At 41.2% G+C, this 72089-nt stretch overlaps 2 protein-coding genes across 6 annotated transcripts; one reads left to right on the top strand and one right to left on the bottom strand.

The window, feature by feature from the left end:
* The first annotated feature begins 23403 nt into the window (after positions 1–23403).
* Positions 23404–50946, top strand: tp63 (tumor protein p63). 5 transcript variants are annotated; one of them, XM_075484831.1, is made up of 14 exons: positions 23411–23496; positions 27515–27649; positions 27734–27863; positions 37678–37935; positions 44166–44352; positions 44445–44560; positions 44920–45029; positions 45149–45285; positions 45517–45599; positions 45688–45812; positions 47964–48109; positions 48450–48597; positions 49379–49472; positions 49577–50946. In XM_075484831.1, exons 1-14 carry the CDS (start codon positions 23444–23446, stop codon positions 49871–49873), a joined length of 2019 nt encoding a protein of 672 aa, XP_075340946.1. In that variant the 5' UTR covers positions 23411–23443; the 3' UTR covers positions 49874–50946. The 5 variants fall into 5 exon arrangements, with proteins under 5 accessions (XP_075340950.1, XP_075340946.1, XP_075340947.1 ...); XM_075484832.1 differs by having other exon boundaries at positions 23414–23496; positions 45149–45273; XM_075484835.1 differs by lacking the exon at positions 48450–48597 and having other exon boundaries at positions 23404–23496; positions 49577–49666.
* A 221-nt stretch (positions 50947–51167) lies between these two features.
* On the bottom strand, positions 51168–59167 carry zbtb11 (zinc finger and BTB domain containing 11). Its single transcript, XM_075484828.1, has 10 exons — positions 58657–59167; positions 56986–57236; positions 56611–56842; positions 55428–56527; positions 54106–54417; positions 53611–54025; positions 52703–52820; positions 52455–52613; positions 52096–52271; positions 51168–51941 (listed from the first exon to the last, which is right to left on the bottom strand). The coding sequence occupies exons 1-10, from the start codon at positions 58964–58966 to the stop codon at positions 51412–51414; spliced, it is 3603 nt and encodes a 1200-aa protein (XP_075340943.1). The 5' UTR covers positions 58967–59167; the 3' UTR covers positions 51168–51411.
* Positions 59168–72089: the final 12922 nt, after the last annotated feature.

Genomic DNA, 72089 nt, shown 5'->3' with positions numbered 1-72089 from the left:
CCGGTGTGTATTCAGTTCCTGAGATTCCTAGATTGCAAGCACACACTTATCGTCTGTGTGCTGACACATTTTAGATACATAGTCTGTTTTAGCAAAGCAGCTCCTCCACAAGGAACCTTGCTAAAGGGACAAGAAAAACTCAAAAAGGTTCATTGAGCCTCCTCGAATAAAGTTAGCATTAGAAATGTGTAGATTTCTTTTCTGATACTGGTAAATGTAATCAAAATCCACTTAAGGAAATGTCAAAATGTATTGACAAAGAACAACTGTGATCAATATTTGCATAATAAATAGATATTATTTGATATGTATTATTTAGCAAAGTATAAAAGCCGAGCTACAGTTGGCCAGTTAATCGGACCACTGTCCTTGTCCCAAGATACACTATATGGCCAAAAGTATTCACTCACCCATCCAAATAATTAAATTCAGGTGTTACAATCACTTCCATGGTCACAGGTGTATAAATTCAAGCACCTAGGTATGCAGACTGCTTCTACAAACATTTGTGAAAGAATGGGTCGCTCTCAGGAGCTTAGTGAATACCAACGTGGCACCGTGATAGGATGCCACCTGTGCAACAAGTCCAGTCATAGAATTTCCTCGCTACTAAATATTCCACAGTCAACTGTCAGTGGTATTATAACGAAGTGAAAGCGATTGGGAACGACAGCAACTCAGCCATGAAGTGGTAGGTCACGTAAAATGACAGAGTGGGGTCAGCGGATGCTGAGGCGCATAGTGGGCAGAGTTCGCCAACTTTCTGAGTCAATTGCTACAGACCTCCACACTTCATGTGGCCTTCATATTAGCTCAAGAACAGTGTGTAGATAGCTTCATGGAATGGGTTTCCATGGCCGAGCAGCTGCATCCAAGCCATACATCGCCAAGTGCGATGCAAAGCGTCAGATGCAGTGGTGTAAAGCACACCGCCACTGGACTCTAGAGCAGTGGAGACGCCTTCTCTGGAGTGATGAATCACGCTTCTCCATCTGGCAATCTGATGGACGAGTCTGGGTTTGGCGGTTGCCAGGAGAACAGTACTTGTCTGATTGCAGTGTTCCAAGTGTAAAGTTTGGTGGAGGGGGGATTATGGTGTGGGGTTGTTTTTCAGGAGCTTGGCTTGGCCCCTTAGTTCCAGTGAAAGGAACTCTGAATGCTTCAGCATACCAAGAGATTTTGGACAATTTCATGCTCCCAACTTTGTGGAAACAGTTTGGGGATGGCCCCTTCCTGTTCCAACATGACTGTGCACCAGTACACAAAGCAAGGTCCATAAAGACATGGATGAGCCAGTTTGGTTTGGAAGAACTTGACTGGCCTGCACAGAGTCCTGACCTCAACCCGATAGAATACCTTTGGGATGAATTAGAGCAGAGACTGCGAGCCAGGCCTTCTCGTTCAATATCAGTGTCTGACCTCACAAATGCGCTTCTGGAAGAATGGTAAAAAAATTCCCATAAACACACTCCTAAACCTTGTGGAACACTTGCCCAGAAGAGTTGAAGCTGTTATAGCTGCAAAGGGTGGGCTGACGTCATATTAAAACCCTATGGATTAAGAATGGGATGTCACTTAAGTTTGTCACTTAATATGCATGTAAAGGCAGATGAGCGAATACTTTTGGCAATATAGTGTACATGTATGGGAGGGAAATTGAGTTATGGACCAAACCATGTCCAATGCTGCAATGCTGTGGACTGTATGAGAAAACATTCAACACGACACCGGTCCTCTCCTCACTCTTATGCTGAGTAACACTCGGTGTGTCAATATTTCATTGTAGGCATATTTATGAAAAAGATATAGGTCTTCAAGTAAAATTGTTTAATCATGCTATTATATAAAAAATGTTTAAATGCTGCAGTTAACGGTACACCTGCATTACAAAGAGTTATGCTGTGTACATCTCCGGCTTAAAGGTTCCATGGCATGAAAATAAATGGAGGCTTTTATATATTTTTATAGGCTTTAGTGGTCCCCTTATACTGTATCTGAGTTTTTTCCCCCAAAATTCTGCCTTGGTGCAGAATTACAGCCAGTCCCAAAAATGAGCTTTCCTTAGGATCCTCAGAATGAGCTGTTTAGGGTCTGAAGCTTTAAATCCAAAGCGGAGGGTGGGGGTATGGCCTAACTTAAAACCGTAAAACTAGCGAAACCTGTTGAAATGAGCTTACTTTGACAATATGACGAACTAGTTAGTGAACAACTCTCCTAACACAGTCAAATATCAAGCAAGTGCTACACAAGACACAGCAAGACGACAAAAAAGGCGTGCATGAAGGGGAAAGCAGGAGTGAGGATTTTGACATTCTCATCTGATTGCTCTGGTTTGCAAAGATGCACGTAGCCGTAGCGCTAGCGCTGGAACCATGAATGAATCATTATCCTGATGAAATGCACTGAATTTGCGGATTCATTGTTCTTCAGGAAGCTTGAAGTAGGGGGTTTTGGTCTAAAATGAGCGAGCTAACCATCTCATGGGCATGCAAACACCTCCAACAGCCCAGTTGGCAGAGATAAGTGCTTGCAGATGCTATTAGCTGCATAGCTAACGATACAAACCCTTTCTTGTGGTAACAAGCTATATAACTATACTGTACATACAGGAAAGCAACACAATTAAAGAGCGTTAAATTACTTACTCTCGGGAATGAGATCCTTCCCCAAGTGACGAATGGAGCAGGAGATTGACAGGCGGATCGATGCAGTGATGCGGGCTCTGCACCGGCCCGTCGTGGTGAAAAAGGAGCTGAGCCAGAAGGCGAAGCTCTCGATTTACCGGTCAATCTATATTCCTACCCTCACCTATGGTCACGAGCTGTGGGTAGTGACCGAGAGAATGAGATCGCGAATACAAGCGGCCAAATGAGTTTCCTCCACAGGGTGTCTGGGCTCTCCCTTGGGCTCGGTATTAGCCCAAGTTCTGGAAACATTTGTCGGTGAAATGTTTGGCGCACACATACACAAATCTCTTCGGTTCTGTCGTCACTTTCCCAGAAAAAACTAAATCTGTCCACTGGCTCTTTAGAGGATCTGATGCAGGAGCTCTAAACAGATTTTTTACATCCATGTACAGCGCAATGAGCTGGCCATAAGAGGCGCCACGTCACAAAAGGCCGCTTTCCCGATCAGGCCATCTGCATGGCAGGGGCGTGGCTACGGGGGGGCTGAGGGGGCACTGCCCCCCCAGGAACAAGTCCTGCCCCCCTGAGAAATGCCCTGTCCATCCAAAGAAAACTGGCCAGAAAACTGGCCAGAAAAAAGGCCACGATGTATTATCTCTGTTTGTGTCTTGTATTTATAGAATAAATGCAAGTGGTGATTTTAAAAAAGCATGTATCTGCAAAGTTTATAGCTTTATTTATTTTTTTGTTATCGTGTTTCCCCCCCTCCGTAACCTTAACCCCTTGCTGCTGAAAAAAAAAGGCAATTTTCACATTTTTGGATGTTTTTGTTGAATATAATGATCTAAAATGTAGACTTAATGAAGGTAATAAAAAGCTGGAGTTGGCTGGATGTCTCGCCCAAAGTATCTACTTGAATTTAAACCCTTAATGGAGAATGTGGAGCATTTTAATTAAAATTAAAAATTAAAATTGACGGTCATGATTTATGCTAGTGTGACCATATTTTCATTACCAAATTGAATTATTACTATTATTATTATTATTTTTTATTATTATTATTATTATGCTTGAAGTTGTAGTAGTGGTTTTCCACCGATTTTGTTCAGGTATTGTTTTCTTCCCCTCCAGATGAGCTAACTGCCCATCCACACATGCCATTCTGGTTACACCTCTGCTGCATGGTCACATTACCAAAGAATAATTTCCATTGCATGGTTTAGGTCTATCGTCATTTTTAGCCACTGGGGGACCGCAGGCAGGCTAGGGGAACTCATATTAAACAACCTTAAAAAGGGAAAATTTCATGCCATGGCTCCTTTAATGCACTACAGTTGATCATATTGTTTAATAGTGCTCTGCTCACTTGATCATCTGAGTAGCAATCACTCAGCTACATGGGGGCGGGGGAGTTAGAAGCTGCTGACCTCACCAAAAGGGTGGGGTTGAGCACTTGCTAAGACTCCACCCAAACAAAGAGTCAAAAAAAGGCCTGAGACAGAGAGGTACTGGGCTTAAACCAGAAGGTATTTTGTCCAAAGTCTGTGTCGTAGATCTTAATAACCTCAGAAAATGATAAAAAGGGCATAATATGTCATAATATGTAAGTGACATAGTATAGTTATTATAGTCTTATTTAAGTCATATAGTCTTAATAGGCTTTCAGTCACGATTTTGGACATGTTTAGCCGCCTGATAAAAAGATTAAAGAAAAACCACAGAAATTATATGAATGAGTGCATCTTGAGCGGGAATTCAGCATTCGGTATCTATAAACACCTATCCTCTCCTGTTTTTACAAAAAAATGTGATGTGAACTTTGGTGAATGTACAGAGTACCTTGGCTCATTTGACTTGAGCATGTACATGCAGGAGTTTTCAAACCTCAACTGCATTATGCGTGTGATAAATATTTTCAGAAGCTTGATTTCATACAATTACATTCAGACTAACGTGCATTATAAAAAGCACAGAGTAACACGTTGATTAGTTTTCATTTAGTGTCATGTAATCATGCTCACTGTCTTCGCAACAAAATCGGAAGGCCAGTTGTTAAACTCTGACTTCACCGGACCACATGTCGAAGTTTTCTTGGGCAAGATACTGAACCCCTCATTGCCTACCGATGCGTCCATCAGTGTGTGAATGTGTGTGATGGAGGAACAAAAGCACTGTGTAGGCTGTAAAATTGTATAGACTAAGACTTGCTGTATGAGTGTGTGTATGAATGCTACTTTGAGTGTAGCGTAAAAGCGCTTTGAGCGTTATATAGGAAAGTCCATTTACCATTCTAAGATAGAAATTGCTGATGAAGAACAAAGCTCTTCTGTGTGAAGCTTCGTTTCTCTTCAACAGGTGATTTAGCATATTAATATAGATACAATTTGTTGTTTGCTGTTGATGGACAGCACTTGAGATGGTTGCTATCTCCAACCTAACCACTAGATGTCAGTAACTGTCACACACCATTCCTTTAAGTTGCATGATTTATTGTGGTGTGGTGGTTAGCACTATCACCTCACCACAAGTGGGTTCGATTCCCAGCTGGGGCCTTTCTGTGTGGAGTTTGCATGTTCTTCACATGTATGCAAAGGTTCTCTCCGGGTACTCCAGCTTCTTCCCACTGCCCAAAAACATGCATGTCAGGTTAATTTGTGGTTCTAAATTGTCTCTTGTGAATGTGAGCGTGCGTGTGCATGGTTGTGTGTCTCATTTGTCTCTGTGAGGTCCTGTGATGGACTGGCGACCTGTCCAGGGTGTACCCGCCTCTCACCCAATGACAGCTGGGATAGGCTCCAGCCCACCCACATCCCCAAATTTGGAATAAGCAGGTATAGAAAATTGATGGATGGATTTAATGTGGTGGTGAAGATTATCCCACTTCTTTTCATGACATCACATCCCTTGGAGAATAAATTAAACAATGTGTTGAATACATTTACAATGTATTTGCTTCTATCAACCCCCCCCCTTAAAAAAAATATTTTTACAATATTGATTAAAGTCATATACAATGAATACTAATGTCTGTTTATAGTCATAAATTAAATGTGCTGACTAACCAGATGCTACAACTTTGAGACAAATTTGATCTGCAATATTTTCCTTGGAACTATAGTCGACTTTGTATACAATTACAAAGCAAACAATTACAAAACTGCAATGAAGTAATGCAGCCTTCTTTAGTAAATGGATAAAAGCACTTCAGATAGGGCCAGTGGCAATAATGTCAGACTGCAGACAGTGTGCGCCTACAATGTGTACAACTCTGACTCTGGCACACACGGACACTCACACACACTCTCATGACACTTAAGCGTGATTTGAATGAAGCCTGAAATGTCATAAGTATTCATTTCTGTGCTTCCTGGCATTTCTGAAATCTAGTCAACCGTTTTTAGAATTGTTTTGATAAGTGGGATAGCGTGGTGTTTTGAAAGGCCTCGCATGCTGATGGATACGTTTCTTTTCTTTGTGTGACGACTTTGTGACTAACACTGACAGAGCCAGAAGAAGGTGTGATGACACCTCTGTCCGTGTGTGTGTGTGTGCGTGCGTGTGTGCGTGTGTTTGTGCGTGTGTGTGTGTGTGTTTGTGCGTGTGTGTGTGTGTTCTGAAGGCAGCAGTCTATGGCACTACCTTCATGGAATCGACTTACAGTAAGCTTCACACTTAAACTATCTGCATGAGTTCACCTCATCATTGATCTTTTTCCCCATCCGCCTGTTGCACTCTAAAAAATGCTGGTAAAAACACCTCTGCTTCAGATTTTTAATCTTATTCTGTGCAATACATGCTGGGAAATGTATATGAAGAAGCTACCATAGTTTTTTCTGTATTTGTTTTGATGTGAAATGAAAGGTTCATCTTCAGCTAAGTAAAAAAAACCAAAGGGCCTCTGCTTTGCCTGTCTACTCAAGGATACTTTTGGAGATGATTTGTTTAGCTAAAGCTCATCTTGGGGCTGCTGTTATTGCCAAGATTATGAGGCAACTTTGTCTTAATAATCCACATTTTGAAATGTGCCTACATGTTTTTAGAGTCTGGCAGTTCATTGCCCAGATTCTAAACTTGACCAGCAGGACAGCGTCCATCATCAATGGTCTCATCTCACAAAACACTTTATGAATTTACTATTATGGTTTTGATATGATTTCAACAGGAAGATGAAAGGAAGAGTTCCAGTGTATATCATCTAATTACATTTTAATTTATGTAGACTTGAACAATAATACAAAACAATTCTTATGCCATTACTTTACAACAAACACTTTTTCCGTAAATGTCATGTTGCACTGCTATGCTACTCAAGTACCCCAATAAGGGACAAACCAAACACTGGGTCTTGAGTTAATGTTCTTACATTTTTGCTGCCATCATGGGATGAGGTGGCAGGCTGCAATTTGCAGTTGTAGTTGTTTTTTTGAGAAAACATTTTTGCTTAATCCATCTTCAAGTGTCCATCTGGTTGATTGTCATTTCCACTTTTAATCCTTTTGCCTCTGAAGTAAAAAAAAAAGTGAACTGCAATGACTTAAAAACTTTTCTTGTTATATTCCAGAAAGAAAAGCAATAAGTCTTCAAATACTTAACATGAAACAATGGAGGCATTAATTGTCTGAATGTTTGATTTGATTCGGGAACTAGTTGTTGCTCTACAGTTTGGCGCACACCTGTTTAAGTAGTTTTTATTAAAAGGAAAGTTTATCTAAGGTAGGCTTTTTAGAGATTTTCCAGTGTACATTACTCTTATTCTATTAAAGAACACATGTTAACAGAACCTCTTCCAAAAAACAGCTTTCTGAAGACTTGGATTTATAATTTATTCTCAGAAAATGCAACTTTGAATATTTTTACAGTGTATCAACACAAGACACCTGAGGGTGTTGGAGCTTTTGTGTGTGTGTGTGTGTTGCAACTGAGAACAGTCATTTGGCCATGTCGGGATGAGGTGGGGCTGACGAGGAGCAATCTGGCGTCTGTAGATTACATGGAAAAGCTAACTCATCTCGTTTTCCACTCCTCTATTTTTTTCCTTTCCCCACAAAAAAAACCCCAGTGGAATAATGGATGCTAAAACCCAACAATGCGTGTCATGCACCCTCAGCAGCACCAAACTTGCATTTGTTTACACTTACCATTAGCATGGTGTGTTTGCTTTAAGAGTGAAAGTTCAGAGATTTGTCATCGGGTTGGGTTTTCTCAACGTCGATGCCATGTGAGGATGAAGGGACTCTGGGATATTCAGGCCGTCTGTCAGGATTACACACATTTTGAATAGTTTGGATCGTATATAGAGCTAACTGTCTGTGCAATAGGAGTTGAGTGAAGAGAGAGGCTGAGTGCAGAAGTCGAATAGGATCCAAAAGCCCCTGGGGCTCAACAAACCTGTCCTACAACCTCCCCAGCCAGAGCTCTGTTTCTGTTTTAAGACCTGATTTGTTTCTCAGACCTGTTATTTTCCCGCTTGGTTAAAACTGACTTAGAATTACAAAGCAAAACCAAACACATTTCACATTCACTGCTCTTCCTTAGTCTTCTAAACCAGGGGTCCCCAACCACCGGGTCGCGGACCGGTACCGGTCCGCGAGACATTCCAAACCGGGCCGTGAGATTGGGGGGGGGGGGGGGGGAATTTTTTTTTTTTTTTTTTTTAAAAAGACATGGAAATCGGGAATTCTTTCATTTCACTCGCTAGATTCTATACTTGGAAACTGCATAGATTGCATTATAGGAGGCCGATTGTGCACGTTTATTTTTTTCAATGATGACTGTCTGTCTGTCATCATATCCTAATTTGTAAAAGCATCTGCTAAATGTAATGTCTGTTGAACGTAAAGTACAAAAAAAAAAAAAAAAAAAAAAAAAAGTATCCCCCCCCCCCCGACCGGGCCGCGGGAACAAATTGCAGAACCAAACCGGTCCTTGGTGCTGAAAAGGTTGGGGACCCCTGTTCTAAACCATTCTCTGGTTCATGATGTTTAGCACAAAGCTTTAGATTTATTTCTTCTGTTTTTCGACCCCAGGAAGAATAGCCTGAAGACTGAGGACTAATGGGGATCTGTAATAATAAATAAATAAATAAATAAAATTTGTTTGATTTATTTTTGGCATCTGCTATCTGGTAAAAAAGATTCGAGTCTTCCCTGTAAACTCAGTTGAACATATTTACTCCACCGCCCTTCTCATTTCCTTGTTGTTACCTTTTACAAGGTGCAAAGCATGGGAAAACCAACAGTCTTTTATCAAATGCACATCGGAATGAATCATAAAAACAAATAACATCATGTGTGGGAGGTGTCATCATTACACAGTTGCTTAATTTCAAATGTTTCAGAATACTATGTACCCTCAGATTCTTATCATCAGGTACCATTTAGTCATATGTTGAGCAATAAGAGCGGATAAAGGATAATTGTTTTGCAGAAATAGCAACCATGTCTACCTCTGTGCTCAAGTGAGGCATTTTGAAACAAAAACCTTGAATGACACAATGAAACACTGTGAAAACTATGCTTTAAACACCAATACACCTCTGTATTGCAACAAGCCCTCTAATCAAAACAAGCATGTACTTTTGTTCATCTTCTTAAATACGATCGCTAACAGCATCCTGTAAAGTATCGTCCCTAAAAGCAGCTAAAGGTGTCAAGTAACGAAGTACAAATACCTCGTAACCTTACTTAAAGCAATACAATGTAACTTCTCAAAAAGCCCATTATGGAGCTCCCCCTACAGGCTTGGAGGTAATGTATGGTTACACTGTCGTAAATACAACACCCTTTCGCTTTCACGTTTGTTGACGAACCGGCGAGGAGTCAGAAGGTGCAAGCTATGTCGACCGAGAAGGTAAGAGTAATCAAATGTACCTGGGAGCGTGAGAGGGGTCTATTTGTTTTTGTGGTAGGTGTGCCAGAAAGCAAGTCAAAGTACTTCCGCTCAGCTCCCGGGCCGCTCCCGGGCCGGTCCAGCAAAGTTACATAGCGCAGTTATTCCAACTCGGACCCCCGAAGGGCATAGGAGACAGGCCAATCGTAATATTAAAACTCATTCTAGCTGCACAATTTTTTTCAAGCTGTTATTAAGGTAGAAATGTTACATAGTATTGCTGTAAGTAGAATTTTTGGGTATCTATACTTTACTGGAGTCATCATTTTTCAGCCGACTTTTTACTTCTACTCCTTATATTTTCACGCAATTATCTGTACTTTCTGCTCCTTACATTTTCAAAACAGCCTCGTTACTCGTATTTCATTTCGGCTTGGGTTTTTTTCATCATTCAAAAACATAGAGTGAATTTGATTGCGATTGGATGAGAAGTATGAACATATACCATTCCGACACACTATTGGTCTGTACGCGATCCATCGCCCCTTGCATCACACGCAAGCAAGCTTTGAAGCAGTGGTTCTATAGAATTGTAGTTCAGGGTCTGAAGCCCGTATCGAAGTTTCAGTGTTGCGCTCTGCTGCCATCACTACTGCTTCGTCCCCCTGCCAGGCACACCTGCTCCATTTCGGATATGTCCCAAACAAGCACCAGCAAGGAGGCTGGTAGCTAGGACGACCACCCAACTCTTGTACATCCCTGGCCATACCTGGAAGAATTTTTCGAAATGGCTGGATCCAAAAGCAACTCCTTTTGAATGTGTTGCAAGCTCTGCACACCCTAGTACCACGAGCTAATGGCTTTCATAACATTATAGTCATTATGGCCTTTAGAAAAATGGTCGTGGGGTTGTGCAGTGCACTATAGGCCCCTGTGGTACGGGGCCTATAACATTTGATGGCTTTTTTTTTTCTTTACATTACTTTTACTTTTATACTTTAAGTAGTTTTGAAGCCAGTACTTTTATACTTCTACTTGAGTAAAAAGCTTGAGTTGATACTTTAACTTCTACAGAAGTCTTTTTAAACTCTCGTGTCTATACTTCTACTTGGGTAATGAATGTCAATACTTTTGACACCTCTGTGCATATTGCAGGTACAGATGGCTCCTTCACGGGACGAGCAATCAAACCAACATATGACAACATGACCAAAACATTTTTGTTTTTTAGCGTAGACAGTACACTAACATTGCTTGGTTATGGTTAGAAAACAAACATGTTTGGGACTAAAATACATTCTGATTACATTGTGACATTCACCTGCATAGATGCCATTCTTACACTTCACATGCAGTTGCTCTCCTGGCCACTAGAGGTCATATTTCCTTTTAACCTAATTACAGGTTGTTTCTGTCTGCGTGAACAGATGACCGATAGGCACATTTTGGGGCGGAGGAATGTTTCCTGTACGGTTGCACATACAGATGACGATGGAAGTCACCATTGAGCTTTTAACACATTTGCTTTTTAAGTAGCTTGATATAAAGCCGATCTTATGGTGGCTGCATACACATTAGGACTATGTGGACGTGTGTGCAGTTCTATTTATATTACACACTGGATTAGCTGTGCCAAAACTTTCCAAACATGTGCAATTAATCAGTTCACTGTCGTGTGGTTAAATACAAATCTCTTGAAGAGTCTTTCCTCAAAACAAGTGTCGGTGTTGTCCATCTTCCTTCCACGTTTCCTTTAAATTTAGTCTTGTGTGTGGATGTGTGTTTTTTCTTTTTCAGGTATGTGGGTGGTTGGCGCAAAATTCGTGGTCTGCACGTGATCAGTGTGCTTCAGATGACAGACTTAACATCGCACAGGCCTTTAGCACGGGCACATGTGACCACCAAGAATATGACTTTAGTGATACACTGTTTCTTTTACTTGTTTAGTTGCTGGTAAGCAACTAGTCCACCCACTATTCTGTTCATTTAAGTCATGTCTAATGTTGCTTCAATCACCTTCTGATGGTGACACTGCATTGTCAGTTATCAGTCTTAGTTTAGTTTATTCACTGTAAACGAATTAGCTACATTACATTACGGTCATTTTGCAGACGCTTTTATCCAAAGCGACTTACAAGGTAGGCAACATGGGGTTCAGTGTCTTGCCCAAGGACACTTCGACATGTAGCCCGGTGAAGCCGAGGGTCGAACCACTGACCTTCCGATTGGTGGGCGACTGCTCTTCCTCCTGAGCTACAGCCGCCTCAATAGAGAGGCTAAGTCCAGCTGGTCCAGCTAATAGAGACTTGCTTATTTCACATTTTCAATAGCTTTGTATGGAAACATGGCTTGTGTCGACCGATGAGGGCATGGTCGTGGTATCATATAGGCAGGGTTTCAGATCACTAATATTCACATGGTTGAAAACAAGAGAATTCATTCAAGGCTAAATATTTTGTTTCAGGTCACATAAGCATGCATACAGCTCAAGTGTATGGCACTATAAAGGGGACAAAATAAAGACCACTTAAAAGGTGGTGGAGACTATACTCTTTCCAAAACCAGCTCCTCATCTGGCCAATAGCAGGCTAGCAAATTCATCCTCTTTTCTATCTAACACAGCAACCCAGTGTATCAGCTACTACCTCGCAAAGTAACTGGCACATTGATGCTGCTCAATAACACACCAAGCCTGGAAAAATATTGGATGACACTGAAAAGTTAGCTGATGTTTGAATCTGTATGGTTAAAGTTGTGATTATGCTCACTGTTCTGCTCGAGCAAATCACGTCAACAGAGCGTCATTACTGTTTATAAGTGCGTTCGAGGAGCGCTGTCTTTATCCCATGTTTGTCGCAGCTGAGAATTTAAACTACTAGACTGCAGGAAAAACTGTAAAATAAGTCACCCAAGCAATAGCTGTTTTACTTTTAAAGCAGCATTTGATGTCATTGTAACGTCACACTAACTACATTTTTGAGTTTTTGATGGGTCTTACAGATGCTTATTGACACAGACTTTGTTTGTCAAATATATCAATGTGGTCGAGAGGCTACAACAATCAAGATTTGCTCGATCGGTTGAAATGATTCCAAAGCGCGTGGTGCACCAGGTATTTTAATGTCAATTTTGGCACGAAAGGTGAGCATAAACTTTGCATGAATCAGCTGACCCTAAATCTGTAGATTTTCTGTATTCAAACTTTTATGGTAAAATGTATGACTTATTTTTCTGTTCACTTACTATATATGGGTTGCCAACCCCGGTGTGGTAATAGCCAGCCGCACCGGGAGCTGATTCAGTGGGTTGCTCGATGCACATAATGTGACATCTAACTGCTGCTTAAATTATCTGTCTGTATCGGCCTCTGTGTTACGAAGTCAGTAGCTAGTTTCAGCAAAGAAAAGCCCTCTGTTAACGTCTCAGTGGTCTTAATATTGTCCCCTTTAGTATGCAATAGAAGTAGAAACAAAGCAATTATGAAGCTTATGTAAACAAGTGAATTAATTGAAATAACGGTGGGTGCCATGGAAAAAAAAACTGAATGATCCTCTATGTATACGTGTCTTTAGGATGAGTAGAATGCTGTTAGTTTTTCAATCTGCAAATTCAATTATTATCATCTTTTTTTTCTCTATGATGCTGCTTCATGAAAGGTCAGGGGAACACCAAAGTTCTTCAATCCAGAGGGAACCTCAAATGAAAAAGACATCAGATAAGAAACTGTTTTCACGTTGAGTTAAAGTCAGAGGATGACCAAGATCATTAGCAAATAAGCTATACTTACAGTATTTTGTGCTATTCAGACTCTGCTTTCATTGTGAGATGTGAAGCTGGAGGTCGACACAGACACCGTCTGCTGAGAAATGCCTTTTATGAACTTATCAGATGTACAGAACAGTTCTCCTTCATCAGCATCTGTATCCTGATCACTCTACAGCACAGGCTTTTTGCTGTACTGGCATGATTTGGCAGCAAATGGACACATCATGTACGGCTATACTCAGAGTAAGAGGAGAAGAGCGGAACTGACCTTAGGAGTATTGCCATGTCTGTTTCGCAGAAGCTTGCACCGCCATGCCATAACACCTTAACAGATGTACAATTGCAAAACTTCACACTAACAGAGATTGACATGTGACGTTATCTTGTTGGAACCTGGTCTACCTGACGCTGCAAACATTCCCATCCCACTACCTCCTGCTCTCCCGGATCAGCTTTCATATGTGGTCATAGCAGTGTAAATTCTGTAAGCCTATCAATTAGCAATAAGGATTACACGGTTCGTCACTAGGGCTGACTTCATGTCAGCAAAAGGAGAAGAATGAAAAACTAATAAAAAGAAACCAAGGTCATTGTTGAATGGTCAAGGCCAGGGAGTTTTATTGAGCGTGACTCATGATAGGAATTTAATAGTGAATTCAGCACAGATGCTCCCTCATGAACCGAAGCTTATGCGTACCCTAAGATTTTTTTAGTCTCTAACATGAGAAAAATAACTCAGCTTCAATAAGATGTCCCAGTTTTGTGACATGCAGGGATTTTTTTCTGACATTGTTATGAATGCAATGTGCAGCATGTCAAACATTTAATTGTTAGATGGCTTTGGTATGTTATAGATTAACTGTATCCATCTACTCCTCAGAGACTCGAAGAAATGCCTCTGTAATATCTACTTTCATTTAAGCGTCCCAGTACGTCGACAGCGTGTTTTATTTTTAAAGTGTATCCAGTGACAAAGGACACTTTAACCCCTCACTTAGATTACATGTGGACGGGTGCAAGCATCATTATGTTCTGTGCATTCATGCTTTTTAATAGGTTGAGGGGCAGACCAATCACACTTGTCAACCTGTTGCCAGGATACCGGTGGTGTGGGTGCTAAACACCAGTCCACAACTTTTACATCATGGACTATATTTCTGAAAGTTAGAATATGAAAGTATATTGTATTACCGAACAGAAGTGCTGAAGCAGGTCCCAGCAGCACCTGCTCTTTCAGTGTACAGTATCATCACCTCTAAGCTCCTCAATCCAAACAATTTCCTGATTTAATGCCTGGTCACACATGCAAAGATAATCAGCATCCCATCCTGATTAATTATCTGCATAGAAATTACAAGTAAAGCAAAAGATCAGGTTTAAGAGGAGGGAATGTTTTAAGTTAGGCATCATGTAATTTATCTAGTGATAAAGATTCAGCTGCATTTTAGCTTTGGTTTGCTGATGTTGAACACCATTGAAAATTTTACAGTAATCCAAAGCATACATGTATTTGTTTAATGGATCATTTATATGCCACATCAGATGATTATTGATTTAATTGTGTGGTAATGAGCCTCTGTTTCAGTTTGCTACTGCCTACGTTTTGGCTCGTTTCCGTGGAAATTATTAGCATTGCACTGTGCTAACACTGCACCTTGAGAGATGTTGTCTTACATAAAAAGACAGCAAGGACCGGTTTAGTGTTGGATTAGCTGTGATTGATGGTTTGTGGTTCACTGGTTGATCTGCTTCTCAGATCTGGAACCAGTTGGGGAAAGCTTTGATTGTGTTTACCAAAAGTGCTCAGCTCCAGTCGGTGAAGGGATTCTTTCCCCTGGGAAAGAAATACAAAGCAATCCTGTAGTACTCGTCTGAACTGAAGCATGTTTTAATCCAAGGTTTCATGTTTTTCTTTTGTCTCCAATCCCCTGTGGCAACTCGTTATCTATTTCTATAAACTGCACACAAGATTCCGTTTGAGGAAGAACTGTCAACTATGTTTGTGTCTTATTAAAAACATGTTTATTTATATCTTCTTTAAGAAAGTCTTCATATAATGAACAATTCCAAGTCAAATGTGTTTAAAAAGATTTAACCTATGTGAGGTTATTTATGTTTATCTCCACATAAAAGAAATACACCAATGACAGTTTTAATATTTGATCAATTTTGGTATTGTTATGCTATGTTATTTTATGGTTCATTTTAAGCAAAACGTGAAACAGTTCTAGCCTCAGATTTTCACATGTGTAGATTTAAGCGTTGAAAGCCTTCAGGCCTTTTGGATGTCATTTAGAACAACAAACATGATGACACATTCAACTTTGTTTTTATTTACAGAGTTGTTGTGAGTGGTTGTAAGTCTTATTTTTAATAGATTTGCTGTGATGTTGGCACTAATTGTGATTTTTTTTTGCCATGGACATTGTTTTGTTATGGGAAATAGGAATATATTATGGCAAGATTTTAGATGCTTATCTAAAAAATATATGCATCATCTATAAAAATAAATGCAAGAACATGATCCTGCAGATGAATATGAAGGGTCTCTTTGGGATTCTGAACAATATTGTGCATAAACAAACCCATTAGCTCACAAATAAACACAGCAAGACATTAGCCTCACATTCTCTATAACAGTTGTACAAGGAAATGTTTGGAAGAAAAACAGAACTAATAAGACAATAGAAACAACAGCCATTATACCTCATAGAATAACCACCAAAATGTTATTTTTGTTTTCTTTACACACCTTTTCAGCTTATTCTGGCTAACTCTTCAGTTTTTATGCCTGAAAATTTGTGTCTTGTCACACCAAAACAAGTTGTGAGAGCTCACTATAAGCGCAATTTGCTGATTGACTAGAATCTAAGGCGAGAGACACCGAAGTTAGCAGATAGTTAATCAACCTACCAGAGAACTGAGTAGCTAAAGGGACAGATAATTGCCAAATTGAGAGAAGGAAAATTAGTAAATATTTGGCGGACATTTATCATGCAAACAAAAATTCTTTGAATATATGCTAATGCCATGTTTACTAAACATGGCACACAAACTTGTGTATCAGTATGCAAGTCCACCCCGAAGTCCATTCATTCCTATGACAATCGGTGTAATCTCTGGTAGATGAGTGAAACTGACATTGCTTTTCTTTTCCTTGAAGTTGCCTTGAGTACGCGAACCATGAAGTTAGCTAAACAATATTCCAGTGAGAGCTATATTGTGAATTTTTACACCACATCATTTCCGCATCAAATAGTTGTTCATTTTGTCACTATGGTTTCTCAACAGCAGACTGTTTGTGTCCATGGTGCGTTTCAAAAGGATGCCGGTTGGAACACCATGTGGCAACGTGGACTATGTTACATGTTCACACTCCGTGTAACTGTCTGATGCAGAAGTGATGCAGTGTAAAATTTCACAACATATCTATCTCTCAAACTTCTATCAAAATTGCTGCGGTTGGAGTAATTTTAGAATTCAAAAAACTTGCTCCTCTTGCTGAATCATTCTGAGTAGCCTCTAGCCCGCTTGTCAGAAAAGCTTTTGATTTGATTGGACCACTGTCTACGACAAGTAGGACAGTGCTTTTTTTTGTTTAGGTTTTCAGAGGCTTATGTTTAGACCTGTTGCTTATATATTCAAAGTTTTACTTATGTTTACAGGTTATTTTTGTGATTGCAGGTTCATATACTCAGGTTCATATGCTCAGCCAGTCAGCATACACCAGAGTCATATACAATGCTGTAAAACTTGAAATAGTTCATGTTAATAGTCCACCATTTGATATTCTGTTCACAAATGCCAAAATGAACTCACTTCGATCTCACTTTCGAATGACCTCTTCTGAATATTTTCCTAATATTTCCCATAGTACATAATGTTACATATGGTGTGCTATGAACCAGGAACATAGGCCCCACTGCCACCTGATGTACATCTCTGCATTTAAGGCAAGACAAAAGAACGCAAAAGAACATGTTTTTATGCAAAGCCTAATTAATGTGATCGTTTTCACACATTAATGAAAGCTAGCAGTAGCCCAGTGACAAATGCTTCAGCTGCACGATTAACATCGAACAGACATAAGGCAACAGAAACAATGCAAATTCAAAACATCCGACAACATGTCATACGCCTAAAAAAAACTAAGAAAAGAGAGCAGCAGCTGTGTGACAAAAGCTGGTGTGGAAGCAGGACAACAATGAAATCATACTTAGAGGCAGTGCAGGACACAGGTTAGAAAGGATTTGATGAACGTGCAGCTGTCCGTGTCAAGTCCAAAACAGAAGTTCCACTTACATTACAGAAGCTCTCATCTGACTTTCTGCTGTGCAAAGTTGTCATTTAACTCGTTCAGATTCAGCTGGTAGGCCTCACTTTTTTTTTTTAACTCCTTTATAGTTGTCTTCTGAAATCTCAACACCACTTTATGTCAGTTTCAGTCTTGCTGTCTCCTGGGAGAGTGTTGCTGTGCAGTTCTACATGTCTTTAAATACTCCTTTCTGTAACTGCCCCTATGCAGTTGCATTATTTTTTATACAGCCTGTGACTGATGTAAAAATCATTGCGAGGTCTGTAGCCTCTGGAGGAGTACGCAGACATTATATAGCTTGACACGTTCACTGTCAAAATCATTGAGAAATATGGACCACATTCATGAACATAGTCATAACGTGTCATTGTACAACACTGATCATCTGGACTAATCCATGTACAGCTGGGTCACAGACAGTTCTCCTCATGCTAGGAATGCTACTCTGAAGGGAACTAAAGAGCTAAAAAAGACCCTGTAAAAGCTGTATTGTGAACAATGGCCGACCGTGGTTTCTGCCGTGTGTACACAAAAGAGAGGGGGAAGTTCTGCAAATAATATAGGAAAAAGTTGCATGAAAAGGTTCTTGCTGTGAAAAAGGAACTTTAGTTTCTGTTTGTAATTACATCAATCATCAAATCATGTTGAACCTCCGTTTGTACATAGTTTATTTTTTTCTTACATAGTACTTTTTTCTAGGGGTTTTTCTTACCAACTCTTTCTTCACAATTACAAATTAGCACATGAGGATATTTTAAAAGTGGTGGCTGGTGCTGATACAGCACGAATGTGTTCAAGTGTTTTGGAACATATTGATTTTGTTGTTTCTTGTTTGTTGTCATGGAGCCCTCAATGTGATTTTCTAATTGAATAAAGGTTGTAATGGCAATGGTAATAGTCTCCATACAGTAGTGTCACAGATATTTTCTATTGTGTGCCTACTCTTTTGTAAGAGTTAAGTGACCCCAGAGAGTTCTACAAACTACCATTTTCAGTTCAGTGCAGAGACAAAAAAATAAAAGGACCTCCTCCAACCTGTAATATGAACAAATCTGAAAGTACTGAATGACGATGAGATTTGACAATCTCTTTTTCTTTTCTAACATTTTGATTTTGCCTGCTGAAAATAAAGGAGGATGCAACATTTTTCAGTCCCCTCTGATGGAAACAAATGATAGCTGCTGATCCTCTTGTGCTGCTTCTTTTTGCTAAGCACTCTAAATATAACAGTGTTTAATACTGAAAGAGGACTTTTCAATAAAGCAGCAACAGACTTTAGCAGCATCTGATGTGAAATACCCATTTTTCACTCATTAAGCGCCCAAACGGATACCATTCCTGTCAGAAAAATATTACCTTAAAAAAGTAGATGAATGGGATGGGTTATTTATTGCCGTTTTGTTGCCGCTGGCAAGATTAATTAACATAACAAGAAAATGTCAAAGTCACTGTTGCAAAAGGAACAGTGAAAAAAGTTGAATCATATCGTGGGAAAGCATCAATAATTGTCTGGGAGCCTGATTATTACTACATATGATACAATAGAAATACAGGTTTTACTGGTTGCTTGGGAAAGCTTATGCCAGTTTACAACTGTTTACATTTTGTGTCGTTATGGAATTGCGGGACTGGTTGCAGTAGACTGAGAACATTCCCTGGTCCAGGAAGTTAATTTATACTAAAGTTGAATCACTGCGTTTCATTTTGTTGATGTGTATGAGACAAGGATCAATGCTCTTAATCCCTCCTCTTAATAGTCCCTTTAACCACACAAACACACACACACACACACACACACACACACACACACACACACACACCTCCCAAAACTCTTGGTTATAAAGAGGTTTGCCTATGGGGATGCTTTGAACAATAAGTTGCCGGGCAGTTTAGTGCATAGGTTGTAAAATATGGCCTCTCACAGACACTTCATCGGACACTGGTAGTTTTGACTCATCCGGATTTCCCCTGCATTAGTCACCAACTGGAATATACACACAGATGCACACAAGTATGCCCGCATATCCCCCTCACAGTGAGAGTGATTGGCCACAGTCTGGTGTATATGACTGACACTCATAATACACCTCTCCATAGTGTAGCAAACATCGGTGCCACTTCATCAGCTGCTCCACCAACTGCTCTTTGGCATCCCGTATGAAAACTTCTGACATTGATAAGACTGTGCGAATGGGACTGCATAATACCTTCAGGACAATGAACACTCTAGAATGCGTTATGGAGATATTTGGCTTTACTGTGACATGGACTGCTTGCCATCTATGGTTTTGACTACAGATTCGACTGCAGATTAAAGCAGACTTAACGCTCTCTAGCCAGAGCCTTGTGAGAATAATAACCACATTAGACATATGTGCACTCCTACTGATGACAGTACCAGAGATGTCACTGACGTAGCTACCAACTCATAAACACACACATACATCTCAAATGAAGTAATAGGGGTTCGGTGACTGGCTCCCAGTGCCTGAGCCTAAGAGTAATTAATGATGTAAGGGTTTCAGATATCATTGTAAATATCAGATTTAATCACATCTTGAGGTCAGTTTGTCCTTGTTATGTTGAGAGGTGCGCGCAGTCAAAAAGAGAGGGCGTGTAAAAAGGGATATCATGGGGAATTTCTTGTAAAGTTAAGATAATAATCACCGTGAAATTTTACAAATGGGTACATGATTGCATGATTGATCTTCGATAACGACTGGCTTTTCCAGCCTCAACCACATAGCATAGTTGCTGTAACATTCAGACTGTTGTTATGATTTAGTTCAGTAATAACTTTATTTCTCATAAATTGAGTAAAAAAGCATCACATGACTGATTTATATAATAAATAAATCTGAATCCTGTGTATTATCCTACATACCTCTATTTTAACTGTCTCAGTTCTAGTCTTCTAAAACAGTAATAGCAATAGTGATTTAACCTCATCACACACATTTATAATCAAAACTCTCTTTCAGTTTGTTTTTTAACTGTGGTCTAAACTTAAATATCTCTACAACTTGTGGAAATTCTGTGGAGAAATTCATGGTTCCTATAAGATAGATCCTAATGAGTCTAAGGATTCCCTGAAGTTTACAATCGCAAAACCAGCATGTCTGAGTTTTCACATCTAGTAAAAAAAGCTTGTCATTGCGGACAATAAAATTACACGTTTTTCTTCCTTCTTTTTTTAGAATCCAGTGTTATGCTGACTGTTGGAGGGATTGTTATGGAAATGGTTTTGACAGTTATGCCCCCCCTAGGATGGAGTATAAGGTGTAACTTTGGATAACTTAGATTTTTTTTAAAGAAGAAAAGGTAGCAGTGACACAATAGCCATGTTTCTATTCAATTGTCAATTTAGCATTTTTGCAAATATGAGGTAAACTTATAAGTTGTTGCTCTAAACAAAATACAAATCAGGCACGTGTACAGTACATTAACTGGTTTGGAGTGAATACATTTTTGGCTGCGTAGTGTCATCAGAAGGCACTTTTCAACTGCGTGACAATGAAACGTACAAAGAAAAGATTAATGTAAATCTAGCTACTGAAACACAATCTGGGGAAGCCAATTTCAGTCAGAGATGACCAAATTCAAAAGAATTACGAGGCAACAAAACACATTGGGTTTGTTAACTGAAGTGAAGATGGATGTGATCTGTTGTTTTACTTTAGCTAGGCTTCTTTTATGAATTGGCATGACATGAATACAATTATATTGAGGTGGATTGTATTTCATCAAAATTAAATGGACTAAAACGGGCTTTCCGTCTTCATGTATTTTCTGACTGAATATTTAACCGTTGCCTTTAATTCTTGGTTAATGCGGATTCATCCATTCAATTGTATTGCATTGCATAGCATTAAATGTGATTGTAATTAGTTGGATTGAATTTGATTGGTCTCTAAACTTGTCCTTAGGAGTGAGTGTGAGCGTGTGTGTGGTTGTTTGTCTCGTTTGTCTCTGTGTGGCCCTGTGATGGACTGGCAGCCTGTCCAGGGTGTACCCCGCCTCTCGCCCATTGACCGCTGGGATAGGCTCCAGCCCCCCCGCGACCCGACCGACGGATTCAACTGTATAGAAATTGGATGGATGGATGAATTTGATTGAAATTGTATTTCAATTAAGTTGATTTAATTTAACTGCCTTGAGATTACTTTCATTGTGAATTGGTGTTATACAAATAAACTGATTTGAAGTGAACTGATTTGAACTGAAGTTGATTAAATCCAATCGTAGCATATAAACTGGGGACTTTCACAACTGTTGGAACAACAATATCTCATCCGCTTTTTTTCCAATGCTTCGTCACAGTTCATTTCTGTTCAACAGAAACATATGCCCACTCTTCCCTGGAAAACATCATGAATTCATGTTTCTGCAGAAGATAAAAAAACACTGATGGATCATGAATTGAAGAGGGGGAACTCTGGCTGTCGAATCTGCCAGAAGAGGCAAAAGATTGTAAATTTTGCTTCAGTAGAAGTGAATGAGCAACAAGTAATTGACATTCTCAGGATGGAATCATACAGTTACCATCCATTTGTGCAGTATATCCCCAAATCAAAATGTAGTGTACTTGATGATTAAAATCCCAACATTACCTTCTCAGAGAGAAAAACTGAAGACAGAGTTGCATTCTTGATGAATTGTGTGCCAAATGTAAGATTAAACCATGCACACTTATATATGTAAAACCTATATATTTCAAGAATAACAGTTGTGTGACCACACTGTCTCATCACCAGGTTGACACAGAGTATGAAAGTGCTGTGTGGGTTTTCTCACAGGTGCACTGCCAGCAGTCAGTGCAGGGAATGAGGCTGTACATCTTTATTAAAAGTACAAGAGAGCAGCTTAGAGGTTTGTGTTCCCTGGATACACCACATCTATTTATTATCATTCCTCCACCATGACCCTATCTTTTTATTTTAGCATGCTGATTCATCTGCTGCTCATCTCTGAAAACCACACTAGACTTCTAGGTTTACATCGCCATACTGCTTGGATGAGAGGGAGTTTGAGTTGGAAGTGTGCGTTCTGATGTGGCACGATATCTGTGTGTGCTTGAATAAGAGTTTATGCAGGCTACTATAAAAGTAAGGTATTTCTGTCCAGTGTCTGTTTATGTCTGCTCGAGCCGTCTTGTTTTCTGGTTATGGCTATTTTATCCCCTCCATTACCCGTCCACTTGCATCTCCTAACAGAGTGTTTCACTTCCTTAAACTCAAATATTTAGGTGCTTTCTGTTGTTTCTCCCACTGACTCCTTTCGTTGAACTGGCACAGAGTTAACGATTGCTGTCATGTAGAGTTTATTCATGGGAATATTTAGCATGCTTCAACCCTCATGGGCCTTAGTGAGAAGCGTGACGCAACAGACGTATTCTTGACTATCAAAAACTGCTTTGGAGTCTTGGTGGAAATGTCAGAACAAGGCCAGAGAAACACATGGAGGAGTAGGGTACAGGAGGGGGTTTTCAGGATAGGGTCTAGCTGTGCGTGTGTCTCCATAAGTGTGCGTGTGTGTTGGGTGGGGTGTTGTTGGAGGGGGCGCAGGGGTCAAATGTAGTTGCTCGATATCTATATCCTAGCAACAGAGAGTGAGAGATATCTTGTACAACTTTAGCAGGGGATTGGTCAGAGAAATGGTCCAAGCCCCTCCTATTTGTTGGGTAGCCTAAGAAAAAATACCTAAATTCAAAACATCTCTCAAACTTTCTCCACACTGCACTGTACCCTCCGGCACTTTAATCCAGGCCTGTTTTTTTTTTAATATATTTATATAAATGTATGTACGAATATTTGTTTATTTTCAGTAGTTTTGTAGCTCAAGCACAGTTATTGATACATGTGCCTTGATGACATGCTGATGATTTTGAAGTGAAGTTTGGCATGACAGCATGAATTCACCTTACACAGCTGTGCAGTACTACCCAGAGTTTCCCTTTCATCGGTAAGTACTTGCATATTGTTTAAACTGATGACTTACAGAGATAGTTTTTCTAAATATTAGAAAGTATGTGGGCTCAGGAGATTTTTCTGCCTCTTTTGTTAAAGCTTGGTCGGCTCAAACAGCGTGGATAAATGGATTTAACATGACCTCCAAATCTTCGACACTTAGAATAAGCCATACCTTTAGTCTAATTGCGAATATTGCTGTTATGTGCTGGGAATATCCCTACTCTTGTTTGATCAGCCTCTGCCATTCACGCTGGTACTGTCTCAAAGGTCCAAAGTGACCCGAGATCAGTTGCTCTGCCTGGATCCTCAGCTGCTGCTTGGTCCTGATATATTTATATGTGTGGCTTACTTATGACAACAATGCATGCGTAAAGGGTAGTCAGGGCTAACCGCAGACAAGATTATATGACGTCCAAGAGTCTTCTTCTGATCATTAAAGTAGATTGTTTGGAAGGTAGAAAGGCACTTTCTGGATCGGAATATGCTAGATGACAGAATGTGATCAGGTCATTTCATTCATAGGCCAAATAAGAGTATACCCTATTTATCTTGACCCATAAATGTCCTTTACAGGTTTGGCAAGGTGCTGAAGAGGATAAAAATATGTGAAATTGTGATATTAATACGGTGATTAATCAGCACAGAAATTACAGTTACGTTTGAACATTTACATTGTAACGTACATTTAAAAATGTGATAAAAACTAAGAAAAACATTTGGACTAGAAAAAATGTTTCACCATAAGAAGGAATAAATAGATGAAAAATATAAAAGACAGTAAGTAAGAATATATTTTGATAATGAAAAATACAAATCACATTAGTACATGAAACAAAAGGTAAAAAAGAAATCATAATATTTTTAGGTGGAATAAATCAGGCATTTTAACTGCACATTATTGCTGAGTCTATCTATCTATCTATCTATCTATCTATCTATCTATCTATCTATCTATCTATCTATCTATCTATCTATCTATCTATCTATCTATCTATCAATTTTTAATTTCTACTTAATTTGTTTATAGATACAATATCTTTTTGTAACTATTTTGCAGTTTTAATTTACTGTCACAGCAGTCTTGAGGTAGATTTTGACAGCACTGTAAATCATCAGTATATTAATTGTTTTTTGTTCCGGTGGCACAAAAAGTTCAGCATTTGTGGTTGTGCCACAACAAGTATGTTATCATGGGTCTATTTTCAGATAAAAAAAACCTGTGTGCTCCTGTTGTCCGTTTAAGGAAAAATAAAGTTTAGTAGCATTCATTTTATGTGATCTTATTCGGCTCTCAAATATTCAGGCATCTTATTTGACCACAAATGCCCCACTTTTGCCTTGATTTCGCTCCTTTTCAAATGTTTCACTCTATAAAAGTAAGGGGATAAAAGGAGGAGAAACTTTGGGCCTTTCTATTGTTTTGCAGTCATGTCCCTCTTCCAGCCAGGGTTGACAGATGAGGGGGAGAGGGTCTTAGGCCTTTGAAAAGTGATTAATAATGACACTGGGGAAGGGCCCCGATCGGCTGGGCTGTTTGTTTTGATTGCATTTTCATCGGTCGGTGTGCCCAACCTGCCAAGAGACAATGGCCGTCCCTGTTTAGAGCTGACCTCTGCCCCTGTCTCGTCTGGAGGCTTTGCACTGTGTTTGAGTGGATGCTGAACAGCCTTTGCCTTAGGCTACCTGAAAAAACTCTCTGAGTAACCAGACACCCAAAGGCAGACAAACGGCAGCCAGAAAAGGGTGTTTCAGCATAACTAAAGTAGATTTGTTTTTTTTTAAAAGTAAAATTAACTTCTAAAGTGAAGCTTAAATTACATTATGCTGTGCATTTGTGCAACAATGAAGTCACACTTGAGGATATATAATAAGAATTTGCTACAGTTTTTATGTTTTTACATCTCGCCGATTGTTTTTTGTAATGATCTGAAATCTCAGTTATTCAAATGAAATTTGAACAATCTATAAAAATAGACTTTAGAAACAGCTGAAAGTGGACATATTACTTATTAGCATTACGAAATGATAGCTGTTTAAAACTGGATTACACACAAATGTAAGAGCCGAGTGTCAGCGGGCTTGGCCTATCATTCTACTGTGTAATTAATTTCAAATCCATTTATAGACTTATTATAGACTGTGCACACCAAACCTGATGCACAACTTTGGTGATTATGTGTTGACCTCTGGTCAACCAGCAATGCTTTTGATTAAATGTCAGTTAAACAAGTTCTGCTAAATGGCTTGAGAAGTATAAACAGGATCAAATGGAGTTATACTGAGTTAGACGCATTCCACATGGCCACACCTATATCTTCCCACCTTATTGAAAACTCACAGTTTCTCTGCCTACAATCAACCTGTTTTTTGTTGTTGTTTTAAGATTTGCCTTACTTTAAACTCATGATAGGTTTACACGCTAAATTTAGGGCTTTGGCTACGATTTCGATTTACATTGTGACTGTCATTCTTTTTAGACATTGCACAAGATTAAATGTCCAACTTTAACATTAAACGCTTGCAAACTTATTCGACTGATCAAGAAAGCAATAAATTTTACATTTGAACAAAAAAAAAAGAAAGAAAGAAAAGGAGGACCGCTATCTTTACAAGCCAAATAATCCCGCTGCACTCTGGTTGCCATGGCAATTAATAAGGGCCTAGAAGAGGAGCAGGACGCGCTTAACTGCAGGTTATATACTCGCGACGGCACGTGTATGTGACAACCCTGGTCACTGTTTAACGAATTCCAAAAGATACAGGTATTTATGCACAAATGCATCTTAAATAACAAAGAGGCTAGTTTAGGTGGCTAAGTCTCAAAACGTCTTAAACTAGCTGTTTTAGTCCACTGAACCTTCTGATATGAAAATATGAATTATTTTAGCTAACGCTAGTTTCCGTAGTTTACTAACCTTTGTTGAGATATCCAATCAGTTTAGTTCTTTTGTTTTTGTATTATTTCCCTTATGTAAGAGTAGGATGTAATAAGTGTATTTAGTTTGTCAAAGTTTAATTTGAATGTTGATTACTTTCTCTTGATATTCAGAAACTGACATTCACCAAATGCGTTGTCATAATACATTTCAAGGATTACAAAAATTGCATGTCTTTGGTCTTCAGCCAAGGCAAGCTGAAGAATCCCTTTGCCATTTGCTTTGAATTACTGTTTCTCTTAATTCAGGATTCTGTATTTTCTTGATATTGTAAAATCATCTAAATGTAATAGGTTAACTTTATTTACTCAAATGGAATAATCAATAGGCCTAATAGGCTTAATCTATGGCATTTCACCCATGATAATCTTTATAGGTACTGCAACCTAAACTTCCCTTTTGAAACTCTACAGTCCCTGGTGTGTGTCTCCTGCATGAGTTGAATTATTTGCTTCATTAGATATGCCTGTGTTTGTTAGTCAGGTATTAATATCATTCATCACACAGTGTTGGGGAATTCCAAAACCTAAAATAGTGCCAGCTTCAAATTATGGCCGCCCCATCAACCCACCTTCTGAGCTTGTACAGCTGTACACATACCAGGAGTTGTGGCAGTGCTATCGTATAGACTGTGGGGGGAATTCCGGCTGTCTCAGACTGCAGCGTACGCCACTTCAGGGGGAACAATGGCAGGCTGAGCTCTGAAGCAGGTGTAAAGTTTCAAGGGAGCAGGTCAAAGTGCCTCTGTCTGAATGGTGCATAATCACCATTATGTGTAGTACAAATATTCAGTATTATGCAGGCTGACTTCTTCACAATGGAAGTGCTCTTCATGAATGGCTGCCAGCAGGACTCCTCCTTCTACGCTTCCACTGGCTGGGTGGCCAAATCTCAGCTCTGCACATCAACCTTTAGCCCAAATGTTTGCTGACAATGAAACATTTTAAAACTACTCCTGAAAGTAGTTTTTCCCTTTTTTTAGAAAAAAATTGCCAGAAGTAAAATAAGTGCTGCTTTTTTTGGAATAAATGTGTCCTGAAATGATTGTGGCTGATTGATGATGTTTCTTTTCAGACTCAGGGACCCTTCCTCGCGCTTGTCCTGGAGAGAAAGCTCATTCCTCGCCTCCATGACCCAGAATCAGTCAGCACAGACATCTGACTTCTTCAGCCAAGATGTGTTCAACCAGTTGTTCGATATGCTGGACCAGTAAGTGAATACTACGAAAAAGCTAACATTTACTTTAAAAAAGTGCCTGTGAACTATGTTTCAGTGTTGCCCGTGTTGTTTCAGATCTGCCATGCATTCGGTCCAGCCCATCGAGCTCAATTTCACAGACAGCCAAACTGACGGGTCTGCAGGAAACACTATTCAGATCAGTATGGACTGCATAACCATGCATGAGCCAGATGAGGTGGTTTCTGTAAGTATGTAGGTTTCACAAAACACCAGTTTCACTTTGTTTTGTTTTTCCCAGCTGCCCCAGACACAATATAACCAGACAACAACAAAAATATAGCCTCTCATTTCAACATTAAATGTGCTCTACAGCCATTGAGCATTCCATTTCTGGTACTAAATTCACCGGTTTTATGTAGTGCTCAATCAGGAGTACAGATTTTTATGCTGTACATGTTTTTTGACTTTTTGTTTAACCAGAGATTTTCACACAAAACACAGAGCCGTCAGGAGGGCTTTCATTTCTTTTGTCATCTGTGCACAGCACTCACAGTAGTGGCTTGAAAACCTACAGTTTGTCATCTGGAGCACCTAACGTATGCACCCTTTGAGAATCGCTTTCATTTTGAGCTGGCGGGGCTTTTAGTGGTAAAGAGTTTTCAAAAAACAAAATCTCAATTTTCATATTAACGGTGGAATTTCCGTGGGATGGTTTTGAAAATGTGGCGCAGAGCAGTTCAACACACCAGCAAGCGAGGCTGGTTTATCTGTTCTTGTTTGAGATGTTGTCTGTATGGGGATGATTTTATCTCATTTGATTTGAGCTGTGCTTTACCTGGGTGCCCCCCTCCCCCAACACTACCGACAAGACTGTTTGTGGTAGAATGTGCGTTCAGATTGTAACATGATGCTTCCTATTTTGGTCAAATTAGTTGAAGCATTAAAAGTGAGCTTGCTACTTGTGACTGAGAGGGACATAATATCCGCCCTTGCAAGTTCTGCTCTTTTGTGGTTGCATGGCTGCTGCTTAAAGTTTTTCTTTACAATGCTTATAATATGGGAAATAATTAAACCTTGCAAATAATCTTGGACATATATCCATAGTGTTTAGTTTTGAAAAAATAAAAAACTACCCCTGTTTTGTTACAAGATGCTCAAGAAATTTCAAATAAATGGATTGAAATTTGAATCATATGTTGTTGTGCTGTATGGGCTCCCTGGAGTTTGACCCATAGTATGGGGCACATCCTTGTCAGTTCTGCTACTCAGGGATGTTCCCCTCCCTGTGTTGGAATGTCATCGTCCAGCCAGGGAGAGAAGAAAATAGCAAATAAAAATTTGTTTGAGGACCTGAGTAATGCTATCCTGCGCATCCCCCAAGGGGGCCTGTGCTCTCTTGAACTGGTGATTAATGGCCCCACCCCCACCTCCACCTCCCACTTTCCTCTCCACCGAAGAGGGGGGGGGTGGTCTGATGATTGGCATGCCAGCAACTCAGGCATCATCCACGAGGAGCTAAGACCTCGCTGCCGTGGTGACTTGCCAGTCACCAAGCTCCAGCTGTTATTCCCAAGTCAAAAGTGTGCTTTGATTAAAAGCAGGGATGGGCAAACCTACCCTCACCATACCCAAGCCACACCTCTTTTACCCATGTTAAGTTGTCCCCGTTTCTCGAGTCAGTAGAATGCAGCTCAGCGCTTATTGCCCCGGGGGACTTATTTGTATTGTGCAAGGTTTATGTTTAATCTGAAAGTCCTTTTTATTCTGGATTTCTTTTTTTTCTATAGCTGCAGGGCAACAATTTAACACAGCACCTGCCTCTCTTGCAGAGGTCCCAGATCTCATCTATCAGTATGTGTCTTCTTTAGGTAAAGGTGGGGGTTGCAGCGAGAGGAAAGGAGTGGAGCAAGAAGAGGGTTGAATAACACAAGGAATGTAGCAGGAATAGTGGCTGGAGAAACACTATATCCTACCCCAAACAGCTGATTTTTCACCAAGATAAAGCTCTGATCAGCTGTGCGTGGACGATGCGGTTGTTAAGCTGACGGACTCAGGTCCTCTTCAGTCACAGGTTAGGGTAGAAACAACTTCACTGTGGAGTAGCTCAGTCGACACGCGGCTTCTCTGAGATCTAATTACATGTTTTTGTTGGGTATCATTCTTTTTCACCGCAGCTCTACTTGTGACTTCCCCCATCGCTCAGATGTTTATGCACATGAGCAGATTTCTATCCTGCTTACTAAACATAGGAAAACCAAAATTTGATCTTGATGATGTCACCTCAAAAGATTTTGCAATATGTCGGGCACTTTTTTGCATTTTCATAGCAGTTTACTAAACGAACCACCTTCTCCTTTATTTATCTTAACATGCAGACATTTAGGGTACCTTTACTTCACAGCCTACAGCATTCGTTTTACTGTTCTCAAAGCAATAAGGAGTACAACTTCAAGCGTAAACTGGTTCTTTATGTGATTTGAAGTAGCCCTGTTCATGAAAAAAACTAAATATAATACAAAGATTTTTTTTAAAGCTTCACCAGTTTGCCTCCAGCATATGTTTTTTAAGATGGAACATCATCCAGCTGAAGAACTGTTGAGCTTGTGAGTCAGGGGAGCCATATTAAATCGGAGGTAGGACAGTTCTTCCCCAAGGAAATTTTAAAGGTCAAACTATTCTTTTTTTTGATTTTGCTGAATTCCTATGTAGCAAATTGTGCCTCAGGGGGGCCTCAGTTGCCACCAATTTAGATATTTTGGAGAAAGGCTCGCTATTGCTTTGAAGCTTTATTCACCTGTGGGTCAACTTCTCTTGTTTAAAATTACCCCATATATAGGCATGATTTCCTCTTTTGTCTCCTTTTGGGTAATAACCCCTTTCAATGTGCATGTGCCACTTTGTGTTAATGTTAGCGGCGTTGTTGGTATTTAAAACGATGACAAAGTATCAGTTGATTTTGAAGCTTTTAGGAATTGCCACCCAAGTGATGCTCTCTGTCACTCTGTTGGCTGCCTGTGTCTTTCAGTGTGGATGGGAGCTGACTGTGTTTTTAGGTCAGGTGTCTGTGCCCTCCCAGCCACTGCTGCCTGACACCTGATACTAAACTAATCTGGCTGACTTTAGGAACAGGCTCTTAAAAAGGAAAAAACTTAAGAAAAAAGCCTCTTTTGTCTGAGCCCCTGTATCTGCAGATCCCCTGCTGTCTGGTCTTATTTATTTATTTATTGCGTAGCATTTGAGGTGAAGCACTTAATAGATACATAACTACTCTTGTTCAGTGTGTGGTTTAGGATATTTTAGGATATTTTTAGGGTTTTGAATTATTTTTCTTGCTATTAATATCCAGGCCTAAAGCTTAGACCCTGGTCAGTGAATGATTTTACTTTTTAAGATTTGTTTATTAGTTTGTTATTGTCTTGTGTTAATTTGTGTAGAAAAACAGTTTTATTGAACATTTCAGATATGTTCTCAGTCACAGACACATGGCAGTTTACTGCAGAGGGGCTCAGTTGTAATAAATAGTCAGTTTCCTGTTCCACTTGAATACAGCTACTGTACTATATTTTACTACGGCATACGCTTTACACTGAGTACTCTAACTTCTTTTTGAACGCAAGTGTTGTTTTAACATAATTAGAAGTTTGTTTAGCTAAACTAATTATCACCCTTAGAGGGTTTTGCTCGGCCCTCATTGAGGCCATGAACATTGGGAGGAGGATTGAGTTCTTTCAAGTGTTGATTTGCCTTTTGTGGCTGGCTGACCTGCAGGCTGTAGCCCCTGACACTGAACAGGGTGTGGTTGGCCATTAGAGACATTGAATTCACATCATAGCTGGCCCTGAGTTTTCAGACACCTTCAAATCATTCGGACCACAGGGCAAAGTTTCAGCCTTTTGGCTATGCCCTACTGACCGCTGTTACATTGGAAGTTTTACTTTACTCCTAACTTCTCAGACAGCTTAAAGTTCTGATCGACTTACACTTTTGCATTCTCATAATTTTAATGATGTGGGTCTGTGATGTCTGTGACACTTAGGTGCTGTTTACACATACCCGGGTATTTTGATAAACGCATATTTTCTAACCTTCGTTTTAAAAAAAAACTTGGTGCACACAGCCCCGTTTTCAAAAAAAACCACGTCTACATTGATCCGCTTAAATACGCTATCAGGAGCTGTTAAATTACGCCAAGCCTGACGGTGGCAGTGTTAGAACAATGAGAATTCCACACAAGCCAATCAGAAGCCTAATAGAGAACCGCTGACAGGAAGAACTTCCGGATCCTTTTCAAGAAGAAAATATGGCGCCAGGCTTATGTGTGTGGACTGATAGCGAGACTGAGCTACTTTTACACGTTGCGCTGGACTATTAAACTGCTAAAGCCGTGAAAAATGTCTTTATTGTTCAATACATTGTATGACTGTAATTTTCAAAATCACACAAGCGAGTCGTTTTCGTCTCTTTCAACCAGTTTACACACAAACGCTAAACGGAGTTTTTAAAAAATCTCCACTTTTGCCGGAGTTTTTTTTTTAGCTTCGTTTTCGGAGGAAAAAACTCCGTTTGTGTATAAACGAAAGGCACAAACGAAGGGAAAGGTCTTCGTTTTTCAAAATACCCGGGTATATGTAAACAGCACCTTAAAGAACCAAGCATGTGAAGTTTTGGTTAAAAAAATGTTTTTTAAAAAGTACTAAAGTACCGAATATTAAATATGTAGGGCCTAAATTACTCATGAGGTTTTCCTGGAGCCATCACAGATACGAGAAAACTAGCTGCTCAGTGCCGCCACCATTACAGCATCTGAGAAACAATGCATGTTTCCAAAACAGATCTACAACAGTTATCTCTGATAGATACAAGCAATCTACAGGAGTCACGTTGTTTTTCCGGGTCTCTCCCCATTCCCACTGATTACATGATGCAGAGGAAAGCTTTTCTAATGCAAACTAGTTCCACTGTCCCAGCCCCAGACTACAGCTGTTGCTGCAAGCCGGCAGGCCTGATGGCAATTCCTCTCTTATCGATCATGTTTTTGTATTTCTCATTGACATTCACATTTAAGTTTGTTTTTTTTACACGCAAAACACACTTAATCATCTACTGTGGTAAATCCTTGCAACATACATTTTTTGGATTGGCTAAAATACATTTTTGGACAAAATAATTAGTTGAATTTAATCTGAGTCATTCAGAAAAGAAAAAAACCACTTGATTTAACCTTGTTAAGGATTAATATTGATTTTTTTTTCGTTTTCTATAGCTTAATGTGTATTGTCATATTCAACACTGTAAAAAGATAAAATGAAAAAGATAAAAAAATAAAAAAATAAATGAAGTCCCAGCATATGAGGGCAGCATTCATTATATTTGTTGGGCCGAACATGAGCAAAGCTACAGATAGGGCCAGATAAAGTAATTAGCGTCCCAACTTTTACCCCAGAGCAGCTCTGCAGATCCTCAAAGGAAGGCTAAGGAAAGAGCGCTTCTCCTGGAGATGGGTGTGGACTCAAGGATTGGACAGGTAGCTCCTCAGACCCCTCCCACTCCTTCCAGGTATATATGAAGTTCCCATAGATTCCTATAGAGGCTTCTGCTTGTCCACTTTGCATCTGTAGTCCACATCACTCCTTTAGAGTGAGGAAAAGAGATTTGTGGAATCCTGGAGCCAGTGGAACAAACAGCAGCAGCTCTGCTCAATCTCAGCGCCAACATGTTGTACCTGGAGTCGGGCCCCACGACTTCTTTCAATGAGGTAAGATCAACAGGCGAACTGCGAATTGGGCCTCAGCCTTCGCGCCCATTCCTTTTGTTGATTCCCTAGAACTTAAGGACACATCTGGGTTAACGGCCCTCCAATTTTTGTTGACATTCTGAAATAAACAGAATCATTATAATGTTTCATGTTTATGGATCATGGTTCAACCATAGTAATTATTTCTTAATAGCTAAAAAAAAAAACACAAAATAAAAACTACATGACAATTAGACACTTTTTAAATCAACAATTACCAGAGGTTTAATGGGCGAATTATTCCTCTGTCTTTGCATTTTAACTCGGACAGTTGGTGTGTGTTATTTTTGCCCATCTGTGTGCGTGTGACAGTCCATAGAGCAGGGGAATGTAAACACCTGGAAATCTGTTGGATATCTCCTTCTTGTGAAATGGCTGCTGTCTGGCTGGGCTTGGATTTAGTCAGATGATGTGTTTTAATTTGAGTCTGGTTGTTGTTCGTTGAGTGTTTTACATGTTAGAAGATCTGGCTTCTAAAAGTCTTTGGAAGTGTTTTTCTGGTGCGGAGACAGAAGTACCACTGTTGAGTTTTTAATTTGATTGTTGGGAGCCGTCTTTCCAAAAGATGTCCAAAAGAATTTAATGCTCTTCTTTCCTGTCAAAAATAAAACAAGATGTAAAAAATAGATCAGTCCAAGTTGAAAATGTTTAGTTTGAAGAAAAAAAATCTGAGGTTCAATTTTCTCTTTTTTCCCCCCCTGACAGTGTTAGCAGTGATTGATGGGTCTGTGTTTGCATAGGGTAATGGCAAAAAGTTTCAAAGAGAATAAAAAAGTTTTTTTTTTTTTAAACTTATGTTGAAGTTAATGTGTTAATTTTTAATATTTTTTTTAAAATCAGGTGACATCTTTCCAACCATTATTATACCACAATTCTATAATCGGCATTGATGCCAAGCGGGTGAGCACTGATAGATCCTCAGATTGCAGGTTGCAGATAGCAGGTGTGTCAGGTCCCTGTCTTTTAAGTTGTTGAGCAGGGGGTCTTTAAGTGGTGTCCAACTCAATACCTCTAGTGTGTGAGGTATCGGGTTCCCCTGTCCCCAGTCTCCAGGGAGCCGCTGCAGGCATTAGAATGGGGCTGGCCAGGCGTTGCTGTTTATTCCTGGGTCGTAATTGCTTTAATGGTATGTTGATGTAGATACAATCACCTGCTCTGCCCACCCCAGCAGGTATAAGGTGCAGATAGCCCCCCACCCAGCCCCACCTCAACCCCCAACCTTGTTGAGCCTTTAATACCTCCCTCCCCTGTGGTCACTCATCGCAGTCCCCTTAGATGCTCTTATATGCTGAACGTGGAGCAAGTCACTGGAATGGGAGCTATTCCCCCCTGAGGCCGAGTCTGCTTTGAGTCCTGTTGTCCCTTCAGTCTGTAGTTTTTATCAGTGCTGGTAATAAATAGTGGAGTTTTATCAGTTTCTGTTTTTCAGTATAAAACAAAAGGTAATGTTCTGTATATGTTGTGGTGTTCATGGTGCTCACAAGGACTCATGTTTTGTCTGAAGATGGACTCTTGAATTTTCTGGTAAATGCTCTACCTGAACAGTGATGACATAGATAACAAAATCTCTGCTTATGATACTCAAACATCTCTCTCAGACATCAGTCACACCACCTGAAGTGATTTTCTGTCTCTTCAGGTGAAAATTGAAATTATGCTTCAGTGATATTTGTTGAGCTCAGATATATTAAATGTATGTCTTTGGTCACAAGACCATCGATATATACAAAACAAAGAATGGTGCAATTTAATGTGTTGGTATGTCATACCAAATACCAATGACTTGGCCCGAGCAGTAACTTCTAAATTAGTGCTGCCAAGTGTATTTAAAATATCTCTGATATGTGTTGTGGATCATTCAGATTCTTACATTACAGTGAACAGGCAATCACTGTAAAGGTCAACAGTTTCTTTTTCTTGTTGACCTGAAATGGCTACCTCAGCATTCAGCACAGACAAAGAAATGAGCTTACAGGCCTTAAACAGACAACACAACCTTTCACAAACTTTATTAAAGGCTTCTGAGGACGTCAAAGCTGCTGATTTACTGTGTTTCTGCTTAGTAGCATGACATCCTAAAGGCCCAAACACAGCGTCAGCTATAAACAGAAGGAATTTTTAAGAGCTGCTAAAGTGGTTATTAAACAGTTACTGTATTATAGTGGAATAAGATCTGATTAAAGGAACAAAAGAGAAGGCGAGAAACTCCCTCACACAACAGTTTTTAAAGCTGATATCCCACTTCCAGCCAATTAAACATTAAAACACGACAAGTTAAGGTGAGACCTCGCAGGGCTTCACTAACAGGTAAATTATGGCTTTATCCTCAAATCCTCATCTTTGATCCTTATCTTCATTTGGACCATGACAAGCATTATTTGGGGGCATGTCAGGCATTCTGCTTTGTGTTTTTGCTTTCATCTGTGTTTGGTCCCCAGCCAGCATCAACATTTTCTTTAGAATAAGAATTTGGCATTGATAATTGGTGCCTGTCAGAGGCACCGTAGCAGCTGCCAGCATCAGGTACTCAGGGTGGCTGTGTCATCTCCCTGCCTGAGCGCCTCAGTGAAGTTACACCACAGTTCAAAAGAATTGCACTGATATCACGATCAGTCAATCTCACATACGGGAAAACACTATCCAAAAACAGGAAATTAAGTCACCCAGAGAAATAACACCTTAAATATTTCCATTAAATGTTGAAAATATATATTTTTGAACATTTGCGCAGGGTGGTATAAGTAATAAGGTTTTATTGTTTTTACTGGCACCAGTTTTAGCATTACCTTAGCGTTTTAGCGTTTTTCCTTCCCTGAGATCACACGCAGCCCATTGACCTGAAACCTTTTTAATACGTGTGTGTAATTAGCCCTGTGTGAAAGAGCATGTGTTTGGGGAGGGCTCCCCCTGCTAAAGGCTGGAGGATCCCCCACACAATGGGAGTTTTTTCTGTCTTTCTTTGTGTGTGTGTGTGCTCCATTCACAAAACACTTGTCTCCTAACACCTGCATGCCCAGTATAATTGTTCCCCAGACAAGCTCTTATAAGCTCTGGTGTCATTGTTTCTGGAGGGTTAAGCAGCCTTGCACCGCACACACAGCGACCCTCATCCACATTCAGCTACCCTGTGGCGCTGTTGCAAGTACAAGTATATTGAGGCTGGCTCAGATGACGTCTCTCAGGTGTGTCTGTCTTGAGTGTGTGAGTCTATCTCTGCCTGTATGTGTGTGTTTGTGTGGATCTGTGAGTAATAAACGCATTATCGATTTATAAGTCACTACCTGGACTGGTAGTTCTATAAACCATATTCAGCTCACTGTGTGTCGTTGATCATCTGGTGCAACACTAACACCTGGCTGTGCGGTGGGTGATAGTCGGACAGCTGTGGTCAGCCGTGCTTGAAATAAACAAGAGTCCCTGAAGAGATTAATGGCCGTCTAAAGAGCGAGAGACATGGCACCTCGTCCAGGAATGTGCCATTTATAAATGGAAAGGAATGAGGTGAATGGCAAGCAGAGCAAGCAGGAAGGGCCTGGCTCTGACCCAGGCGTATTCTCCATCCTGTTTAAAGCCAGATATTTTAATTCCATTCCTCCTGTCTGAATAGTTTTGATGATGGAGCACCACATGTTTGTTTTATTTAATTCCTCTAGTTTTTATGGATTTTTTTTTCTCAGTTAATGTTAAATATGATTAAAATTCCATGTTTTATTTCAATATACATTTTTAAGCTACTTGAGCTAAAAAAAAAAGAAAAAAAAACTCTTCATACTGTAGATTTGTACATAACAAATGTTTATGTTTATTCACTATTTTTATTTTATTTTATTTTATATTTATTTTATTCCATTCTATTTGCTTGTTTTTACTACTTTAATTGTTTTCATATCTTTTACTGTATGCTGCTGCAACAAAACAATTTCCCTATCTATCTATCTATCTATCTATCTATCTATCTATCTATCTATCTATCTATCTATCTATCTATCTATCTATCTATCTATCTATCTATCTATCTATCTATCTATCTATCTATCTATCTATCTATCTATCTATCTATCTACCTCTCAAGTTTTGATATTCAAACTAAACAAGCAGAGCCAACCCTTATTGGTCCCTAAATGTCACACATGAGTATCACTTTTCTTATTTGTTTTGGCATTATTTATTATTTTCTTGAAGCATGCGGAGATTCCCCAGTAATCACTGAACTGTTCCTTTGTTGTTGCCCCCCTCTCCCCCGCTCCCTCCATTTTGTCTTCAGTCACAGTATACAAACCTGGGGCTCCTGAACAGCATGGATCAGAACATTCAGAACAGTGGCTCAACCTCTACCAGCCCCTACAACAACGACCATGCACAGAACAGCGTGACAGCTCCATCACCATACGCCCAGCCCAGCTCCACCTTTGATGCCCTTTCTCCATCACCGGCCATCCCATCCAACACAGATTATGCTGGGCCCCACACCTTCGATGTGTCCTTCCAGCAGTCCAGTACAGCAAAGTCTGCCACTTGGACGGTAAGACCCTCTTTGATTGAGCCGTTCAGCTCTGTGGGGTTTTTTTCCACTGAGGTACTTTGTTTGTTTTTGGGGTTTTTTCACTGAAATTTTCCCTGGGGGGTTTCTGCATGCACTCTTACAAGTTACATAGTTTACCTGAATGTAAAAAGAGGCAAACTGGAGTCAGGGGTGGTGTGCTGGCTGGGAGTACCAGCCAGCACCAAAACCAGGTAAGTTGTTTATGAAAACATGATGTGAGTGGACTAAAACTATGCCATATACTATGCTTATATATATATACTTCATACTTTTACTGTTGGACTGTGTATTTCTTTGTTCTTACTAGGTTTCATATAATTATTTTGATCTGGGTAATGAAACAAAATAGACTTTTGAACTTAATACAGTTTGTAGATGGATGCGTCATATGAGTAAACATATTTATCTATTGTCTATTAATAGATAAGGTCCCTCATTTTAATTTGCTACCTGTCATCATAAATTGTTAGATTAGAGGCCAAAGTGACTCTTACCTTTGAACTCTTTATCTCATTGTGGATGCTCGAGGCAGATTCAGGTGTACGTCAAAGTCCCGCTTTGCACAATTACATCTGGCAAGGAGGAATGTCACATGAGATGTATAGCTTCAAATCATGACTAATCCTCGGGCATTTTTAGTTAACTTGCTGACAGAGTGTGGGGGGGGAGTAATTTTTTACCCTTTCTTCAAAAGTAATCCCAAAGCTCAAAACCATATTAAGATTAGCTACATTGCTATTTGACTCTATAAGACCTAATTTATCAGTCTATGTTTTCGCCCCGTTCAAACGCAAAGTTTCCTGGTGTGTTGTTGACAATTTAGTCGTTGCTCCAGGTGTGGTTATTTCCTTGTGCAGCTAGATGTCACCATGTGATGCTCAGAAGACCTACACAACCAGCTCCTCCTGCTTTGTTATTATGTGTGACAGGGCTGAGGGACAGCTGTTGCATCAGTGCCCCACCTTCTTGGTTGTTTATGTGTCTCATCTGCACCGCTCCATGCAAACACCATAGGCTGACAAATTCAGTGTATTAATGCACTCTAGCGGACAACATAAGACACAGAGTTTTTGGCCTTATTTTATTTTTTTAGGCACAAATTGGCACGTCAGATGACTGGAGAGCGGCAACAGCTGCCCCTGTACAAATCAGAATTAGGATGTCAAAACTACCTGGCTTGCATCATCTGTTTCTTTTAGCATGATCCTGATTACTTAATGGACCCTCATTATCATAACTTCTTTACAAATGTCAGCATGAATAAGATGTGTCAAACCATTTCCAAGTCCCTCCCTGTCAAATGTACACTCAGCAGCCTAAAACCTGCTGTACATAATGCAGTGAATTTATGCACTGTGCCTTCCAGAAACTCAGGGAGTGCTCACCTCTTCCTCTGCCACACCAAGTGTGGGATTGTGACATTTACCCAATTCCCACACTGCCTCACTCATCCCTCTCATTTTCACAGTCCAAAAACAAAAGTGTTTGTCTGATGTGCAACTGTGAGGCAGCTTGGAGTGTGGTTTGTTAGAGGCACGCCCCAGAGTTTGCTTTAGTAGACACACATAGGGAGACAGGCTGTGTGTCCCAAAGTCATAACACATGATGTAAGACTGGTTGGATTGGTTGACTTAATGTGAAAAAGTAGTGGATTTCTACTCAATAGCATTATATTCTACGAAGATTATATCTGAAGTCTTTAATTTATACTTGCTTATTTAAAATATATTTTAAAAATCGCAAGGAATTTTTAAGAATTTGAAAAAATTTCAAACTAAACTGTTTAAAAAAAAAAAAAACATTGTGTGGGGCCAGCTGTTTTAGTGTCTCTGAGGTGTCTTTTAAGAGATTAAAAAGAATAAAGAATAAAACTACTTAACGATCAGGAAGTTTGTTGTCGTCGAATATCAAGTTAGTTCACTTTGTGAAGGGATCAGCTTCAGAGATAATCTCTTTTCTAATGCTCACATTACTTGTTTTGTTTTTTTTGTTTTTTTTTATGATAAATCTCAAAGAAGTGAAGATATTACCACTGTCTCACTTGTTTCAGGGCCCTGTTTGTCATGACTTTCCTTTACTCAGACTTTATTTTTCTAATTTTCTGAGGATTTTCCATGTGTGCTCACAGAGAGAGTCATTTTCACTTGTCTGCAGCAGTCTGCTCAATTCTAAAGAGTAGTGATTATAGTGTTGGTTCTCATCTCAAAGGAGGCTCCCTCACCTGATCTCAGGAGATCTTTCTTTAAGCTCCCATAATCTCTGCCCAATAGCTGAACTGCTGGACTGATGGACTGATGGCAGAGAGCCACTGAAGATGTCACCAGCCCAGCTTTGCTCTGTGCATAGATCTGCTAATGCGCCCTTTTGAAGGCCTGTGGGATCTTCCACGGGACTTAGCGGACTGTGTACTGTACTTTTTGATGACTGTTCTTATGGAGACACACCTAATCCCTAACCCACACCTTAACCTCTTCCTGTCTAGGATGACTGTGACACACACACTCACAAAAAGGTGTAACACGTCAACCTTTCCCAGAATGTCTCCCACACAGTTTCCTTGTTGGCACCCCTGCTGCCTCCGTGGTGTTCCCACCTTCGTCATTTAGTTAGAAGACACTCGGTCAGTTACAATGAATACACTGGCTAAAGATGTTTCATCTTTCTTTGCTTAGCTGAATTAATGGAGTGTTGCTAATGAGACTACCATTGTTGGCCTCTGATATTATGAGGCTAAAGATTGGTGGTGTTTGCCGTGTGTATTAACTGTCACCACACATAGCCAAAAAGAGAGGAATGTCATGGTTTGGGCTATCACTGGGACGCAGTAGAGCTCAGGGGGATTACAGTAATGGATTGAGGGCCTGTAGATAATACTTGTGTAAATACTGTTTGCCTCTTTCCTGAACCCTGTGCTCTTGGAGTGGGCTCTGTCTTTTTGAGAGATTTAAGCTTGATGGCTGCATCTCACATTGCGCCGGAGGAGGAGGAGGAGAGCCTGTGAATGCTCAAAGAGAAGAGTGTTCCAGCGAAAGGCAGCAAGACACAGCTTGCCCCTGGAACATCTGCGGGCCCGTCCCACGCCTCACGAGATGGAGCTGAGACTTGTTTGTGTCAAGAAGCTTGTCACGACTTGCCCATCACTGAGAGACAAGCCCTAAAAACTACAGATGGGAAAAGGTGGAGGGGAAATTTTTAAAGACAGAGTTGGAAAAGTTTTTATGATAGCTGTGGGATTTCTTCATAATCGTCATGGAAAAGTACATTCTCTTAGAGTTTAGATTACAAGATTATTATTATTTGTTTTTTTGCCTGTTTTTATACTTTAATGAACATGTCTGCAGCTTTAATGAGGAATTAGAAAATCAGACAGTTTTTGGATGTTACCTCAAGCATAAATAGCAGATTATTGAATGTATTCTTTTATTTATTGATGCCTCAACACAAACTCATGAACATTGTTGTACAGTGTTCAGGTGAGCCTTGGGACAGGTGTCATCACTGAGATTGGGTGGTCAACATCTGAACTGATGACGACAGTCAAACATTTTTGCAGATTAGGGGATAGAAAGAGTATCCTGTAAAATGTTAAATGTTTCCCCATTTTAATCTTGTCATAAGAAGCAGGTGCCTCGCTTCAGTTTCAGAGAAAAACCTTTGGATTATTGTTGAATTAAACAGGTTTGGGAGAAGCTGCAGGCATGACATGACATGCCAGGTATGAAGAAGACAAGACCAGAGGCGCCAAACAGTGCTTGTTTAAGGCCTGATGTTTGTCAGAACTTGACTTCTGCATGCGCCCGCAGCGCCTGTCAGGGAGAAAAGAACGCTACAGCTGTGGGCCTGCCTCAACCTGTGCTGCACAGGAAGTGTGTTTGTGTTCCAGTGCTGCAGGAGTTAGAAAGTAATCGCACACATGCTTCATGGTCCAAGCATCAGTGCAAATTGCATGTTGTCAGGTTATTATAGGCATATTTCCATTTCCACTAGCTTACAAACTGCAGGGTTGTTGGTCACATTTTTTTGCGTCCAGGTGAGATGTGGAGTTGCAGCACATTGTTAGTGCAAATACAGCCACTTTTAGGTCATTCATTATTTTTCTGTGGCTTGCTGCCACGTGTGCCAGTTGAACAATATGTCACGTGTGATTCCAGCAAACACAAGTTTCTTTCAAAGGATTGTGATTAAGCAGCTCTGTATTGTGCACCGTGTGTTCCTCAGCTGTGTAATTCACATTGTGACCAATGAAAGGCCCGTAATTACATGTTAACACCTGAGCACCGCACCCTGTGTGAGCCACTGAATCCCATCAGTCAACCGGCTGTCCTCCACCCTCAACGCTGTTGGCTTTTACTGCACGCTGCTTTCAGCAATCAGTGGCAGCTCCTGCTCTCATTGCTCAGCAAACATAACACCAGCAGCACATAGTTGTGTACTCAAAGTTTGTAGCTCGAGGGCTGGGATGCGTCTCTGGTGTGTGTGTGTGTGCGTGTGAGTGCATCTGTATATGTGGAGGCTTGAGACAGTAAGATATCATTTAAACAAACTTTGGTTTTCTGCCTTGCAAACATCTTCTTTGTGCAGTGAGTTGTGTTGTTTTTGCCTTCAGCTACACATAACCATCTCTCTATAATTATTCAAAACACCACATACTGACCCTTCATGCTGAACTCCTCTCCTCCTTCTCTTTGCCCCCTAATCCTCTGCTCTCTTTTCTCTTTCGCTCTCTCCCACCCATCTTCGCTTGGCTTCTCCACCTCATTTAGCTGATTGACACAGGCGTACGGGGAGTATCAGGTTAGGAGCGAGGGGACGAGCACCACCATTTACCTCCGGTCTTTTTTTTTTTTTTTTTTAAGGAGACTTCGGAAACCTAATTCGAATTTAAGGAAGACTCAGTTCAGTTATTGGGTTGACACACACGTCAACAAGCTTGAGCGTTATACTATTTTGTTGTGTAACCTTCCATTTGCTTTCCCATTTGATATTATCTCTGCTTACTTTTTTACTTACAGATATTGGATATTTAGGCAGGGGTTGACATGCACAGCAGTAATGTGTGAAGCACACAAGTGAGAAAAAATATGAGAAGAGAGGAGAAGTTGCTGTTTTGGGTTTGTCTTGATTAAAGCAAAGGTTGCGCCTGGGGAGCAAAGGAGAAAATGTCTGTGCCAAGCTTGTGTAATATCTAAAGTAAGCACAGGCAGGTACTGGGATGAGCTCCTTTTCATTAGTACCACACTTAGCAGAGGTGGAATTTTATGTTGCATTATTGTCAAACACAGCCCCAAGCGGTTTTCACAATGTGCACTTTTCTTCTCTCCGAAATGATCCTGAGAGGAAAATATTCCCCTCCACCCCCACCCTGTGTCTTCAGCACACAGAGGATTTAAGGCTTTGCTTACACAGCAGTGATTTGAATGGTTTGTTTACACAGTTGGGTTGTGCCTATTAGTAACAATTCAGTCTTTCTGATGGCTTGCTGCTTATCAATTCTAACAGTGCCAGGGATCAAGGCACATCCATTATTTATGACTCCTGGCTTGGAAAACTGAATGGAAGCCAGTTTTGTGAGCAACCCGCACACTTTGGCACAAGTCATATGTGGATCTTCTGTGGATCTTCTGTGCCTCCTGCGATTAGTCCTTCGCTCCCGCACTCAGACCTACAACTGAGTCATTTTAATCCAACTGCAAAAGGAAATGTGCACTCAGCCTAATGTAGCTCGAGCTCGCCACCTTCTTCAGAGGCACTGCTCTGTATGATGAGTGGCCATCAGATGCTTTAGCAGAGAACTCCCCCCTTGAAGATGAAAGACAGGCCTGGTTTAATTGCTCCTGGAGGGGTCTATTTTATGGCGCACCTCGGAAGTCCCAGAGGCTCTCTGTGAGACATCTTTGAGGTTGCCCAACACACACTTGTAGCACCAAAACTTGTGTGTTTATTCAAACAGGTCATAATCACAGTGCTGTATTTAACCCTATTTGCTTCAGGGAAACCAGAAGTCTTCAGTCCAGGCAACAGGTGTTACCCAGATCAATTTGTGCCTTTAAAATTCATAGCAGGATTGTTAAGAAGCCTCAGTTTGTTTCGAAATGATGTTTACATCTAAATATTTTCCTGATTCACTTTGCTGCATCGGATGCATCCCCGCTCAAAATGTATAAAGTAATCTCTTATGTTTTCTCCATTTTTTTTTCTCCACTTTTCAGTATTCAACAGAACTGAAGAAGCTGTACTGCCAAATTGCAAAGACATGTCCCATTCAGATCAAAGTGCTTACCACCCCACCACAGGGAGCTGTTATCCGGGCAATGCCAGTTTATAAAAAAGCCGAGCATGTGACCGAAGTGGTGAAACGCTGCCCAAACCACGAGCTGAGCCGCGAGTTCAATGACGGTAAGTTCTTTACATTTGAAAACAGTCACGTCTCACTTCAGTTATCATTGTTTGCTGTTTACATTTAATGACACAACTAATGCTGCTTCCAGGTCAGATAGCTCCTCCAAGCCATCTGATCCGTGTGGAGGGAAACAGCCACGCCCAATATGTGGAGGACTCCATCACTGGACGACAGAGCGTATTAGTTCCATACGAGCCTCCCCAGGTGAGCTGTCCATCACCCAGGAGTAAGTCCAGCTGAATGCTCCTTTACTTTACTTCAGCCTCTCATTTCCTGCTGCTCACCTCTGACACACAGTTCCCCCTAAAGCCCCTCAGTATGATCTGTACTTCACCTCACTGCTGCCCCAGAGGAAAATAGTCTTTCAATCTTGTATAGGAGGAGGTGCAACCACAGATGCACCAAAAGTCATTGAAGCAGCAGTCAGTTAATGAAAGAAGAATTTGTGTCTGAGAATAAATAAATCCAGAGTAATGGAGCTAAAAGTGAAACTGAAATAACATGGAAGCAGTTTTCTGTTTGCTGTTGTTGTCACTCACCTGCAGTATCATTCTTCTCCTTAGGTGGGGACAGAGTTTACCACCATTCTGTACAACTTCATGTGCAACTCGAGCTGCGTGGGCGGAATGAACAGACGCCCAATTCTCATCATCGTCACCCTGGAAACCAGAGAGTAAGAGACACCATCATCCTCTTCATCACCCTCTTCAGTTGCATTGTCATTACTTTGGTTAAGTGGTAGATTGTGTCTGACAGAGGCTCTGCCTGTTCTGTGTCCCTGTACGCTCCCAGTGGACAGGTATTAGGCCGCCGCTGCTTCGAGGCCAGGATCTGCGCCTGCCCGGGCAGAGACCGGAAGGCAGACGAGGACAGCATCCGCAAGCAGCATGTAACGGACGCCACAAAGAGCAGTGAGGGTACGAAACGCCGTAAGTAGTGCTGGGGTTGGTGACGGGCTGACGAGCTTGGGTCTTATCTGACATGCTGCCAGTGTCCAGGAGCCTCAACCGCTGCACGCACTAACACTCAGTGCTCAGGGAATGTTACCTCCTCTCCACTGCCTACCCTCTCCCTCGCTTGTTTCCCCACCTGCTCTGGCTTAGAGTAACTGTTCAACACATATCCAGTTATATTCACTGTTTTTATCCTCCTCTTTTCAGCCTTCCGCCAAGTTTCCCACGGCATACAAATGTCCACCATCAAGAAGAGAAGATCTACGGATGAGGAAGTTTTTTGTTTGCCTGTACGTGCTTCCTGTGCTGCTTCAGTTCAGTACATTTTGAAAAATTGTTCTGAGTCCTGACCACTGTCTATATGTTTTACCTCTATAGATCAAAGGCCGTGAAATTTACGAGATTTTGGTCAAAATCAAAGAGTCTCTGGAGCTCATGCAGTTTCTGCCCCAGCACACAATAGAATCGTACAGACAGCAGCAGCAGAATCTCCTTCAGAAACAGTGAGTATCAGAGCAGATTGTTCATAAAGTGAAGCTGGTCTCCTTTCAGACTTGTGAAAAACAAACAAACTTTATGTGTTGTGTTGGCTTCTACCTCAGGCTTTTTAATGTTTTGCGGTTTTGATTATTGTGCAGTGATGACTAACTGAATTTACATGGAAAAGTGGATCGCACTGATAAAGGCGTGACATTTCTCAATTGTATTTACTGCTGTCACTGAAGCATTGTAGCTATCTTGAAAAGCTGACAATAAGAGCTCGGATTAGTTTGTAATTCAGTGTTAAGCAGCTGCAGAGAATTTACTCAGAATTTGATCAGTGTTGGCAGCCTTGCATCAAGTGGAGCCGTTTTCCTTCGTTCCCCTCCTGCTCTCCCATGGGATAAGAGCCAAAGCTGGTGAATCGTGATAAATGTACCTGGCTGTGCTTTGTTAGGTAGAGCCTTCCAGAGGTTCACGGTAACGCCTTTGGGTGCTTTGCCAGGTTTGCACAACAGCACAAAACAACATCTCTGCTTCAGCTCCATCTATTGTGCTATTTAATTATGCCTCATCATAATTAAAACTGTCTCAGATTCACATGCTCACACGCTTTTCCCCGTCCCGCCCTTTTCACTAAAAGTTATGGAAATCAGGCTGCTTTCATGTTATAGTTTCCCATTAAGAGACCGGCAGCCTCACTGTGAGGGGCATTGCCACAGATAAATTTTATTGAACTCTCTTTAAACAGACATTTAGTAAAATATTCCCAAGATTCATTTCTGATATGATTGAACTTGTTGAACATTTTTAGAATCTACATCCATAATGTTTAAAGTCAGAACATCAGAAAAGATGGTTATCGCTCAGGATTTGGTGTGTTTTGTCTCTCAGTCTTTACTTAGCATGTTTTGTTTTTTTTAATTTACCACAGAGTCTCATAAACTTTCAAAAAAATTCTGTCCAAGTGTTTCAGACTTCGTCTTTCTCCTACGTTCCTGCTAAATAATAACCCTCTGTACGTACAGCGGTTAAAAGCTGTGATTTGTGTGTGTATTCTGCCATCTTCTGGTCAGTGATAATAGTACAGCATATTTGTTTTAAGAGAGTTTTCTGTCTTTCAGTTTGTGCAAATCTTTCTCCAGTCGGATTTTTCCTATAAGTTGAGATATTTTCAGAACCTCTGGGTCTTTCCGGAGTCTCTAACTCCCCTCTCCTCATCTGCCAGTGAGCCCTTATTTCTGCTTTCTCTCTTCTTTTCTGGTTCCTCCCTGCAGCCTGATTAAAACCCGTCTTGGTAGCCAGCTCCTGGAGTCCGCAGGAGAGCAGAGGCGGCGATGCAGCTCCTCCTGAAACTCTGCACCACATTCCTCCTCCTCCTCCTCCTCCTCCCCCTCCTCCCTCAAGTTACATGGACCTCCTCTCTGTCTCCTTTTTATCAACTTTTTCTCTTCTGTTTCCTTCTATTTCCATCCTGGGATTCTGCTCTGAGGATACGAACTGTTTGTTTTTACATTCAGTCAACATGTTGGACAGAGTTATTTTTGCATGCGTTATTTTTGTCCTCTGAGCCGTATTTTGTGGGGCTGCTTGTTGTGACGGCTCCCTTGGTCGCCCCTTTATCTCCAGCATTGTGGCTTTTTGTGACCCGTTCACACATCTCAGTCCTTGTGGCCGAAGTTGGACAGGAACAAAGACCTGCCTTTTTTTTTTTTTTAAATCTTACACGACTTACAGAGATTACTAAGTGAACATGTTGTGCCTCTGCTTTGTCATGAGAGCTGGACTCAAACTTTTTGTGGGAAGAGACATTGCAATTGAGAGAACTATTTGTTAGTGCTGGTCATGTTTTCTAAAGTCACTGCAGGACAGTTTGTGTGTTTAATGTCTTTTAACAGAAAAGGCTTCTAATGTGTGCGTTGTGGTGGACAGAGCAGATTTGACCCTCTGTGACCATTCTGTTTGAAACAGATGCTTATATTTTGGTGGCTTCTGCACTTTTGTCTGTCAGAATATAATAAATGGCTTTTTACTGCTTGAATCTAGTTATTTTCTTTTATGAATGAAGTGGTCAGAATGAGGTCATAGTCTCGAAGGTTCTAGCGTTGTTCAGAGACGTTTCGTGTCTCAAACGAAGTCTGTAACAACCTGTCACTTCCTCTCTTCTGCCCCAGAACCTCGATGCCATCTCAGCCCTCCTACGGCTCCAGCTCCCCAACTCATGGAAAAATCAACAAGCTGCCCTCTGTCAGCCAGCTCATGAACCCCCAGCAGCGCAACACGCTCACCCCATCCGGCATGTCTGGAGGCCTCACTGACAGTAAGTGCGCCCCTTTGTTTCTCTTCCTGTCTGTCTCAGGCCCTGCGCCCCCAAAACCCACCCCCACCCCCACCAGTCGTGCCGTCCCTTCTGGGCTCACTCTATAGGACAGCATGTTCAGGCTTATGCCCCACCCCCCACCCTCCACGCTAATAACAGAAAGCTTCATCCTCAAAAAGAATGTGATCCCTGTGAGATTCTCCTGCAGGACCTGTTATAATGCATCGTGTGTCATGTTGAAAGTAACCTCTGCTAGTCCCCTCCCACATTTCAGCTGACATGATGTGTAAAGCCCGGAGCAGTGAGAGAAGGCTCACAGTAGCTCCTTTTGTCTCTGCAGTGACTCCCATGATGGGCACTCACATCCCCATGAATGCTGACATGAGTTCACTGAGCCCCACACACGCACTGCAGCCACAGCTACCCCTGGTGCCCTCCTCCCACTGTACCCCCCCTCCTCCATACCCCATGGACAGCAGCATCTCCAGGTACCTCAGCAAAGCTTAGTGCCACACATCCACTGCGCTTCTTTGGTTTTATGTTTACCTTTAAATGTGTGGAGGCTCACAGTGTTCAGATGCTACAAAAGACAAATCGTTTCACCAAACAGTGATAATTCCAAATGTATAGCTGTGTTTCACCGCACCCCATCACATCAACATCAGATCATCTCTAATTACCCTTTTCGTTTTTTTTTTATGCCATATCGTCCCCGTCCCCCCATCATCAACAAGCTCCGCCCCCTCACATTTCAGACAGTCACAATGCCTTCAGCATTCTTGCTCAACAACTGCTACGAAATGTAACCAATAAGCTCCCACCAGACTGAGCAACAGCCATCTCAGTTACTAACAAAGGGTTGTATGACCTTTGATGATACAGTTGCTCTTTTCCACACCTCATTTCACCACGTCAAAGTCAAATCCACCTTTTATCTTTATTACCAACCTATGAGAATAACATTGACTGTAAACTGCACGAAACAAATGTTTCAGTTGCATTAATATCTCCCCAAACTTGGGAAAAATCTATTTGAATACGTCAGCTCGGAAAAAAACGTTCCATGATGAGCTCAAAGTAACTGACACCAGAATTATGAATGTTTGCTGTAAACCTTCCTGATCAAACAGGTTTTAAAATCAAAGAAGTCATGGAGAAATGGAATGAATGTATTCAGTGACTAGATGATATAGCCTCACTCTTAAAATTCTATTATAAAACTTGTTCATTGATCTCCCCCTCCTCCTCCTCCTCCTCCTCCTCCTGCAGCTTCCTCATTCGGCTGGGCTGCGCAGGCTGCTTGGATTACTTCACAGCACAGGGTCTAACCAACATCTACCAGATTGAGAACTATAACATGGAGGTGAGCCCTTGCCTATCCAACACGAGTCATATGATGGGTTAGAGAGAAGAGTGGCCCCCTCCCCCCCTGCGAATACTAACGCTCCCCTGTGTAATGACCATTAGGACCTGTCCAGGCTGAAGATCCCAGCAGAGTTCCAGCACATCATCTGGAAGGGCATCATTGAGCACCGACAGGCCATGGATTTTTCCCCTCCTCCACACATAGTGCGCACTACCAGCGGAGCCTCCACTGTCAGCATGGGCTCCTCCGAGGCCCGAGGTGAGCGCGTCATTGACGCCGTGCGCTTCACCCTCCGCCAGACCATCTCCTTCCCGCCTCGCGACGAGTGGTCCGACTTCTCCTTCGACCTGGATTCTCGCCGCAACAAACAACAGCGCATTAAGGAGGAGGGAGAGTGAGACGGCCTTGTTCTCGATGTTCCTGATATTCATTTCATGCCTGCCTGCGGAACATTTCATTTGAAAACCCGTTTTTGGTACAAACACTGCTGAGAACAAAACACATCGCCGAAATGCACTTATTTTCCTTTTTGTACTGGTTCTCGTTATCACAGAGGAGATTCATTTTGTTGAGCAGTGGTGATTTTTATTATCTTGTTATTTCTTGAGAGCACTTAAGAAATGCTGAGTATTTCAATGTTGCTTTGAGATTGTGTTGTTGAGCGTTCATAATTCATTCCCACGACTGGAAACAAACATCCATCAGAGGGTTTACCTGGGCTTGGATTTCTGCTATGGACCACAGCTAATGTACTTTACTTTGTAATACTTTTGTGTTTTCACCCTTATGGTTGTGCAAGTTAGTCGAGTACACTGGTTTTCATTTGTGGCAGAAGTCAGCATTGATTGTAAACATTTCATACATTTCCTCTCAGAAGTATTATGACACTGGACGGGCAACTTTTTTTCTGCTGTAGTTTTCATTTTTCATTTTTGAGTGCGCGGTGAGACCAATGTGTCACCCCTATTGTGAAGTATGAGTGTTTAAGTGAAAGATGGTCATTCATTTGATGTAGCCATATATAGGCCTAATGCTCTTGACCCAGTGTTTTACAGTAAAATGATACTATGACTGATGCAGTTTTGATTTTAGCCGATGTCTAGCACAAGTATTTTTTTTTTTTAAACCATGACCCATGTTTTGGAAGAGGTTCATTTCATTTGCTAATTAGCCTAAATATTACATAAATGTATATAAATCTGTATAGTCTCCCTAAAGGAACTGCATGACTTTCATGAAACATAATGACATTTTGTTCATTCGTGAGTGCATACAGTGTGTGTACCGTGTTAACCGTGTTAACCCAAAGCACGAGTTCAGCTTTGTGCCGAGTAGTTTGCATTGTTAGAAGGCAGATAACCACCGCAGTTTCATATTTTTGTACAATGTATTGTAAATATGTTGCAATTTATCAAGGGTATTTTGATATAAATTTGAAATAAATATCCAAACTTGCTCTACTGCATGTTAACATGTGTCAAATTTTTTTGTGTTTTGAAGAAATCCCAATTAGAACTTTGTTCTTATGATTTTAATGCCATCACTTCATCTGATGATTGTGGCGATAGAGATGTGACCCAAGAAAAAATGTATATACGGGCAGTTTGTAAATCTGACGGCAGAGGGGGAAAAGAAGAGTTTCACAGCTTCTCTGTCAACAGAAGTAACAAACATTCAGCCAAATAAGTGTCTTCATTCTACTTTTATTTCTTCTTTTTATATATTTACAAAGAAAACAAATAGAAATGTGTGTTTGGGTTTACACACATTGTGTGTTTACACACATTTCATACATTTCTGGGCTAAACAGACAGGTTCACTGTACATTTGAAAAATAGGCATCTTTTTCGTTCTGTTTTATACAGAATGTTTACACACTTTATACAGACTGGGAGGAAACGGTGTGATGAGTTCGTCAAGTCCGCTGGCCTCGGCATCACTCTACTTCAGCAACATGAGCCACCTCCACCTCCATGGTCTGAATCCCCTCGGGTGCCTCTTCACTCTTGGCCTGCTGAGCCAGGACGTAGTTGACAACCTGCATGATGCCCTGATCAGAGAGCGTTGCCACCGACCCGTCAGTCACTGCCTGAACGGCCTGAACAGCCTCCACGGCCTCCACCGTCTCCTCTGTGATCAGCACCGTCTCTATCTCCTCTGAGGGCGCCTGCTGGGCCGGCCTGAGCTCGGGGGGCAGGTCGGACGCCAGGATGCTGACGGCATGCTCCACCTGGGTGCCCTGGTTGTGAAACTGGAGAGTGTCCTTTTCCAGCATGATTTTCCCGGGCAGGTTGTCTACGTGGTATTTGGCCATGTGCTTGCGTAGAGTGCGCGCGTCGATGTGGGCCTCCTGGCACATGGGACACACGTACGGCCGTTCACCCGTGTGTGTGCGGACGTGACGCTTGAGAGAGCGGGCGTCGGCCCAGGCGACACCACAGGTCAGACATTCGAATGGCTTCACTCCTAAAATGAGGAGAGTAATCAGCATCTACAGAAACCATTTGATGAAGCTCAGAAGTCAGAACCCAATACTGTTGACTTTGTAACTCTGTAACCCTTCACATGCACGCGTTATGGAAACACAGGATTCATCCTTAATGAACGTGCACGGGCTCACCCTGGTGGTTGTTGATGTGACGCCTGTACTCTCGGAGCTGAGTGAACTTCCTGCCACACTGCTCACACTCTCTCTCCAGGTTCTGCTTCACTCGGCCCTTCTTGCCGTGCGTGGCTTTCTTCACGTGCCTCCTGAACAGAGCTTTCTCGAAGAACTCCTTCCCACACACGTTACACCTGAGGAAACACAAGCACTCACTGATTAAGTTGATAGCGAAGGAGCAGTCAATTGGAAACCAAGCAGCCGATTGTGACGATGCTAAGGGCAGGATTTAATTAGCATCACTGGTCAGAAACAATCACGAGACTTTGGGCTCTTCTCGCTTCTTCTTCTGTGCTTTATGGCACCTGCAGACTTACTTGAAGGGCTCGGCCACGCTGTGGGACTTGACGTGCGAGTACCAGTCCTTCTTCCAGCTGTAGCACTTGCCACACACCTGGCACTGGAAAGGCTTTAGGCCCATGTGCTTGTTCATGTGCTGCTGGAGATCCTTCGCTTCATAAAAACTCTTGTCACAGCTGTGGGACAGAGAAGGCGGGGTTAGTCACACGGATTCCAGTTCGGACCCCCTCTGGGGCACGCGGGTATAAAGTTGACGTAGACTCACTGAGAGCAGGTAAACGGACGGACTTCAGGTCTGGGCTGGTGCTTCTTGAGGTGTTTGCTCAGAGCAGAGGCTCGATGGAAGGTGGCTCCACATGTGTTGCAGAGGTACTTTGATTCGCCTGCGTGACCATTTACAAAAAACACAGAGTATTAAATGTTTCACTGGGTGTCAAGGCGACATAAACATTAACAACCGCAGTTAGTGTACTTTTGAATAACAACTGAACTTTGTTTAGTTACTCATGTGTCAGGGTAAACAGGCAGCTGCACCACAAAGCTCATTCTTAAAGTCTTCTCCCATCTCTTTTACAGAGTCTGATTTAAAAATGCCAAACAAACACCTGATCCCTTGGATTAAACACTAATCCAACCTTAACCCAATAATAAATCAGGAATTCTCCGTGGTCTTAGTGATCAAAAGAGTTCGACTGCTTTCAGAAGTTTAAGCCTGCAGGAAAAACAATTCTGGGGTTCCACCTGAGAGAGTTACCTGCAGACTGCAGGAGGAGGGTTGTTCAAGTCACACACACACATGCATAAGATGATAAAACAAGCACTTAGCAGGCGTCTCCAACCACTGGGCCACAGTCCTGGCTGCAAGCGGTTCGGCCAAAAAATATTTAGGAACCGACTACTGTATAAAAAAAAAAAAAAACTGATGTTCTGCAGGTGATCAACTCCTTGCAAATAACAGAATATGAGCAGTGAAAACATTTCCATTTCCAACTAAGTAGCTCTATGGTTGGGGGTGGGGTTCCACAATCAATGCAAATGAATCTAAACTGCAGAACCTGCTGCGGGAGTGTCAAAGGAGCAACAACCTGCTCAGCTGTAGGTTGAAAAATGTGGGATTTTCCGCAGGAAATGAAAACAGAAAGAGATCCTAACTGGACCTGGGTGAACACTGACCCGTGTGGAGGCTGGTGTGCTCCTCCATGCTCCGCTTGCTCACGAACGACTTCTTACAGAACTCGCACTGGAACTGCTTGGTGACGTCGTGCAGCGCCCGGTGCATCTTCAGGCTGTGCTTGTGGGCGAACGTCTTGCCGCACACCTTGCAGGAGTGAGGCCGCACCCCGGTGTGATTCAGCATGTGGATCCTCAGCGAGTAAAGCTTTGGTAACGTCTTCCCACAGATGTCGCACACGAATTCTCTTTTGGTGTGCGACGCTGACGTCTTCTCGTCCAAGTCGCTCTCCGTTCGGCCCTCTGAGCCGTGTTCCGATGATATTTTGGCGGCGGGCGCTCGCTGGCTGCTCTGCTGCTTGTGTCGGGCCAGGTGAGCTTGGAGCGAGGCGGCGTACTGGAACTCCTTACTGCAGAGCTGCGAGGACACACGCACACATCACAGTAAGAACACGCGGACCCAGAGACAGAAACAATCCCCAAGTGACCGACACTCACGCTGCACTTGTATCCTCGAGCTTTCTCGTGTTTGAGTGTGTGCATGATGAGAGAGTAGCGTCTTTGGAAGGACATGCCGCACTCGGAACACGTGTGTTCTCCTTCCACGGCGCTCTGCGGGGGGGTTTGATGCTGCTTGGTTCCCGTCTCTGGCTCCTGCACCTTCGCCACAGCCTCCTCGGTGCTGACCTCTGCTGGCGTGTTCTCCACAGTGCTGACCTCTGCGGCAGCTTCACACACAGGCTCCTCCTCCACTTGAGTCTCTACTGGCAGCTTTGGCGGTCTTCCCCTCTTCCGTTGGATGGGACCAACCTAAAACATACACATCCATTTAAAAAAGCTGGTCTTCCCAAATTATGAAAAATTATCTTCTAAAATGTTTGGACTTTTTGGGAGTATTTTTTTTTTTTTTTGAAAGGGGGAGATAAAACCAGGATTTTCTTTGTAGTAAAGTGAATGTGACACTGTGACATGTTCTCAACATGGCTGCTGCCACTAGTCGTGAGATTGAGAGTTGGGTCTCGACTTGGGTCTTTGCAACCTGCTGTAGAATTTGTGGAGCACAGAACATTTGTCCCACATATCAGGTTTCCTGATGTTTCTGGGTCGGGACCATTTATGAATCAAAGCGTGAAAGCACAGTTCAGTCTGGATGTCTGTTCGCACTTCAAACAGGAATTGTGAAATTGAGGCAAAGAAGACCCCGATTAACATTCTGGCTGTGAATGGATGAATAAAATCCACTGGGCAGCCCATTATATGTGAGGACAGGTAAGAATTACCATATTTAGTTTTGGGGGCACACTTTATGCCATGTTGTGGTTTCTGCTAAGCCAAAAAAAAAAAAGCCAATCTAGGTTTGTCAAATTTTCTAGAATAATGATTTTTCGTAAAAATCGAACACATCAGACATTCACTACAAATCCATGTTTCTGGACTCCAGCTGTCTCGTGAACTGCAGCAACTCATCTGGCTCTAAAAAGAAAACAGCGACACATGTCTGATGACATCACATGCATTACCCTCTATATACTAAAGGCAAGTGTGTTTGGTGCTATATCGAGGCAATCTGACACCAAAGAATCCCTGAACTGTTCATCAAAACTAGCCAAAGCGGCTCTTACGATGCAAAGATCCACTTACTTCGAGAAACTGGCTGGAAGGAGTAGAAGAGAGAAACATCAGCTGTTTATAAAACCTCTCACAAAGCCAATTCAACGAATTAGGAATTTATATAAACGTACAACTTTAACTTGTACTCAGAGCTCCAAAAATCTGCAAACAAATTATTTCCAAGTTTTAAAAAAGAAGTCATTCTGTACCTTAGGGGTGGTGACGCGTGGTGGGGTTGAGCCTTTCTTCCCCTCCTCTTCTTCCTCCAGCCCCATATGCAGACGAGCGTAACCGCCCTCCGCCATGGAGCGCTGCCGGAGTCGCCTCCTGCTCGGATCATCCGATGTCAGCTCCTGCTTATCAGTGCAGCCTTCGTCTGTCGATGGATCCTCCTCCAGCAGCATGAAGTCCTCCACCTTCACCTCCACCTCCTTCTTCACTTTAGCTGGGCGCCCACGTTTGCGTTTCGGGGGCGCCGGGGTTTCTTCCTTCTGGGGCTCCGTGTTTCCCTCCTGTGCAGACGCTGCTGCTGATTCCAGCTTGTTGCCCTCTGAGGGGCTCCCTCTGTCCGGGTCCACGTTCATAACGAAAGCTTCAGCACCCTGCGGCTGCTCCATCGCCAAGCAGGCTGACACCACGGCGAGGGACTCGCTGGCTCCCGCCTGCCCGCTGTGAGTGACCACAGTCATAGTCTCGCCCTCCATTCCCTCAGCGCTGCCTGAGATAAGAGTGACGGTCTCTCCCGGCTCCACCTGCCCGCTGTGAGTGACCACAGTCATAGTCTCGCCCTCCATTCCCTCAGCGCTGCCTGAGATAAGAGTGACGGTCTCTCCCCGCTCCACCTGCCCGCTGTGAGTGATCAGAGCCACAGTCTCATTGTGTTCAGCCTCACCAGCATGCACTACTTCTCCCTCTACAGTCTGGGACACAACCGTCATTGGCTGCTGGATGTAAGCTTCTCTATCGGGTGTAATTAAAGCCAAAGACTCGTCTGACACAGCAACGCCACCGTGTGTGACCACCGCCCTGCCGTCTTCCTCTATGGTCACCATGTAGGCTTCAGCCTCGTCCTTTGAGCCCTCCCGAGGAGCCAGTTGGCTCGACACCACCGTGTGCACGTCTCCCCTCTGATACACCGTCAGCTTCTGCTCCTCCACCTGCTTATGCACCGACTCGCATATCTGCAGCACCTCCGTCATCAGCAGGTGTCGGGCGAGGTTGGCGATGTCTGCCATTATGGAGAAATTAAAGGTGAGCGTGGAGGTGTACGCAAAATCCAGCAGCGGGAGGAAGCTGGCTTTGGCGAAACCTGCGGAGAGAACGGCGAAAGATTAAAGAGCGTGCAACTTTGGACAACGCTTGGCACAGACGTTCACAAAACCCGAGGCTCACCGGAGAGGTCGACCACCGCTTCATGTGTGGTCGCAGCCCCCTTCTCAAAAAAGAGCTCGTTGAAGTATTCACTGCACGCAGCCAGAACGGCTTTGTGCGCTCGGTACTCCTCTCCTTCGATAAGCAGCGTGATGTCACAGAACTGATTGCTGAGACGCTGCTTGTTGAGTTTGTCCAACATGGTCTGGCTGTGTTTGGGCAGGAACTGATTCACCTCACCTTTGCTGTCAACCTAGAATGAGTCCAAAACAAGTAGAATTACCACCGTGCAGTTTTCTGCCATCCCCAGACTCTGCTTCTGTTCCAGAGTTGTGGTTTTTTTTCTGAAATGACTTCAGCTTTATCGTTCTACGTGATAAGAAGTCAAACACTTACAAAGACCACTTCATGCTTGGCCATTCCCTTGGCCAACTTGGATCTCTGCTGGGAGGATGAATCTGTGACAAACAAACTGTCATCTCCTTCATCATCCTCCTCTTCCTCATCCTCTTCTTCATTCACGCTGGCAGCGGCCCTGCGCCTCCCCGGCCGGGAGAACAGTCGGGGTCCGGAGCCATCGTCAGCGTTCCGCCTGCTCTGACAGTGAGCACATTCTCTGATGTGGTCTTTGACGTTCTTCAGGATACCTGGAGGGGTCAAACACAGAGGAAGGCTTCAGTCACACAGTAACAGTGAGGAGGCAGCTTGTGGTGCTGTTGAAATGCACTGCCTGACACTGTGTCGTCAACATTTTGGTCAAATGCTAAAATAACAATATGGCTTAACTAAAAATTTGTAGAGCTGCAACTTTGTTGATAGGTCAGCTTTCTGAGCAAGCATTTATAGAATCATGCATCACCCTTTATTTCTTTAAATCTCTCCAAGAAAATAGGAAAAAGGGTCAAGTGACTCATCAAAATCTGTGCAAACATGAATGGAAATACAGCATTTAGGGCTAAATGCAGAGTTTGTAGAATTATAGAAAGCATGACAGTCAATATTTGGTAAGATCACCTTCTGAACCTTCTTAGAAAAGCATTCTTTTAGTTAAGTATTAAGTAGTCTTCGGGAATAGTTCTCCAGGCTTGAAGGACATCCCAAAGCTCTTCTTTGAATGTTTGTTCCGTTCTCTGTCAAGATGATCCCACACTGCTTCAATAATGTAGAGTTCCGGGCTCTGGTAGGATTCATCCCTCCAGAAGACCTGTTGCCACTGATTTCTGATTTTCAGTGCACTTCTTGTGTCATTTGGCATACCTCAGCCTTTTCTCTCTGTTTCCCTTCCTTAAGAATGGCTTCTTGACAGCCACCCTCCTCTAAATATTTTTACAGGCACACTGTAGAAAATGCAGATAAATGCCAGCTTTTCAGCTCATACCTTGAGCGATTTAACTTCTTGGTGCAAAAATTCTATTTACTGTCTGTAAAAACATGTGTTACTTTTTGTAGATGCCACTTAAGAAATGAGAACAAATTATGTGTCTCTGCAACCGCCTGCTGAACAAATCCCCTGAAAATGGTCTGGCACAAGGACTGGATTGAAAATGAGTGTAAAAGCTGCCAGTGTTCAAAGAAAAACTTCTGAAATCCTGGAGACCACTTTAAAGGGTTATAAGAACGTCTGGCTGGAAGCAATATATAAGAAACGAGGGGTAGCTCAACATTTAATCAAAGAACTGTAATCATTTTTGTTGGAAATCAGCTAATAATGGGCATGACAATCCCCCCAAGATCCCCCACTTGTTTTGATACATTTACTACTAATAAAATAAATAAAGATATTTTTAAAAACGTGGCGGTTCATTAAATTAATCCAATACTTTAACCCAACCATCTCATGTTATTTGTTTATTTATTTTAAATATATGACTGCTAGAATAAAGACAACAAAAATAAAAGGTCCAACGCCAAGCAACTCCACAAACCACTAGATGGCGATAGAGAGAAGCTATGCATACGGCAGTGATGAACGTTTACATTTGTTACAGACGTTAACACCTACTGAATCAGTCGCATCACAGTACCATGCACGTAATTAACTTGTATGACGTAGCCTTGATATCTTACCTCTCCACCAGTATTTCTGAGAGATGACTTCCCAGGTGAGTTGCTGGTTAAGGTGCTCCCCTCCCACCATAATGTGCGCCTCGTTGATAAGTTCCTTCCTCCGGTTGTCCTGCAGCACAACCTCCAGCTCCGTGAAATCATTTTGGCCCTTCAGACGACGCTGATAAAACAAAGTTCCGTTTCGGACAACGTAGCAGGCAGCCGCTTTGCGAATTTTTCTCTTGGTATTACCGGGTGTCCCCGGCGCGTACGGCTCCCGTTCATCCGTCAGATAGCGTATGATAGCCAAGTAGCTTTCTTCACACGACATGTCTCAACTTACCCGCGTTTTTCACGCTGAAAAATGGATTTATCTCGAAGAGGAGAGCCCTCTTCAGCTCTTAAAAGAGATATATAATTTTATATGGCGCCTATATCGTGGTTATCGTGAAACTAAATCATCAAAACAACATTTTAAATTGTTTGCTAAGGTGGAACTGCAGTTCGCAACCGTGAGGGTAGACTTGCCCGAACAGACAAAATGGCTGCTGCACAACCGGATATTGCGCACCATTTGCGGAAGTATGTAATGTAAGGTATCTACCACAAGGTGGCACAATATGCAAAGTTATAACACCATCAGATAGGTAATTTGTCAGTTTTTTTAAATTTATTTTTAAATTTTTATCTATTATGTATGTTAATTACATTTAGGTGATAATGTTGTTCTTTGTTTTTTTTCCTTTTTAACATTTTTACGATAATTTTTATTGAAAATGTCACTAATCTATTTAGTTAACTAAGATATTAATACAATTCCTAAACTATATTAAAAACATTAAAAACTAATTTTCGAGTGAAAGGAGGCTTTCTAAAAAAGTAATGGTTTCTCACACTTTAATACCCCCTGGTTTTCAGAGTTAGATTTAGGCAGAGACACTAGACATTTATTTAACATCTGTTGAATAAAGACATTTCTTTTATATTTTCAGATAAAGTTATTTCTGAAGCAGCCACAGCATAGACCTTTGCCATAGTGAAGAAGGCGAAGTGTGTAACTAATTTTGCAGCAGCATTCAGTCACTCCACTGTGGTTAGCCTTCAGTTTCAACTAAGCTGTGTAGACTCCTACAGTGGTGTGATATGTTAGTTACCTTTGATATGATAAATTTTTCATACACTTTAGCTACCTTGGGTGCGTTACCCAACAATCTACACATCAGAGAAAGTGAGGAAAAACATAAACTTCTGTTATCTTCTGTCTTAGTCAAAGACAGGTTCACAAGCTCTCAAAGTTTTAGGGCAGTTATTTCCCCTCCTGGCACTCAGGTGTTTGTATACCCTGTATATATCAACTTTCGTTTTCTTTCAATTGTCCACATAAAAAAGGAAAAATGATCAAATACTTCTTATGGCGTCCCCTGCCAATGGAGCACTTTGAGGTTATCCCTGACTTCTGCCATTTAAAAATCTCCAAAGGGTTATAATGTATTTTATTATTCAGGCCACATGAACAATTGATGTACAATATTTACTATCAATAAAGCTGACTTCACTCAAATGGCATTATAATAGGTTTAGTGTTGTCCACAAATTATCAGATGAGGTTTTGATTCACTTCCTGTCTGAAAGTGTTGCTCTGTGAGGTTTGTCAGAGTGAAAGCAGACTACATCACATTTAAGACCTGTTGCAATCATCTTGTTAACACTGAAACTGACAAAAAGTCGGCCCCAGGAACACAAAAAGAGCATTGAATACATTTGTAGCCACCAGTGTAAAAAAAAAAAAGAATACAAACCAAAAAGAAAAAATCTAACATTTGCAGACAAGAGTGATAACAGAGGAAAGCTGCCAGTCCTTAAGCTGAAGGACTGTAAAACATGTCTTATGGGATTGCTGCTCAGTATGTAGACCATTCATTGATTATCAGATTGATGCTCAGTCAGTGAGCACAGTAATATGTTTATTGCATATAATAACAACCATTGTACGATTGTCTGTCTGAATGGGTGAATTAAAAACACAGTGTAAAGGTTAAAAAGTTTTCTAACAGGAAATAAGCCAGCATGAACAGCATGTTCAGAGACCCTTTTAGTCTACCAAACAACAGGGTGAACTTCCTGTCCAATAATATTAGTAGGATCATCATCATCAATCATCTGTCTGTGTGGATTCTGGTCGTCCTGGTCAGGGTGATCCTTAATGCATGCATAGAGGGCAACTGGACTTATTTTCTGGTTGTTGAAGACTTCTTTTCTTGATGACCAGGAACAAAATATCCTCTGTTCTGGCATTCTCAGGATGAACTGAGAGGTTTTACTGTGACTGCCTGTATCACACATAGAAGGTGAGGAATTACTCTGTGTTTTATCTGAAACTTACGCAAATGAACGTGTCTGATGTTGGACCAACAGTGAAAGCAAGCAGAATGATTAATTTCAGCATCTTGACACAGTTTCACATTTTCACAAAATAACACTGGCTGAAGAGGGAGGGGCGAAGCGTCATTTATTGCTCAACCATGTGTTACATACCAAACCTGCCATCAAACACTAGTCAGTGATGTGTTCTACTACTGCGCTCCAGTTTACACTGACTGGACAAAATGGCAGACTCCAGTTACTGCTCAAAATAAAGAGCAAGATTTGTCTCTAATTGGCCTTGGTGAGGGATCACTCATTTTCTTTGGGTAGGACATACAGTTATTCACTGTTGCTTGTTAACTGAATAAAACATTTTTGAGTTCTGCACTGTGTCTTAGTTTCATAAAGACAAACACTCTGTGAAGTGCTACTGCCTCTCATTGTTTAACTTCTCTTGCAGAGCTGATTTAATGCATTTGATTCCTTCTCCTATGAGGCAGAGATGTAATAGGTTCATTCACAGTTGTTGGCAGAAACCCCAACAGTTTCTGACTGTTTATATGAACACTGGGAAAGAGGTTATTTGTATCCTGTAAGGGTCCTTCTCTATCTAGCAACCACTGAACATTTGTTTGGAACTTCTCAGTTTATCTTTAATTTACAAGGAGGGTTCTATAGTGTCAGTCAAAAGGCCCCTGGATCCAACTGGATAAACTACAACCAAATTAAAGCACCAAAGTTTGACATAACACTGACGTGCCTCAGTGGTGCTTCTTTGTATAGTTTTTCTATATTGAACCTGTCTTACATTAGATAAACGTTGTGATTGGCTGGCATAGTTTAAAGAGACCTGTTTGAACTGGAGGAAGGCCAGACCTCTTCTGCCAGAGCAAATGAAACACAAGCTCTCATATTCGTCTGGTTCCCAGGATAGTTTGCTTAAAAGTCGAATATAATCTGCGATAGCTTCACAGACACACATCAGAGCAGCCTTTGTTTATTTCCTGCGTTTCATCCAGCCATCAACTCACAGCATGACGGTTATTTTGCTTATCTAGTCAATTCCCCTTAGTGAGGTATTTCTTCCACCATTAATTTCCTTCTCTGTCAAAGTATTGTTTGGTTTTTCCACATCCATGACTTAAAACAGAAAAGTGTCTGTAGTCTGGCACCAAAAAAAAAATACTTGTTTTAAGTCCTTGTAGAAGGGTGCTTTATGAAGTTAGCAAAGGGGTACAATTGAATAGTTTTAAAATATTACCTCATATAACCTTTCTCCATGGCAGTTTTCTTTGACCTCATTGGAAAACATCATGTGATTAAGGAAAGATAGCAGGATAAATTCCTAAGGACTGCAACGAGAATCAGACCACACTTGATGATGCTAGATAGCTTCCTGTCTTGATATTTATTTACATGAATCACAGTTATTAGAACTGGATAAAAATAATCAAGCATCGCCTTGAAAGTCAAAAGGTCGAGCTGGACAGAATTGTCTCTTCAAAACAGACGGTCCAGTCTTTTCTATGCTACTGTCATGATGCGCGTGTGTTGTGTTTTTCTCTCTTTTTGGTCTTCAGTTTACTGCTTGCGCCTTAGTTACTTCACTTCCTGTTTTATTTTGTAGTATTTGCACCCATGTATATTTTGTTGCATTTACTTCCTGTGTCACACCTGGTTTCCATCACTCATTGTCTCACCTGCTGTTCATTTGTTGATTACTCCCTCGGGTTCCAGATTTTCCTTTGTGCATTGCCAGATCATTGTGTGCCATTTGTTGCCGTCACTTTTTGTACTGAACCCTTTCGTGATTTTCTTGTTTTGTAAATATGTCAGTTCGTGCTTCCTTTGTTCTGTTTTGGTTTAGTTTGTAGTTTTTCATTTCCTGTCTTTGTTTTTCTACATTGCCAGTCCTCGCCTCCCCTCCTGGTATAACCTGTATTTGGGTCTCCAAGATCTGTGACAGCTACAGAAGATAATAAAGGAAGCACTGAAGCTTCTTTCTTAAGTATAAGGAGAATTTGAGAAGCTCATGGCTGCTACTCACGGCATAGTTCCAATAATTTTGCCCTTTCCAAGCAAAAAAAGGCTATTTGAGCAGATCAAATGGATTCTGCTGTATGGAAAAAGGAGGTAGAGACCTGAGAGTTCAGCTAAAAAATAAAAATCTGCAAGCTAAAGAGAATGGTCTTAGAAAGTTTGCTTTTTTACTTTATGATTAAGTGAGATGACAGTACAACGCTATCGTGACTTCAGGAAAAATTTAAGGGTCATAAGACTATATGTTATCAAAGGTAGCAAAAGGTGGTTGCTTTATTTCAATCTGGGGGGGAAAAAAGAATGACTTGTTAATTATTGAGCTTTAAGTGCTGGTCTTTGATTTTTTTTTTTTAGCAACTCCTCCTGATTGTAGTCCTTATACCATGCTAACTTAGCTAGCCGCTGACAGCTTTTGTTAGCGAAACCTATTAAACCTCTACACAGTTCAGTGTGTGCCATAGACTGTTAAAGGGAAAAGAACAGCCACTGGTTTGTGAAGTGCACTTTTGAAGCCTCAATTAGCACAGAGGAATAAAATTTAGCTGAAGAAAAAGTTGATTCTTTACAAATAGGAGTTCCACAACCCAGTGGTTGTCTATGATATTGCACCTATAGGCACATCTGCATCAGCTTCACCTCTGGCAGCATTTAAACACATTGTCTAAGCTGCATTTTGTGGTTTGATATGCAGACAAAGGCCGGTGCAGCGTAATTTCCAAATTCCTCTGTAATGACACATGCATTTGCATGTAAATATAGCTGAAATAATAGCAGAGCTAAGATATCTAATTCATGCATATAGATTTTTTTTTTCCAGGCTGTAATTATATACTGTAATCAGGATTTTGATATGCAGAACAGTGATGTACTATTTCAGACTTGTTTCACTGTCTGAAAGCAGGTGTGTCTGAAATGAAATGTGAGCAGCGAGAGTAGGAGAGAAGCAAACCTGCAAAGGGCTCACACCAGCCAGAATGCAAATTAAATATGATAATGTCATAAATATGCTAATAAACCCATGACATCATGAATAGAGTTTACTTTGTGTGTCAGTTTATCAGTTTATTGCCCTTTTACTTTACATTGTGGTGAAACTTGGATGTTCCGCTCAACAACAGACTGAGGTCTGCTCTTTATTAACACTTTGTCCTCAACAATCTTACTAACATTTAGATAATGCATATGTACGGAGGTGGCGTTTTGTCAGCATTTAATCTTTGTGAGATGAATGATTCCTGATTTGTGTGTGATTTACCATCCATTTCAGACAGACAATGTCACTTAGACAGTCATTTTCTTTTTCATTTGCGCTCATACATGTAACCTCAGAGGCTGCTCAGCTGCCTTCTCTGTCTTTTCACAGCCACATTCATTGACTTCATCAGCCTCTGTTCAAACAACAAACAATTTCTCTTTATTCTCTACCCTTGAAATGAGAGAATAAACACAGCCTCTGGCACTATGAAGGGGAGAGGTAGTACTGATCTATGCCTCTATTTTGCAGTTTATTTTTTTCCCCATTCAGTTGAAGCAAACCAGTATTGACGGTATGCAGAAACAGCGAAGACAGTAGAACATCCTATGTGATACGGACACTGTGTTCTGTTCTTAAAGAATTTTTATTTTTTTCATGTTGACTCTTAACACTTAAAATCCTAAAACCCCCTTTAGATAAAAATATTTCTCCCCAATGAGAGTTCAGATAAACTAAACTATTCCACAGTTATACACACTAAGGAGTCAGGAATTCTGAACTTGTCTTAGAATTCTCAGGTTTTTCAAATTTCCAAAATACCAAAGCAGTGGTACAGAGCACAAAGGCAACAGCAACATTATGCAAAGTTGCTAATTCAGCCTTCTTATTTGACCAAAATAGGGTGCAAAATTAGACAAAAATGTCATCATGTCATTAAGCAATTTACTTTATCCATGTCAGCAATACACTTTTTGTTTCATACAAATGGAGACTTGTTTGACTTGATGATATTTTCTAAAATACTTTGTGGAAAAGAAACCTCAGGTTTATTTCACTGTTGCAAAACTGTCACAAAATGTGATCTATTGCAGTGTGTTCTTGGACAGGACTTTTTCTTTTCCTTTTTTTATTTTCGGACACACAGACAGGACAATAATTACATATAGTTTAGCAACATTTAGCAGTTTTAGTAAGTATTGGAGTTAGATGCACTATATTGTATTTGTATTTGCTCATCTGCCTTTACATGCATATGAATTTAAGTGACATCCCATTCTTAATCCATAGGGTTTTAATATGACATCAGCCCACCCTTTGCAGCTATAACAGCTTCAACTCTTCTGGGCAAGCTTTCCACAAGGTTTAAGAGAAGGTTTATGGAAATTTTTGACCATTCTTCCAGAAGCGCATTTGTGAGGTCAGACACTGATGTTGGACGAGAAGGCCTGGCTCGCAGTCTCTGCTCTAATTCATCCCAAAGGAGTTCTATCGGGTTGAGGTCAGGACTCTGTGCAGGCCAGTCAAGTTCTTCCAAACCAAACTGGCTCATCCATGTCTGTATGGACCTTGCTTTGTGCACTGGTGCACAGTCATGTTGGAACAGGAAGTGCCCATCCCCAAACTGTTTCCACAAAGTTGGGAGCATGAAATTGTCCAAAATCTCTTGGTATGCTGAAGCATTCAGAGTTCCTTTCACTGGAACTAAGTGAAAAACAACCCCACCATTATCCCCTCTCCACCAAACTTTACACTTGGCACAATGCAGTCAGACAAGTACCGATCTCCTGGCAACCGCTAAACCCAGACTCATCCAACAGATTGGGCTGGATAGTGTAGTGGTAAGATTGCCACCTTTCATATAGGTGAACTGGGTTCAAATTCCCTACATGAAAGGTACTACCTCCAGTAGTGGGAGTGTGGCTGGGTTTAAATGGAAAAAAGTGCTTTGTTTATGGTAAAGAAATTGTCATACTTTTGTAAATGTGTTTTATTTATACAGCCCTTTACAGACAATCCTTACGATGTACCAAAGTGCTTTACAGCAGGTAATAAATAAAGAGAAGAATAAGTAAAAACAAATAAAAACAATAAAAGAACAGTGAAAGCAATAAAATACAACAAAATCAAATAAGATAAAATAAGATAAAAGTGTCATCATACTACTGGGTATTAAAAGCAATCCTAAATAAGTAGGTTTTTAGCCTAGATTTGAAGAGAGTTATAGTTAACTAATTTAATTAGTCTTTGTGTCACTTGGTTTTATTTTTTAAGGTTTTTTTGGGCACGGGTGGTAATTTTTTAAAAGTAGGTAGACAGAAAAGGAGGCAGAGAGAAAGGGGGAGACGTGCAGTAAAGGGCCCCTGGCTGGGACTTGAACTTGGGCCAGCTGCATCAAGGAACTACAGCCTCTGTACACAGCGCCCCATTCTTGGTTTTATTATCAGTAATTATTGGTAGCTTGATTCTAAATTGTGCATGGTATTGTGCGTCTTTGTTTGCTCTGTGACGTATTGGTGACATGCAAGGTCTACCCTCAGTCTTGCCTGATGACAGCTGGGATAGGTTTCACCTGCAATCCTGAACAGGATGACTTAGGTTATAAGGATATATACCTGCGTATATGGATGGATGGTTTGTTATTTTTAAAATGGAAATGCTAAAACTGTAAAAGTAGAAAAGATTTTAAAAAGTTTAAAAAACCTCTAGCTTCAGTTATCATTGGATGTTTGTCATTAGACTGGTATAATAGTCTCTGATGTCTCTGCTACCTGCCTGACAGGCACGGTTTTTCATAATATAATACTTACAACACTTGATATGTTAATTTGTCAGTTTTTGAGGTGGTACACATTTGACAAAACTAGGTTCCTCTGTAATCATTTTATTTTTCTAAGATTAGTTCACTGGTTGCTGCATGTAGCCTTAAATATTACGGACAGACATGTGAGTATCTGTCTGTTAATTTAATTCTCTTCCAGAAAACAAATAAGCAAAATGTCCATCTTGTTTAACTGAATTACATCCTCCTTGTCTGCTTACAGGCTAAAAATGTAATTTGTGTTCTTCGCATATGATGTGTACAGATGAGCTGAGGAAAGAGTTTAAAGGATACTATATTTATATGTATATATTTATACACTATACAACTATGTAATCTATATTTGCAGTCTTTGAGGTCTGCATCTGTAGTCTGTTGTAGTACTGTCTCTTAAAGTCAAAAGGAAGATCCTACTGTATGTCTGTCCTAGCCTCCCAGCCAAGATAAAGGTGTCAGTCTGTCTGAGAACAAATTCAGTGGGAGAATCAAGCTACCAGAGACTACCTTATCTTTCTGTGTCTTGCTTTTGTTATACCCAAGGCCAAACACAGTGATAGAAAGCTTGCTACAACTGTACTGGCAGTGGAGTACTTTTCCATTACACTCTGCCTGAGGAGGATCTTTCTGCCAGCAGTAACTTTACCAGAGAGGCAGGGAGCATGGCAACCTGCAGATGAAAATTTGGCTCACAATTTCATCCAGAAACGGGAGATATACTGGTAAATCCCGATTCATTGTGCTCATTAATCATTTTTAGAGTCACTTTACATAAAAGAGGGATAGAGCATGATGAAGGATAAGAGCAGTCAGAGAGTGTGTAGAGGAAACTGAGCATGGCAGCACTGAGGGTAATGATTGGATACCGATGACGTAAGAGCTTATGATCACGGCTCTGCTTATGTCACTGCTTTCACTTATCCTTCAGTGCTTTGTTGTCTGGCCTTTTAAAAGCCTGACATTTTACGTGTATTTAGAGCTAATAAGCAGTATAGCAGCATGTGAGATTGTTTATTGCATGATATCTGTATGTAGGAATTAAGAATTGTTTATCTCTGGGCTTAACATAGGCAAACATATTAGCTTAATTGTTTCTCTTTTACTAATATAGTTTTGAGCCATCTCCAAAGTAGCTGAATCCACCAGCTTGCAGTATACTATTTAAGGCATTCAACATGACAAACCTGAAGGCCAAATAAACAAAAATATAAACAAAGAAGTGTTTGCTACTATCACACCACTGTCATTCGTTTACCATAGAAGTTTTGTGTGAAGTTAGAGGAAATGACTAGTGAGAACTTTGTTGTTATAGTGACATTGGCGATGCTTGGTATGTTAGTTGTGGAAGAAGATAGGAAGGAGAGATGAAAAATAAGGAGAAACTGCATCAAGAGGGAGAAATGATCAATTCTCTCGCTAAACTGATCTGCAAATTAAGATTTATTTATCTCACTGATAGAACCAATGCTGATTAAACTTGCTCAGCTGGCTCAAAAGTGTTGCAGTTAGTCTGAAAAACAATTATGACTAACGTTTCCAATGGCTGATTGTCGGCTTGGTGTGTAGGGCCCATTTCAAGAGAGTTACAACATTTTTACTTCATTGTAGTAAGATACCAGGCATAAGAATTAAGTGCTACATCTATTCAAAAGACAAGAGACCAAACAGAACAATAAGGAAGTGCAAAGTAAGCACAGGGTGTGTTAGGGTGCTAGAGATGCTACAGCTCCAGTTTTCTCTGACTTCATTTGAATTACACTGATCTTTTGTTATGCACATTCCAAAACCTGACGCTGCCCTAGAACGCCGGGGGGCTGAGATACCGCAGTTCATGACTTTGGATTCCAGTCTCGTACTACACTCCTGTTTTCTTATTTCTTGTGTTTGCTTTAAACTATAAAAAGGCTGCATGTTAACATGTTTGACAGCATTAATTGCGAACTACTCCGAATTATGGTTACCTGAACATTTTAATTCATAAATGTAACCACTTATAAATTGAGTCTGTAAACTGGTTCATCTCTCAGATATGATAAGACATTTTCAAAACGCTGCCTAAAGCCAACAAAGTCTGCATTTAAGAGGTAGGGTTGGTGGTGGAACAAGTCTTATAGGAATCCTATGTGATACCAGTGTTTTTTCTGTTTTCCTCTTATTTGCTGTTTAATTCAGGTTAGGCTCAAAAACAACTTGATTGGGGTAAATTAAAGATCATGGTTTGGCTTAAATGAATCTATTCACAGTGTTAAATGAAGACACCAAGGGTACTGCCACCCGTATCCAAAAGAGTCCTGACTGCTGTATATGTCACGTTGAGTGAGACACCAGGCTAAAAAAAACTGTATTGTGAAGAATGTCAGTGTGTGTTCTGAACTGCTCTGAACTTTGCGATGCATTTTCTATATCATGAGAATCTCCTGGAGTGTGTCTAAACTCTGGATCATGGTTTGGTTCCACACAACAAAGATACAAGCACATGCTCAGTGGTGTGAGAAGAGCCTGTTTTGCGTAATGTAATACGGTTAGATTCCTGCTCTTCTCTCTGTCTGGGCCTCAGGGCAGCAGGCAGATTAACACGCTGACAAGCCTTAGTACATCTTTTACACTCACAGCCTTGACCTTTCACCTGCATGAACACCCAGTAAAAACACCAGATAGATTTTACTAACAAAGACTTTGCTCTCTGTGGTACCATTTATATCATTCTTAGCTTTCTGGGGAATGCAAACACAAGCTCATCATGGCTAATGAGAGGTAGGAAAAAAAAAACAATACAGGAAACATTTTGCTGTAACATTTCCAACTAAGATGTTGGCTAACTCATCAGGATCCATTCAGCTGCCTCCATCACAGCCCGTAAACCATCTGATTTATTCTGTGCCATTTCACAGCCGAGAATTCACCAGTGAAGAATCCAAGAGCAATAATGGTGCTTTTGTCTGAGGTGCACTGCAAGCAGCGAAAGTGAGAAAACCAAGGGGAAGGCTGGGAACCAGTAGGTCAACTGAGCTCAACTTACACACCTCTTGTTCCCACAAAGTTTTGACTGCCTTCCCACATTACACACTTTTTGCTGCACAGATCCAGAGGGGGAAAAGTGCTGTTATTCTTAACTTTAAATCTCAACCAGCTTCTATTATCCAACACCTTCATTTTGTGATCACAGGATGAACATGAGTTGGCTCTGTAAACACAAGTGCAGGGCTCCCTCCCGAGTCCTCGATGCAAAAAAAAATTTAAAAAAAAAATCTTTCCCAAGAGCCAGCGACTGGGAAGTGTAACACTTAGGAAGCAGAAGATTCCCATTCGGTTCATGTTTCGTCCTACAAATGTATTCTTCATAGATTCCATAGGGAATCCACTTTGAGAGAATAATCAGACTGTGGTTTTGGGCTGTACATGAGTTGATCACAAAGAGTGGATCTTATACCTATGTTCTCATTAGTTGTGAACTTTGACTGTATGAACAGGACTAGACAAAGATCACTGCAGAGGACAAACTGTATCCCACCCAGAATGCTGCAGGTTTACACCTGCTTGTGTTTGTCTTGGGCAGCAACTTCTGTATTTGATGATTTCACTCACCCAGAGATCTATTCTCTTAAAAGCTCTACAGCGCATGTTGCCACATGAGATCCAGGTCATACTAAGGTTGCAATCAGAAGCTGTGATTTAGTTTTTAACAGCAGATAAACTGGTCATCTTTAAGGAATATTTCAGCTTCACACACTGTTTCTAAGGCTACGTGCCCACGACAACGCTCTGAAGCATAAACGCAGATGTCCGTTTTTTTCCTCCACAATTTATCTGCGTTCTCACGAGCGTCTTGGGGTGGAAATCTGTCTACCCATGGGAACAGGGAAAACGTATAAAACTCGCAGTTTGCCGATGTAGTATGCACGCCCCGGAAGTAGGTGGCAGTAGCAACAATACCTTTGGTATTGTTATATGAGTTACATATATTAATAAATATGAGAAATTTCTGTTTTGTGGCTACTTCCTCCGCGTCAGTTGGAAGAAAATGGCGAAGCGCGGCGGCAACAACAGTACGCCTTCAAACTTTGTTTGGACAGATGATGAGGTCCAGTTGCTACTGAACACCACACTGAACTACAAAGCCAGGAAGGCAGTGGATAATGTGGATTGGGAGAGTGTCCAAAATAAATATAGTGAGATATGTGAGTCGTTAATGGAGAACTACCCACTTAACGTGTGGAAAAAACGCACTTCTGCGTTTTGAACTGTTCCTACGGCGACGAGAGGTTGGATCGTTTTCAAGATCTCCACTCTGGAGGGCGTTTGCGTTTGCTCCGTTTTGAACTCCTAAAAACGCCGTCGCCGTGTGCAAGATAGGCACATCTGTCGAAATGTTCTGCGTTTATCTGTCGTTACCGTTGTCGTGAGCACGTAGTTTCTCATGGTTTTCGTTGATACAGCCTCACTTTGTCTGGTATGATTCTGGTAGTTAATTATGGTCAGTGCTCATTAAGACTGTAACCAACAGTACTGGTTTAGTCTCCTGACTTTATGACTATTTTCCTCTTATGGTTACATCCAAACAAAGGACAAGACGTTTTTGCAGGTTCTTTTCCTACTCAATCTTTGTCAGAGTCCAAGTTTATGACATTTTAAACCTGTTAAGACATATGGGATCCACTAGATATGAGGTATATTTGGATTAAACAGTACTAAGTGATTTCTAAGGGGTTTAGATGGGGACTGCATAGTTTCCCAAAGGTTCACATGTTGTACAATGATGGGCTTTTTCTTTGGTTGTATCAATCCAAAGAAAAAGCTGTGTTTTGTTTAGGTTAAGAACTTTTCTCTATACAATGGACTTTTTACTAATGTTTACACCTTTTTTCTTTTTTTTTTATGTACAGACAGATTTTGGTGTTGCACTTGTACATTCAACCAATCGATGCAATCCCCATACAGTTATTTAATTTTGATCAATTCAAAGCAATCATCTGCATCAAAAATGGTTCCCCTAATGATAAGAAATGTCGGCTCTAAAGTAAGAGCAAGAAAGCTGTTCTTTGAACTACTATTGGCCATAGTTCCTCCGGCACGCACACAAAAAAGAAAACAAATTGCCTTCAGTTGTCTTCAAAACTGTACAATGGTTCCTGTGGATCGAAAGCATCCGTGGCCACATGTCTTAAAGGTTTAAACTAGCCGACTCAAGAACATTTTTGGAGTTAAGGGAAATTCATTGAGCCATTATTCTGTGAGTGCTGTAATGCAAACTTTCCATGG

This window comes from Odontesthes bonariensis, chromosome 15 (assembly GCF_027942865.1).
Source record: "Odontesthes bonariensis isolate fOdoBon6 chromosome 15, fOdoBon6.hap1, whole genome shotgun sequence".
In the NCBI taxonomy this organism is placed as follows: domain Eukaryota; kingdom Metazoa; phylum Chordata; class Actinopteri; order Atheriniformes; family Atherinopsidae; genus Odontesthes; species Odontesthes bonariensis.
This window is presented reverse-complemented; position numbering and strand designations above follow the sequence as displayed.

Bases quoted from the DNA above. Each gene is read 5' to 3' on its own strand.
- zbtb11 (XM_075484828.1), bottom strand. From the start codon at position 58,966: ATGTCGTGTGAAGAAAGCTACTTGGCTATCATACGCTATCTGACGGAT. The intron at 56,528-56,610 runs GTGAGCCTCGGG...TTCTCTCCGCAG, and splicing joins AGCGGTGGTCGACCTCTCCG to GTTTCGCCAAAGCCAGCTTC. The intron at 54,418-55,427 runs GTACAGAATGAC...TGTATGTTTTAG, and splicing joins CACGCGTCACCACCCCTAAG to GTTGGTCCCATCCAACGGAA.
- tp63 (XM_075484831.1), top strand. From the start codon at position 23,444: ATGAATTCACCTTACACAGCTGTGCAGTACTACCCAGAGTTTCCCTTT. The intron at 37,936-44,165 runs GTAAGACCCTCT...TCCACTTTTCAG, and splicing joins CAAAGTCTGCCACTTGGACG to TATTCAACAGAACTGAAGAA. The intron at 45,813-47,963 runs GTGAGTATCAGA...CTTCTGCCCCAG, and splicing joins CAGAATCTCCTTCAGAAACA to AACCTCGATGCCATCTCAGC.